Below are 72,089 nucleotides of genomic sequence, written 5' to 3'. Positions count from 1 at the left end.
AACACACTGATAAAACTGTTGAAGAACTCAAAAAATTATTCAAGAACGTACTGGAAAAATTAATAAGTTGCAAGAATCCATAGAGAGACAACATGTAGAAATCCAAAAGATTAACAATAAAATAACAGAATTAGACAACACACTAGGAAGTCAGAGGAGCAGACTCGAGCAATTAGAATGCAGACTGGGACATCTGGAGGACCAAGGAATCAACACCAACATAGCTGAAAAAAAATCAGATAAAAGAATTAAAAAAAATGAAGAAACCCTAAGAATTATGTGGGACTCTATCAAGAAGGATAACCTGCGGGTGATTGGAGTCCCAGAACAGGGAGGGGGGACAGAAAACACAGAGAAAATAGTTGAAGAACTCCTGACACAAAACTTCCCTGACATCATGAAAGACGAAAGGATAGCTATCCAAGATGCTCATCGACCCCATTTAAGATTGATCCAAAAAGAAAAACACCAAGACATATTATCATCAAACTCACCAAAACCAAAGATAAACAGAAAATTTTAAAAGCAGCCAGGGAGAAAAGAAAGGTTTCCTTCAAGGGAGAATCAATAAGAATATGTTCTGACTACTCAGCAGAAACCATGCAGGCAAGAAGGGAATGGGACGACATATACAGAACACTGAAGGAGAAAAACTGCCAACCAAGGATCATATATCCAGCAAAACTCTCTCTGAAATATGAAGGCGAAATTAAGATATTTACAGACAAACACAAGTTTAGAGAATTTGCAAAAACCAAACCAAAGCTACAAGAAATACTAAAGGATATGGTTTGGTCAGAGAACCAATAATATCAGATATCAGCACAACACAAGGTCACAAAACAGAACGTCCTGATATCAACTCAAATAGGGAAATCACAAAAACAAACAAATTAAGATTAATTAAAAAAAATAATAAATACACATAACAGGGAATCATGGAAGTCAATAGGTAAAAGATCACAATAATCAAAAAGAGGGACTAAATACAGGAGGCATTGAACTGCCATATGGAGAGTGATACAAGGCGATATAGAACAATACAAGTTAGGTTTTTACTTAGAAAAATAGGGGTAAATAATAAGGTAACCACAAAAAGGTATAACAACTCTATAACTCAAGATAAAAACCAAGAAAAACGTAACGACTCAACTAACATAAAGTCAAGCACTATGAAAATGAGGATCTCACAATTTACTAAGAAAAACGTCTCAGCACAAAAAAGTACGTGGAAAAATGAAATTGTCAACAACACACATAAAAAGGCATCAAAATGACAGCACTAAAAACTTATTTATCTATAATTACCCTGAATGTAAATGGACTAAATGCACCAATAAAGAGACAGAGAGTCACAGACTGGATAAAGAAACACGATCCATCTATATGCTGCCTACAAGAGACACACCTTAGACTTAGAGACACAAACAAACTAAAACTCAAAGGATGGAAAAAAGTATATCAAGCAAACAATAAGCAAAAAAGAAGAGGAGTAGCAATATTAATTTCTGACAAAATAGACTTTAGACTTAAATCCACCACAAAGGATAAAGAAGGACACTATATAATGATAAAAGTGACAATTGATCAGGAAGACATAACCATATTAAATATTTACGCACCCAATGACAGGGCTGCAAGATACATAAATCAAATTTTAACAGAATTGAAAAGCGAGATAGATACGTCCACAATTATAGTAGGAGACTTCAACACACCACTTTCGGAGAAGGACAGGACATCCAGTAAGAAGCTCAACAGAGACACGGAAGGTCTAATTACAACAATCAACCAACTTGACCTCATTGACTTATACAGAACTCTCCACCCAACTGCTGGAAAATATACTTTTTTTTCTAGCGCACATGGAACATTCTCTAGAATAGACCACATATTAGGTCATAAAACAAACCTTTGCAGAGTCCAAAACATCGAAATATTACAAAGCATCTTCTCAGACCACAAGGCAATAAAACTAGAGATCAATAACAGAAAAACGAGGGAAAAGAAATCAAATACTTGGAAAATGAACAATACCCTCCTGAAAAAAGACTGGGTTATAGAAGACATCAAGGAGGGAATAAGGAAATTCATAGAAAGCAACGGGAATGAAAATACTTCCTATCAAAACCTCTGGGACACAGCAAAAGCAGTGCTCACAATTTATATCAATAAATGCACACATACAAAAAGAAGAAAGAGCCAAAATCAGAGAACTGTCCCTACAACTTGAACAAATAGAAAGTGAGCAACAAAAGAATCCATCAGGCACCAGAAGAAAACAAATAATAAAAATTAGAGCTGAACTAAATGAATTAGAGAACAGAAAAACAATTGAAAGAATTAACAAAGCCAAAAGCTGGTTCTTTGAAAAAATTAACAAAATTGATAAACCATTGGCTAGACTGACTAAAGAAATACAGGAAAGAAAACAAATAACCCGAATAAGAAATGAGAAGGACCACATCACGACAGAACCAAATGAAATTAAAAGAATCATTTCAGATTATTATGAAAAATTGTACTCTAACAAATTTGAAAACCTAGAAGAAATGGATGAATTCCTGGAAAAACACTACCTACCTAAACTAACACATTCAGAAGTAGAACAACTAAATAGACCCATAACAAAAAAAGAGATTGAAACGGTAATCAAAAAACTCCCAACAAAAAAAAGCCCTGGCCCGGACGGCTTCAATGCAGAGTTCTACCAAACTTTCAGAGAAGAGTTAACACCACTACTACTAAAGGTATTCCAAAGCATAGAAAATGACGGAATACTACCCAACTCATTCTATGAAGCCACCATCTCCCTGATACCAAAACCAGGTAAAGACATTACAAAAAAAGAAAATTATAGACCTAGATCCCTCATGAACATTGATGCAAAAATCCTCAACAAAATTCTAGCCAATAGAATCCAACAACACATCAAAAAAATAATTCACCCTGATCAAGTGGGATTTATACCAGGTATGCAAGGCTGGTTTAATATCAGAAAAACTATTAATGTAATCATCACATAAATAAAACAAAAGACAAAAACCACATGATCTTATCAATTGATGCAGAAAAGGCATTTGACAAAGTCCAACACCCATTCATGATAAAAACTCTTACCAAAATAGGAATTGAAGGAAAATTCCTCAACATAATAAAGGGCATCTATGCAAAGCCAACAGCCAATATCACTCTAAATGGAGAGAACCTGAAAGCATTTCCCTTGAGAACGGGAACCAGACAAGGATGCCCTTTATCACCGCTCTTATTCAACACCGTGTTGGAAGTCTTAGCCAGGGCAATTAGGCTAGACAAAGAAATAAAAGGTATCCGGATTGGCAAGGAAGAAGTAAAGTTATCACTATTTGCAGATGACATGATTATATACACAGAAAACCCTAAGGAATCCTCCAGAAGACTACTGAAACTAATAGAAGAGTTTGGCAGAGTCTCAGGTTATAAAATAAACATACAAAAATCACTTGGATTCCTCTACATCAACAAAAAGAACACCGAAGAGGAAATCACCAAATCAATACCATTCACAGTAGCCCCCAAGAAGATAAGATACTTAGGAATAAATCTTACCAAGGATGTAAAAGACCTATACAAAGAAAACTACAAAGCTCTACTACAAGAAATTCAAAAGGACATACTTAAGTGGAAAAACATACCTTGCTCATGGATAGGAAGACTTAACATAGTAAAAATGTCTATTCTACCAAAAGCCATCTATACATTTAATGCACTTCCGATCCAAATTCCAATGTCATATTTTAAGGGGATAGAGAAACAAATCACCAATTTCATATGGAAGGGAAAGAAGCCCCGGATAAGCAAAGCACTACTGAAAAAGAAGAAGAAAGTGGGAGGCCTCACCTTACCTGACTTCAGAACCTATTATACAGCCACAGTAGTCAAAACAGCCTGGTATTGGTACAACAACAGACACATAGACCAATGGAACAGAATCGAGAACCCAGACATAGATCCATCCACGTATGAGCAGCTGATATTTGACAAAGGACCAGTGTCAATTAACTGGGGAAAAGATAGCCTTTTTAACAAATGGTGCTGGCATAACTGGATATCCAGTTGCAAAAAAATGAAACAGGACCCATACCTCACACCATGCACAAAAACTAACTCCAAGTGGATCAAAGACCTAAACATAAAGACTAAAACGATAAAGATCATGGAAGAAAAAATTGGGACAACCCTAGGAGCCCTAATACAAGGTATAAACAGAATACAAAACATTACCAAAAATGATGAAGAGAAACCCGATAACTGGGAGTTCCTAAAAATCAAACACCTATGCTCATCTAAAGACTTCACCAAAAGAGTAAAAAGACCACCTACAGATTGGGAAAGAATTTTCAGCTATGACATCTCCGACCAGCACCTGATCTCTAAAATCTACATGATTCTGTCAAAACTCAACCACAAAAAGACAAACAACCCAATCAAGAAGTGGGCAAAGGATATGAACACACATTTCTCTAAAGAAGATATTCAGGCAGCCAACAGATACATGAGAAAATGCTCTCGATCATTAGCCATTAGAGAAATGCAAATTAAAACTACGATGAGATTCCATCTCACACCAGCAAGGCTGGCATTAATCCAAAAAACACAAAATAATAAATGTTGGAGAGGCTGCGGAGAGATTGGAACTCTCATACACTGCTGGTGGGAATGTAAAATGGTACAACCACTTTGGAAATCTATCTGGCGTTATCTTAAACAGTCAGAAATAGAACTACCATACAACCCAGAAATCCCACTCCTAGGAATATACCCTAGAGATACAAGAGCCTTCATACAAACAGATATATGCACACCCATGTTTATTGCAGCTCTGTTTACAATAGCAAAAAGTTGGAAGCAACCAAGGTGTCCATCAACGGATGAATGGGTAAATAAATTGTGGTATATTCACACAATGGAATATTACGCATCGATAAAGAACAGTGAGGAATCTGTGAAACATTTCATAACATGGAGGAACCTGGAAGGCATTATGCTGAGCGAAATTAGTCAGAGGCAAAAGGACAAATATTGTATAAGACCACTATTATAAGATCTTGAGAAATAGTAAACCTGAGAAGAACACATACTTTTGTGGTTACGAGGCGGGGAGGGAGGGAGGGTGGGAGAGGGTTTTTTATTGATTAATCAGTAGATAAGAACTGCTTTAGGTGAAGGGAAAGACAACACTCAATACATGGAAGGTCAGCTCAATTGGACTGGACCAAAAGCAAAGAAGTTTCCGGGATAAAATGAATCCTTCAAAGCTCAGCGGAGCAAGCGCGGTGGTCTGGGGAACATGGTTTGCGGGGACTTCTAAGTCAATTGGCGAAATAATTCTATTATGAAATCATTCTGCATCCCACTTTGAAATGTGGCGTCTGGGGTCTTAAATGCTAACAAGCGGCCATCTAAGATGCAGCAATTGGTCTCAACCCACCTGGAGCAAAGGAAAATGAAGAACACCAAGCCCACACGGCAACTAAGAGCCCAAGAGACAGAAAGGGCCACATGAACCAGAGACTTACATCATCCTGAGACCAGAAGAACTAGTTGGTGCCCGGCCACAATCGATGACTGCCCTGACAGGGAGCACAGCAGAGGAGCAGAGGACCCCTGAGGGAGCAGGAGATCAGTGGGATACAGACCCCAAATTCTCATAAAAAGACCAAACTTAATGGTCTGACTGAGACTGGAGGAATCCCGGCGGCCATGCTCTCCAGACCTTCTGTTGACACAGGACAGGAACCATCCCCGAAGACAACTCATCAGAAATGAAAGGGACTGGTCAGCGGGTGGGAGAGAGACGCTGATGAAGAGTGAGCTAATTATATCAGGTGGACACTTGAGATTGTGTTGGCAACTCTTGTCTGGAGGGGGGATGGGAGGATAGAGAGAGAGGGAAGCTGGCAAAATTGTCAAGAAAGGAGAGACTGAAAGGGCTGACTCAAGAGGGGGAGAGCAAGTGGGAGTAGGGAGTGAGATGTATGTAAACTTATATGTGACAGACTGATTGGATTTGTAAACGTTCACTTGAAGCTTAATAAAAGTTATTAAAAAAAAAAAAAAAAAACTCACCCTGGCTACTCTGTGAAGGAGATTGAGGAAAGACAAGAGTAGAGGCAAGGGGATCTGCTACAAGACTATTGCAGTGGTCCACGTAGAGATGGTGATGGCTGGGAGCAGGGTGGTAGCACTACAGTGGAATGGTATTTGGAGTCTGGATGTATTTTGAAGGTAGAGCTGTTAGGCTTTGCTAACAGGTGTGATGCGGGGTGAGAGTGAGAGAGAGAAAGAGAAAGAGGTCAGGGTTTTTGGCAACTGGTAGCATGGGGTTGTCACTTAATGAGATGAAGAAAGCTGTGAAAGAAGGTGGCTCTGAGCAGGAGGATCAGGAAAGATGGAACACTTCTACTGGAAACCATCAGTAAATAATACCTAGTTTAACAAATGTTTTGTGAATTTTACCATTCCAAAAGTTGGCTTCAATATGACTGTGGATGGGGCCTTGGTGGTGCAGTGGTTAAGAGCTCAGGCTGTTAACCAAAAGGTCAGCAGTTCAAATCCAACAGCAGCTCCTTGGAAACTCTATTGGGCAGTTCTACTCTGCCCTATGGGGTTGCTATGAGTTGGAATCAACTCCACAGCAATGGGTTTGGTTTTGGGTTTTGGTATCAGTATGTGTTAACTGAGGTTGACAGGCTTCCCTTTGCTGGAGATCATCTCCGAGTGTGGGTTAGAATCTGTGCTCATCCTCATCACAGTTTTATTCCTTGCCCTTTTCCTGCTCTGCTTTGTAGCACAGAAGAGCTGTTCACTTACACTACGTTTCCTAGGCTCCGTGATCAGCTGGTTTTCAGTTGTGTTGACTACTGAGAGACCCTTAGGAGATATTAGAAGGTGGGAGGAAGGGAAAAGCCAGGATATTTCTCTTCCTCTCTCTCAGCCTCATGCAGTACCACTAGCAGTAGCTGAATTTCCTCTGCGGCAGCAGCTCCCACTAGGTAGGGCCTTTGTGGCTCTGGCCTTTCTCTTTGCCCCCGGGCTCCTGTAACATTACCTTCTTCCTTTGAACTTCCAGGCTAGGGATGTTAACAGTTTCCCACAGCTGCTAATCTCTGGGTTGCCTCCCTGTCCCTTTGGCTTCTGTGTTTAATGTCCAGGGTGGTTTCTGTTTTCCTGGCTGGCTCCCATACACTAAAACTCCTATAGTGAAACAAGGTAAGTACTCGGTATTTTATGTCAAGAGAATCTGGGTGTTTGGCTTGAGTCTGTCCCCTGTGCTTGCCTTGTCAGTGACCTTATTATTCATCCGGGTGAGATGGGCTATGGATTTAATGTTGATTAGGCAATCAACCATTTTAATATCAGGGCCAAAATGGCTGGCAGTAATATTCAACAAAATCACTCCTCTGATGCTTGAATTTACACACCCTGCTTGGATACCCTTTATTAGAAACTTACTAATTCCCAAGGCTTCCCATTTTACTTTTAAACAGTTCTATTTCAATTTTTTTTTATTGATTATAACTATGTTATAAATAAAACTCAACACAAACATGCTTAATGAACAAAATAGAATTTATTGGCTTCTTTAATTGATCATTCCAGAAGGAAAAGCTTCAGGTGAAGTTTTACCCTGGGCTGAAGTAATATGTCTATGAGCCAATTTTGTTTTGTTTTGTTTTTTCTCTCTCTTCATTTCTCCATTTCTCTGAGGAACAACATCTTCCTCAGGGTGGCTTCCATTCTGAGCTTGGCTCCTTGTGGTTTAATGTTGGCTCTCAGCAGCTCGCAGGCCTATGTACTCCTTTCTCACCTTATGGCAAATAGGGAATCTTCTTCCACGAAAGCTCAAACAAATCCTGGAATGGAGTCTCCCTAACTCTAATTGGGTCATCTCCAGTCCCTGATTGGCATTTCTTGTGTCTTGTTCCCATTTCTGATAGATCCACTCTGGGTCATGCTCCCATCCCTGGTCGGCCTGCCTTGGGTCATGTTCCTATCCCTGAATCAAGTGCTGTGGTGAGGTGATTAGGATACAGTGATGTTGTTGTTAGGTGCCGTCAACTCATTCCAACTCATAGCAACCGTAGGTATAACAGAATGAAACACTGCCTGTCCTGCACCATCCTTACAGTCATTGCTATGTTTGAGCCGTTGTTGCAGCCACCGTGTCAATTCATCTTGTTGAGGGTCTTCCTCTTTTTTGCTGACCTACTTTACCAAGCATGATGTCCTTTCACAGGGACTGGCCTTTCCTGTTAACACGTCCAAAGTACACGAGATGAAGCCTCACCATCCTTGCTTCTTAGGAGCATTCTGGCTGTGCGTCTTCTAAGACAGATTTGTTCATTTTTCCCACAATCCATGTCAATATTCTTTGCCAACACCAAAATTCAAAGGCATCAATTCTTCTTTGGGCTTATTCACTGTCCAGCTTTCACATGCACACGAGGCAATTGAAAATACCATGGCTTGGGTCAGGCGCACCTTAGTCCTCAAGGTGACATCTTTGCTTTTTTTTTTTTTTGTAACACTTTCAAGAGGTCTTTTGTAGCAGATTTGCCCTATGCAACACTTCATTTGATTTCTTGACTGCTGCTTCCATGGGTGTTGATTGTGGATCTAAGTCAAATGAAATCCTTGACATCAATCTTTTCTCAGTTTATCATGATTTTGCTTATTGGTCCAGTTGTGAGGATTTTTGTTTTCTTTGCGTTGAGGCATAATCCATACTGAAGGCTGTGGTCTTTGTTCTTCATCAGTAACTGCTTGAAGCCCTCTTCACTTTCAGTAAGCAAAGTTGTGTCATCTGCATATCACAGGTTGTTATTGAGTCTTCCTCTGATTCAGATGTCACATTATTTTTCATATAGTCCAGCTTCTTGAATTATTTGCTCAGCATACAGATTGAATAAGTATGGTGAAAGGATACAACCCTGACACACACCTTTCCTGACTTTAAACCATATGGTATCCCCTTGGTCTGTTCAGACAACTGCTTCTTGGTCTATGTATAGGTTCCTCACGAGCACAATTAAGTGTTCTGAAAGTCCCATTCTTCACAATGTTATCCATTATTTTTTATGATCCACACAGTCAAATGCCTTTGCATAGTGAATAAAACACAGACAAACATCTTTCTGGTATTCTCTGCTTTCAGCCAAGATCCATCTGACATCAGCAATGATATCCCTTGTTCCACGTCCTCTTCTGTATCTGGCTTGAATTTCTGGCAGTTCTCTGTTGATGTCTGCTGCAACTATTTTTAAATTATCTTCAGCAAAATTTTACTTATGTGTGATATTAATGATATTGTTCAATAGTTTCCACATTCATTGGATCACCTTTCTTTGGATTGGACAAGAATATGGATCTCATCCAGTTGGTTGGCCAAGTAGCTATCTTCGAAATTTCTTGGCATAGATGAGTGAGTACTTCCAGCACTGCATCCATTTGCTGAAACATCTCAATTGGTATTCCGTCAATTCCTGGTACCTTGTTTTTCACTAATGTCTTCAGTGCAGCTTGGACTTCTTCCTTCAGTACCATCAGTTCTTGATTATATGAAATTAATTAAAAGTCAACCAATCCTTTTTAGTACAGTGATTCTGTGTATTCCTTCCATCTTCTTTCGAAGCTTCCTGTGTTGTTTAATGTTTTGCCCATAGACTCCTCCAATATTGCAACTTGAGGCTTGAATTTTTTCTTCAGTTCTTTCAGCTTGAGAAATGGGACAGTGTTGTTTCCTTTTGGTTTGCTGACTCCAGGTCTTTGCACATTTCATTATAATACTGTGTTTTTTCTTCTTGAGCTGCTCTTTGAATTCTTCTGTTCAACTTTTCTTCATCATTTCTTCCTTTGACTTTAGCTACTCTATGTTCAAGAGCAAGTTTTAGAGCCTCTTCTGACATTCATTTTGGTCTTATCTATCTTTTTAATAATGCTTGCTTTCTTCGTGTATGATAATCTTGAAGTAATTCTACAACTCATCTGGTCTTTGGTCATTAGTGTTCAATGCTTCAAATCCGCTCTTGAGGTGGTCTCTAAATTAAGATGGAACACACTCAAGGTCGTACTTTGGCTCTAGTGTACATGTTTTAATTTTCTTTAGCTTCAACTTGAACTTGCAAAAGAGCATTTGATGGTCTGTTCTGTAGCCAGCTCCTGGCCTTGTTCTGACTGATGAGCTTCTCTGTCATCTCTTTCCACAGATATGGTGGATTTGATTCCTGTGTGTTCCTTCCAGTGAGGTTGACATGTATAGTCACCATTTATGTTGTTGAAAAAAGGTATCTGCTATGAATAAGTCATTGGTCTTGCAACATTATATCATGTGACCTGTCACGTCATCTCTGTCATGAAGGACATATTTTCCAACCAATGAACCTTCTTCGTTTCCAACTTTTGCATTCCAATCAACAATAATTAACAATGTATCTTGATTGCATGTTTGATCAATTTCAGACTGCAGAAGTTGGTAAAAAATCTTCAATTTTTTCATCTTTGGCCTTAGTGGTTGGTGTGTAAATTTGAATAATAGTTGTATTAAGTGGTCTTCCTTGTAGATGTATGGATATTATCCTGTCACTGACAGCATTGTAGTTCAGGATTGTTCTTGCAATGTTCTTTTTGACAATGAAAGTGACACTGTGCCTCTTTATTTTGTCACTCATGGTATAGTAGATCAAATTGGCCACTACCAGTCCATTTCAGCTCACTAATGCATAGGATATTGATTTTCAAGTGTTCCATTTCATTTTTGACAACTTCCAGTTTTCCTTGATTCATACTTTTTACATTCCGTATTTCAAGATAATAGATTTTGGAGTTGTTTCTTCTCATTCTGAGTCATGCCACCTCAGCAAATGAAGGTCTCGAAAGCTTTATTCCAACCACATCATTAAGATCACACTGCTTTGAGGGGGCCGCTCTTTCCTAGTTGTATTTGGAGTGTCTTCTAACCCGAAGGACTCACCTTCTGGCGCTGTATCAGGCAATGTTCCCCCACTATCCACAAGGTTTTCACTGGCATTTTTTTCAGAAGTAGATCACCGGGTCCTTCCTCCTAGTCTGTCTTAGTCTGGAAGCTCACTGAAACCTGTCCATCATGGATGACCCTGCTGGTATTTGAGATACTGGTGGCATAGCTTCCAGCATCACAGCAACACGTAAGCCACACCAGTACGACAAATTCACAGTCGGCTTAAGCAAATGCATGGCTCGATGGAACTGGGAGTAGGAAGAATCCCACCTAAACTGCATGTCTCAGAAATGCAGAGGCAGAAGGGAAAAAGGAATAGGAAAGAGTGCGTTCTAGGGAGTTCTGCAATAATTGTCTACTATGAAGGGCAAGGGCAAGGGCAAGAGCAAGGGCAAGGGCAAGGGTCAAGCAAGTATCTGTTATTATTTCGCCTATGTGAGTAAGGGATTCTCTAAGGTATTTAAACCTGAATAAATTAAGGTTCCCAGAGTGTATTAACAAATCACAGGGTGTCACAAATGTAAAATTTGGTTAGTAAATTGCTATATTCTGTATATAATAAGGGGTAAGCACTCAATTTCCAGAACTCCCTGTGAAGCAGTAAAACTATTCTTTATTTAATAATAAATCAATAAACAATACATGTATGTGCACATATGGTTAGAAAGAGTAGACAAAGAGAAATAGAAAGAAAGGATGATTTTAAAAAATCCTAGCTTTTAACATAGTAAAAATGCATCAGAAAATGAGCCATTCCCTAAAACAAATGCACAATGAGACCTGGAACCACCACACCCAAATGTGGAGGAAAAGACAATCTATTTATCTGTCTGTCTGTTTATCTATCTATCTATAAAATGCTATTGGACCCCCATGGAAAAGCAGCCAAATTTCATTTGATAATTCCATTGCTTCATTTTGCAAAATGGTAACTGTGGCAATTGAAATATGCCTTAAAGGTGTACACCTCCATGTACACTTCAATTTCTGGCAGGTTGTTTATTCTTTTTTTTTTTTTTTGCATATACACCTCTGAGTAGTTCCAATTGAAAAAAGCTTCCCTCCTCTCCCCCTCCCTCCCCCTTCCCATTTTTCTTTTTTCCTTTGCGTTTGGCAGGTGCCTAGATTTTTATCTTTGCATAGGACAATGAAACAGCAGATGATCTGGTAAAAGAAACAATGAGAACAAAATCCCACATACAACTGTAGCTTAAAAAAAAAATGAAGTAAACGGTGATTCATTTAATCCTTATTCTTACTATTCAATCATAGCTAATTATTTATAAGTCAAGAAGAAAGCCTATAAATCTTAGTGAATATGGTTGATTGGTATAGTAGGTAGCAAGACTAGACAGGATTCTTTATTTTATTTTGCTTTGGCGTGTATGTATCTTGTCTTTTTTGCCAAAGTCAACTCTCTACTTTTTAATCCTCAGTTGACTATTGGATGCTTGAAGGAGGTATTGCTCTGACAGAGCCTGTCTGTTCAGGTTGTTTTTTATGTTAATCACTTGCACTAAATAACTCTGGGATGGCTTCTTTTCTTAATCTAACTTAAAACCACCACAACAGCAATAACAGTAAAACAGGGGTCAATGGAAGTTGTTTTGAGACTTAGGTACAACTAGTTCTCTACCAAATGACCTGAGAAGTTTCAATTAGCTATTACCATGTAGGTACCCCTCAAAATGTAGTGGCTAAACACAATAACCATTTATTATTCCTCACAAGTCTGTGTATCTGCTGGTTGGATACACTCATCTGGGCTGGACTCAGCCAACCTCAGCTGGGCTCACGCATGACCCCGTGGTCAACTGGAAGATTGACTGGGGCTGACCATTACTGGGATACCTGGGCTTGATCACATGATGATGGCTGGGATCCAAGAGAGAATGGAAGCAGGTAAGATCTCTTGATGCCTGGGGCCTGAGCTGCAACATTATCACCTTGGTTGCATTCTATTGGCAAATGGAAGCCCAGGTTTAAGAGGGGAAATAGACAATACCTTCTAGTGGGAGGAGCTACAAAGTCCTGTTGGATACACGGAGGAAAGAATCAGGGCTATTTTTGCATTTATCTATAACGGGAAACGTGAGAAAGCTCAGCTCACAACGGTAAACACCGTATTATTAGAGGGGAGAGTAATATAAAAATAAACATTATGTGTGAAAGAATTTCCCATAGCCAATTTAGAAACAATCTGGTCTATTAAAATAGAACCATCCTCCCAAAATTCTTTTTTTAGTTTTCTCATTCCTACCATTTATTGATTTTTCCACTCAATGTAGAGATAGAAACTTTGGTATTCAACTTACTTTTTTTTTTAATACTTGAATCATTTTTATTTTGTTTATTAATATATGGTGTCACTGGGTGGCACAAAGGATTAAGAACTTGACAACTAGCCAGAACGTTGGCAGTTCATACCCACCCAGAGATGCCTCAGAAGACAGGCCCGGCTATCTGCTTCCAAAAGGTCGCAGCCTTGAAATCCTTGTGGAGCAGTTCCACTCTGCACACATGGGGTCGCCATGACTCAGAATCAACTCGACAGCAACTAACAGCAACACAACAATGTTAATATATTATTATGGTTTTTTGGCATTATTAATACTATGGACACATTTTCTGGCCTCCTTTTCTTTTTAGTCCTACTTCTCCATTCTCCTTATGGGAGCACTTTCTTGTCTCTGGAGGTGGCTCTGTGGTACCCAACCCTACAGAGTAGCTAGCATTGGAGTATAGTGAATGAGAGGGAGAGAGCCCTGAGACAGATTTGCAGGGACAGGCAGATCAGGCAGGTGTTGCAGGCCACAATATAAGCAGGGAAGTAACGTAACCTAATGGTTGTTGTTGCTGGTGGGTGCCATTGAGTTGATTTTGACTCGTAACAACCCCATGTGACAGAATAGAAGTGCCCTATAGGGTTTTCTTGGCTGTAACCTTTATGGAAGCAAATCACCAAGTCTTTCTCCCATGGAGCCGTTGGGTGGGTTTGAATTGCCAACCTTTTGGTTAACGGTTGAGTGCTTAACTATTGTGCCACTCAGGCTCCTTAACCTAATGGTCAAAAAAAAAAAAACAGAAAAAATGGTGCAAACAGTTAATGTTCGTGGCTGCTCATCAAAAAGTTGGAGGCTCGAGTCCACCTGCAGGTGCCTCAGAAAAGACCTGGTGATCTACTTCTGAAAAATCGGTCATTGAGAACCTTATGGAAGACAGTTCTACTCCGACACACATGGGGTCGCCTTGAGTTGGAATAGACTCGACAGCAACAGGCTTGGTTTTAACTTGCTTTTTAAGAAGATCACTCTGTTCGCCAGACTGGCATTGGTTAGAGAGAGAATTAGTTGGAGGAGGTAAAGAGAAAAACCTTGAGTCAAATTGACAGTCAGTTATCCTGCCTGGCACTGACCTCTCTACCAATTTCTTTTTATCTTTGCAATTGGGATAAAATGATCTAACCCTTGGCTATGCCTCAGACATAGTGTGAGGATGAAAAGGTGATTTGCATAAAGTTTTCAGTGCTCTCTGGAAAAGAAGTGCCTAATAAAAACCACTATTATTATTGATAAAAATAAATATAGCCATGCAAGCTCATAACCAGTCTCTGGAGAATTTTCATACATTAATGGGAAAATTGAGCATTAAAGACTAAAGCAACTGTTTCTAGGGTTCTCTTTTGTTCCTACAATTGTTGTTCTTTCAAGTGTTTGCAGATGCAAAATAGCTGATGCAAATATCTGTGGCCCAACCTCATTCTCTCTGGAGTACAGATGAGGGTCTTTTGAAAATGGCAGTGGTGAAAGTAACATTCCAAGGATTTTTTTATTGGGAGGAAAGGAAAGCTTATTTTAAAATAAAATGGAGGTTGAAAAATATTCACCTAGGTTTCTGATATAAATATATACATCACAGAGACAGGGCAAGTCTGTGTGTGTGTCTGTGCGTGTCTCTGTGTACATGCATGCATGCTTGGTAGACTTGCTCTGCTCAGGAAATGCTTTTTCCAACCCAGCTTACGGAAAGTGACAGATGGGTCAGCAACGGCTGAGATGCAGTTACACATATCTGGCCAGCATGGTTTTGATTGTGTGTTGGGTCATCAGCCAACCACACACCAGAACTATTATTTTAGGAAGCTGGAAGAGAACTATCCAATGTCAATGGGAGGCGAGAGATAGAGAAAGTGAAATAGACATGATGTGTATGTGTGTCAGGGAATGATGGAGACAAAGTGGGAGATGCAGTATCCCTTCTACTTAAGAAGCTCCCAAGTTCCACTGGACCTCTAATTCTTCTCCCTAGAAAGATCAGCATTACTTCCTTTGTAAAAGGGTATCATATGCCTAACCAAATGAAGCCATAGTGCTTGTAGAATGACTTAAGTAGGAAGTGCTTTCAGTAAGGCATCAATGTGGTTGATGGCATATCCAATTGTCCTCAGTCACATAAGGAGTCACCTCAAGTGATATATTCTAGTATCCAGGTCAATAGTTACCATACCTGAGTTTTCGCATAGCTTTAATAACTATGAGTTTGTCTTATTTACTTGGGCTACTGTAATGCAAATACCACAAGTGAGCAACTTTAATGAACAGAAATCTATTTTCTCACAGTTCAGGAGGCTAGAGGTTGGAATTCAGGGCACTGGCTCTAGGGAAAGGCTCTCTGTTGGCTCTGGGGGGAAGATCCTTGTCTCTTTCAGCTTCTGTAGCCCTGTCATTTCTTGGTTCCTTGGTGATCTTCATGTGGCATGTATCTTCCCCCCATTAGTGCTTCTTTCTGTGTCTAACCTGCTCTTTTTGTAATTCAGAAGTGGTTAGGTTTAGGACACACCCTACACTGATCTAGCCACATTAACATAACAAAGAAAACTCAATGTCCTAACCCCAAAAGCCCACTCTCAAAAGAAGGGGAGCATTACAGACATGTGTTTTTAAGCTAGATCTTTACCATGTCTTAGCGTCTCATCCATTGACCCTTGGATGAGGTTGGGAGAGGGTTGTGAGGGTTGGTTGTGAAAGAGCGTCAGAGTTATTTGCAGTGTTGCTAATAAGTAGTACCCATTCAGCTTTAGAAATCTCAGAGACCCGGTTCCCAACTGCCTCTTTCTCATTCCCTCTGAGTATGCTGTCTCTGGTCCTCATCTTCCCCAACATCTCTTCTATGATGTAAGCTGCCGTGAGGCTTACCTCAACTGTTTATAAGCCTTCTTGCAATAATTTTTCAGGGCTGTCTCTTCTTCTTTTAAAAATTTAGTTTTTTTATATAATTATGAAATATAATATTTCCATTGTAGAAAAACAGGGACCAATACATAGTAAGTGCTTAATAAATATATGTTGAATGAATAAATGAATCAAACATAATTAGGAACTGTTCTACAAAAGAAGAAACAAATTAAGAACCAGTCATAAATTCACCCCACAAAGATGAGCAATAATACCTTAGCTATATCCTCCTGGTGATGTAGTACTTAAGTGCTAAGGTTGCTAAACAACGGGTTGGCAGTTCAAATCCTCCAGGCGCTCCTTGGAAACTCTGTGGGGCAGTTCTACTCTGTCCTATAGGGTCGCTATGAGTCGGAATCGACTCGACGGCACTGGGTTTTGTTTTTTTGGTTTTGGTTATATCCTTCTAGAGATTTTCTGCAATTCTAAAAACAAAAAGGGGGCCATTTTGTCTTTATTGTTTTATTACATGCTGCCCCCACCCATGAACATTCTTCCATGACAATACATAGTCTTATGCATCATAATTTTAATGGCTACATAACAATCCATTTTATAAAATGTTACTATGAATTATTCAACCATGTTTCTATTGTTCGACATGTAGGTTGCTCCCATTTTTTTTCTTTTACTATTGTAAGTAATACCATAATAAAACCAAAGAACCGAACTCGTCCTTGAGTCGATTCTGACTCATAGTGACCCTATAAGACACAGTAGAACTGCCCCATTGGGTTTTGAAGGAGCGGCTGGTGGATTCGAACTGCTGATCTTTTGGTTAGAAGCCAAGCTCTTAACCACTGTTTCTCAAATTTTCCATGCAATTTTAATTATCTCCTGAGGATAAATTCCTAGGAATGACACATCTGGGCCAAGGAACATGCATATTTTAATACTGATTGAAAAAACATCCAGGAAAGTGTCCCTTTGCCCGTGCTCCGAGGTTCATCCATTTCCACCTGGAACTCTGAATTATAAGTTAGTTCAGAGTCTGTGTTATTCAGGACCTGCTGACTTGCACAACAGATAATCAATATGTATTTATTGAAGCAAGAAATTCGAATATCCCTGTCCCATGGTTTCAGTTCCAGCTCCCTAATGAACTGAATTCCCATGTTCAGCTAAGAAACATGTAAGAGGGAAATCAGAAAAAGAATAGCCCCTCATTATCTCTGAAACTTTAACTCCAGCTTTTTTAATTAATCTAGAGAAGGGATTGGCTCATGGGTTAAGTAGGTCTATTTTTGTACTGCCTAAGCTAAGAATATTTTCTACATTTTCAAATTGTTGAGAAAAATCAAAAGAAAAATAATATGTCTTGACATGTGAAAATTGTATGAATTTCAAATTTCAGTGTCCATAAATAAAGTTTTATTGAAACATAGCCACATTCATTTGTTTATGCCTCGTGTATGGCTGCTTTTCCAATTAATGGCAGAGTTAGGTAGTTGCCACAAAGATTGTGTGGCCCACAAAGTTTAAATTTTTGCTATCTGGTCCTTTACAGAAAAAGTTTACTGAACCCTGATCTGGATATTAGCCAACCCAATTTGGGTAATGCTAAACCTTGGAGGAACGAAATTTGCAAGGAAATTAGCACTCTTAAGAGAGCCGCCATGATTAACACTACCGGTACGGTGTGTATGGGTGAGATTGCACCAACTTTCTATTGTCTCAGCTTTGACCCCAGCATTCCAGGGGTGAGAAAACTTAAGCACCTTAATCTCTGACTCCACTGAGTACTCAGACAAGGGCTTTCACTGTGACCATGAAGAATTTCTCAAGTTCACAGTTTTAGCATCACTGATAGCAAGTCCTGAGGGCACGCTTTGGCTAGCATGGCTGATGAGATGAAGTATGGCTCCCTTATTAACTTGCCAAAGTGAGGTGCGGCTGCATCATTTGCTCACCCATTTGCTTAACTTAAATAAAGGTTGGTGGTTAGGCTTCTGTTGCATTGTGCTCTCCTGCTAATTATCAGTGTATTTGTTTTAGAGACAATTAGCCACCTGGTTCATTCTCCCATCGAAGTCAGGTCATCATGAGTTACATCTGCTTTCAGGCCTCCTCAAGTCCAAGACATAATAAAAAGATGATGGCTATGATTATAAAAAGCATGTGGCGTTGGGCATCAATGGTACAGCATATTGAATTCCCAAGGAGGATTGAGTTACATCATTGTGCTCACAGAAGCTCCTCTCTGCCAGTCATAAAAGAAGGACGTGAACTGAGAACTCCTGAGCAGAGCCAGAAGTCCCTTAGTGTGCAAGTGGGGAGAGTATTTGCAAAGGTAAAATGCTAGCAATGGAAGGCAAAGTGAGACATGATTCCTCCCTGGGGCACTGTGCTGATACAACAAAAAAGAGACAAGTAAGCACGCCTCAGTGCTTGTATAATTTGCATAAAACTGAAGTTGTTCCGACCTGTGGGTGCTGCCTTTTTAAAAAATGTGCCCAATAATGTGACAATATTATGCATAATATACATTTGCTTTTACAGTCCCATATGCTCTGGCAAAAGTTAGCATTTTGGAGCTAAGACTTTATTATGTGAGGTCCTCGCTGAATCACATTGATGGTGGAGACGCCCTCTGCAGGTTTTTGAAACTGGGGAGCTGAGGGTCTGTGCCATCGAGGCAGCACCATCAGCTGGGATGTTATGTTCCAAGCATGTTACTTGACTATGGAGAGGGAAATCAAATCTATGAGGCTTGGTGCAATTAGCTGAGTCTGTGTCTTTGCTGTGGAGGGCCTGGAACTGGCTTCAATAGAGTGTGAGTGAGTATTAAAACAATTCACTTCGGCTGCCTTAATACTAGTCAAGTGAAGACTGTTGAGTGAGGCTCAGTGTTGGGAGAAAATTAAGCAACTATAGAAGCTACAGAATCAGGTTAACAGGGCACACTCTATAACCCTTTCACTCTGAGCACCAGGGCAGCATGTAATAGTGAATAATGCAGGGTTCAAACTGAAAATTAGCAAGCTGCTTAAGCACTAGAAGAAATTCCAACTTATGTAAAAACTCACAGCACCCACAGAACTCTGGAGATTAAGGCACTCTCCACAAAGGCATGGGAGATTATTTATGACATATTGTCCAACTTTGAATTTGTAAAGGCAATTTAAGCTGAAAGCCAACTTGGCTCTCTGAGAGTGGGTTTCCCAAAGTGAATTCAGGCAGAACGGTGGTTTCATGGGATGCCATGTTGAAAATGAGATTCTGTGGCCTCCCAATTTTGGGAAGCAGGGGGCTCAGCCAAGTTAAACAGGTTCCTTTAAGTAGAACTGACTCCTGGGGGCCTTTAATATGCTAATGAGCTGAGTGAAATGTAGCATTTCCCAAACTTATTAGAGACCACAGAACCCCTTTTTCTCTAGCATCTGGCAGGAATAGTGTCCTGGTGAAGCCTTGTTCAGAAACATTGCCCCAGAGTGTGTGCTCTCAATCAGGGCTTTATTGAAAACCCAAGAGGGAGGGCATGTAAATAGCTGGGGGGTGGGGGGAAGGGCTTACAAAATGGAACAGGAGGGCTGGTGACAGCTCCAATTCACCTGCTTATTTTAGTTTTATTCTCTGGCTTTTATTGAGGCTTTGGCTTTTCTTACCACAGGTCTGCTGTCTGAGTCTGAATGGCCCCGCTTTTAAATCTTTTAAAATTGCTGCCTTTTGGAGCCTTAGGCTATGATTTGAAATGGTAAGAAATAATTTAGCTAATTGAGTTGAGAAGTAACCCCACAACTTTTGATCACCTGCATAAAATCCATTAGCCTGAAGATACACTGTGTGGTACAAAGGGTGCAGGAAGGAGTGCGGTTGGGTGGGATTGCCCTAATTTACTAATGTAGAAGAAAGTAATTCAGCCAGATTGTACATCACCGTTGGTGGCATGTCATTCCGACTATTTGAAAACGTTTCCCAGTTATATAATACTGGGTAAAACATAAGTAATACAAATCAAGTGAGAATGCAAGACCACGAAGGTTACTGTTTTACGCACATAGATTCATAATATCAGTATTTTAGAGAAAAGAGTCTTGGGACAGCAGTTCCTTAAAAATGCGTTTCCATTGTCTTGGTCTATATATGTGTTGTGCTTTTCAGCAGACTTTCACAAAGTTGTTGTGAACGTAACCCTGTTCAGCAATTATGATTTACTTCAGTTGGCTCCACTCATTAAGCTGTTTAAACCTCGATTTCAAGAATAATATCCACTCTGTTCCCTTACACAACTTTTGGGAAAAAAAGAAAACATTTCAAATAGGATTCTTAGCAGAGAAAAATGCATGTGAGATGCTAAAGCGTGCTGTACCTTTAATTCATAGATATACATATTTTTCCTCTATAAAAATAAGTTTTAAAGAGAACAATAAAGCCTACTCTGTTTTTAAGCTGGGCGGGGGTGGGGGGTGGGGGGCGTGACTCCTGATAAAAGCCAATTACAGACCGCATACTGTATATGCTACTTATTTAGACTGGAGGAACTGTATAGCTTGAAAAAAAAAATGTTTATGTATTCACATATCTGCAGCCTCGGGGTTTTAAACCTACTAAAAGAAGCCGAGGAAAGACCAAAAGCATGTCATTCATGGAAGCTTGGTAGTGCATGAAAGAGCCAAACCAGTGGTTTGTGTTCTCTGAAGGCATGCTACTGAAGTGTGTACACTTGAACGAGGCCTCTCTCAGATTGCTAAGTGGGCGTAGCTTGGGATTTGGCATCTGGGTGAGGACGTGGCTCCCAGGCGAGAAGCTGTCTTTGAACTCATTTCTTCAAGGCTATCACCTTACACCCTGCTTTCCTCGTCTCCTCGGGGCATAATAAAATGACATTGTGCAAGTTGGTAATGGCCATGTGAGGCATTAGAAATGACTGAAAGTGAGTGGTATTAGACCCGAAGGAAACATAGCACCTTCATGTGTTTCTCAGGTGTATGTTTTAATCAAAATCAGAAGGTCTCAACATGTTGAACTCAGTAGAATACTGGGTACTGGGCAATATGCCCAGGGATGATATTTGAGTTTGGACATTGAGAAATAAGGGGAATAACTGCTGGAATCTCAAAAGAGTGTTTGTATTATGTATACACTGGGGAGACTCAGGGCGATGTGGACATTCCATGAAAAACGAAGTGGAAATAATTTTCTTTTCGCGGCAGATGGTGTCAAATTCCGAACTGTAGAACTGATTAAAATTTCTTTTTGCTTTAGTTGCTAAGAAGCTTGTACCAAACTTGATATTAATTACAATTTTTGGTATATTTATTGCCACTTTCTTTTATATGGTGTGTAGCTTTTTATCTGTATTTTACACCCCTGTTTTGTGATATGGGGCTTAAAAAAAAAATAAAACAGACTTCACAAATTATTTGTTTATTTAGATGTAGCTGGCGCAGACAACTATCATTTAAACCCCATGCATCAGGCCTAAAGATAAACAAAATCAAATGATGACGATGTTCTGTTGTATATGCTTTGTAGGACTATTTTTTCTTTGTTATTTGGAATCTTCTGACAAGATTTTTAAAGCTTGGAAAATGCATCGTCTCTTCAGTGAAGCCACCTTTGGAGAGATTTTTAATATCCCCAGGTCTACTTCCAAACTGATTTTCTTTCTTCTTTTGGTCTAGCCCATCGTATTTAAAAGGTAGCTTCAAATTAAGCAAACATCTTTATGTTTCCCACCACTTAGTCCTCTGAAATTTTTCAACTGGTCAGAACTTCAGGGCCATGGGCAAGCCACTGAGCACTCTCCCACCAACCAACCCTGTCATGGCCACACCTGAGAATGCCCAGTGCTAGAGAAGGTGAGCTTCTTCCGGTGTCCACATAAACCCCATAAAAAGGAAATAGCAATATGAGGATGCTGAGGTTTGATCACATCAACTCAGCAAGATGAAAATGAATGAAAAATGAGCACTAAGATTCAAAATACCACAGTTTTTAAAGTGAGACTCTCAGAGAACCAGAGCCTGTTTCAACTTCATATTGAAGACCACATTTCAAAAGAAGTTTTTCTAAAAAAAGAAAAAAATTAATAAAAAAAATTAAAAGATTATTTGAACTGTTGAATGGCTCATTGTTTGTTCCTAATAAATATCAATCACATCTTCCTCTACTCCCAGTTCTTTTGGAGCAGGGTTATCAAAAATCCTCTGACCTTAAAGGAGAAACCAGAGTAAGTTCAATGGAACCCTCCTCTATCATGGGCAGTATGATTCTCTGAGCTTCTTGAGGTGTTCTATCTTCTGCATGTGGAAGCAACTCTTACTACTGCCTGGTCCCACAACATTAAGCTTAATGTACCCTCCTCTTTTCTTACCCACCAGGTCCTCAGTCGAAGTTAACCTTCTGGTCAGATATAATGGTGGTGGCAGAATCTTCCAGAGATAGACATCATCTCTCTCCCCCACTACCCTACCCCTGGCGTGGGTGTCTTTTCCTGTAAAGGGTCTTGAGTCTTTGTAGGAAGTAGCTGGGGATAGGAATTCCAGTGCTGAGAGTTGTACTTCAGGCAGCACGATTTAAACGTCAGGTTGGTAGACTTGGGAACAATACACCTGAGGTTTAAATTCCATGTCTGATGTTTACTAACAATTTGACCAAGGTACTTCACCTTCCTAAACCTTAGTTTCCTCATTTGCCAAATGGGGGTAGGGAAGATTCAGGAGATACAGTGTGTAACATACTTAGCATTGTGGTAAATGCTAAACAAATTGGGATGCTTTTATTGTGATCATTGACACTTTGGAATATGAGAAGAATATAGGTCCCTATTGTTGTCCTGACTCTATGGGGCAGTTTTACCCTGTCCTATCAGGTCGCTATGAGTCAGAATTGACTCGATGGCAGTGGGTTTTTTACTGTTGTCCTAACTAAGGTACAGCCTTTGGTCCCATACACACACGCATGCGCGTACGCACACAGACATTCACACCATGGTTAGGGAAGGAGCATTGCAAAGCAATGCACTAGGATAGAAAGCTATGAAATGGAAGACTAATAGGATTTTTTAAAAAATAGTGTGGAATGGCATAAATAGAGAAAACACAATCAGAAAACTAGGACTTGAGTTGCCTCTAAATAACAAGAAGACTTTGATAGGTGGATGGAGCAGAAAAGGCCATTCCGGCATCAGGTATGTGGGAATGAGTGTAGAGTACACGTGGGACCCAAGGCAATTGACCAAAAGGACCAGATGGCTGGTGTTAGGGAATGCATCACGCCTAACACATGGTAGGTGCTCCATATATACTTGTGGATGAAGGAAGGAAGGTGCTTTGGATCTGTAGGGTGAGACCAGGTGATGGAGGGACTTGTGCGTAAGATGAGGTGTTTGAGCTCAATGTACAGCAGAAGGCAAGATGAGAAAGTAACATTTTAGGAATATTGTCATAAGAGATCAGCAAGACAGACTGAGGAAATAAGAACTTGGAAGCAGGGAGAGCAATTATAAGGTTATGGTGATAACAAAGATTCTAAGCTGAAACTCCTTTGGGGTCTGTCAGTGGGAGTAACTACAGGAGGGAATATCAATAGGAAGAATGAAAACAGCTCTTCCCCTAATCACTTTCTATCTCATTATCTTGTTTGTTGCCTTCAAAACACTTTCCACAATATGAAAATCCTTTGTTGATTTGTTTGTTTACTTGTTTCTTGTCCACTTCCTTCCTGGTCTAGAATGTAAACTATGGAAAGGAAAGACCTTACTATTTCTAGAATATTTCCTGATGCATAACCTGTGTCTAACAGACATAGGGCAGGAAGTACTTTTAAACTATGTATGGTCATAGACTGCAGCCTAGATCAACAGTAGCTGGGCCAAGCTGATTTGGGAAGAAATGATGACACATCCATGCTTCTACATCCCCTCAATTATAATAGCCTTTGCGTACGTACTATGGAAACAACGAAGACCAAACTCTGACATTGGGTGGCTTGGGTTTGACCCCTAGGCTCCACCACTTCCTATCTGTGTGGGGATTTTAGGCAAGTTACTCTCTTAGTCTTATTTTTCTCATTTATAAAATGGGGATAATAATAAAATCCACTCCATAGGGTAGATGTGGAAATTAACTGAGATATATAGGCTAAGCACAGTGTTTGACACTATGAGGACTCTTGTTATTATCGTGTGCCAGGCACTGTGCTACCGTGTTTGAAGGGGTGGTGAAACCAGTCAATGAAGACGTTCTAGAAGTTTTCAGATGTATGGGCCCAGTGTTAAATGAGATTTGAGAGCAACTTTGTTTTGGTTTCATTTCCTGTTGTCTTGGGTTGCTACTGATGGCCATATGACAGTGAAAGGAAGAAGTCTCTTAAGCTATTTCAGATGTTTTCAGCAAGGGACCCATGGTAACAGAGGAAATTACTATAAAAAACAAGACCTGTTATATTCCTTTCCGAAGGAATAATGAAACAAATGGGAACTGCTTTCTTTTGTAATTTGAAATAATGCTAGAAAATGGGTGGTAAAATAATTTCAAAGTCAAGTGCTTATTGATGTTTTCTTGCTTATAAAAAAATTCAGGTCTTTAGATTCCAGGTACTGTGTTAAGCAAGTTCTTCAGTATGAGTGTGTAGTTGTGTTAGAACAATAAGAAAAACTAAATAATAAATCTTTTGCAGAATAACCAACCACCCAGGGTACTATTTACTATCAAAAAGATTTTTTAAAGTATTTCTGATATATATGTATATAAAAGGAATTTCACTGCCTGTGGTGTTCCTTGTTCAATGGCTTACTAATGGTTTATTTTTAAAGAGTAAAGTTTAATAAACAGGGAATAGATTAACTAAAACCGTAAAAATAGAATGCTGCAACTAAAAAGGAACTTGGGGATAATTTATTATAATCTTGTTTGTATACAAATAATGAAACCCAGAGACTCAAAGGGATTTCCTCAGGAGTACACAGCTCCTGGGTGGCAGAGCTGGGACTAGAACCCAAGCCTCCTGATTCCTAACCCAGCTCCCCTTCCCCTTCATCACATTTGTGTCTTGTAACAAAGAGTAAATATCCAAATACAGAGCACATGAAAAAAAGGGGCAAATGATCATCAAACCTCCACGAGGAGTCCTGTGATCTATACTTACTCAATCTAGCCTCATTCATCCAAGGTCCATCATATCTACTAGACATATCCCAGGAACTTCAGACTCAACATGGAACTTGTATCTAGCAAATGGCACCGCCACCTACCCAGTGGGCCAAGCAGAAACCTGAGCATTGTAATGGTGTCTCCTTCTTCTCCCAGAACCAGTCTTTTAATATATCCTCTTGTCTTCTCCCTCCATTGTACTCCTGAGTCCTTCCATCTCTCTCCACTTCATACCCTGTACCCAAAAGAAAGGCACCACTATCTCTCATCTGCCATACTTCAACAATCTCTAACAAGTCTTCCATCTTTTCTCCTTGCTCCTTCCCTGCTCAGTCTATTCTTCACATGTGTCAAGAATGATGGCTCTAAAATCAGATTTGGTCCTTTTGCTGCCATGTTTTTTACTCTTCAATGGTCTGTAATGGATTGAATCTGTCCCCCAAAAATATGCATCAACTTGGTTAGGCCATGTGTAGTTGTCCTCCATTTTGAGACTTCCCTACGTGTTATGGATCATAATCTCTGCCTGTGGTTGAAAGGATTTCTCAGGTCACCTCCTTGATTCAAAAGGGAGTTTCCCTGGGGTGTGGCCTGCACCACCTTTTATCTCTCAAGAGATAAAAGGGAAAGGAAGCAAGCAGAGAGTGGGGGACCTCATACCACCAAGAAAGCAGCACTAGGAGCAGAGCGCGTCCTTTGGACACGGGGTCCCTGTGCCTGAGAAGCTCCTCAACTAGGGGAAGTTTGAGGACAAAGAATCTTCCTCCAGAGCCAACAGAGAGAGAAAGCCTTCCCCTGGAGCCAAAGCCCTGAATTTGGACTTGTAACCTAGTAGACTGTGAGAAAATACATTTTTCTTTGTTAAAGCCAATGTCCTGTGGTATTTCTGTTATGGCAGCACTAGATGACTAAGACAGGCCTCTTATCACTTGAGTTATAAGGTCCTGCAGAGACCAGCCCCTAATTATCTTCCTGCTCTAGCCATACTGAACTTTGATTTTTTTTTTCCCCCCCCGAATGTACCTAGCTTGCATACATCTAGGCCTTTTCAAGTATTCTTCTCTCTGCCTTGACTACTTTCCCTGTCTTCATCCAGCCAATTTCTAATAACTCTTTAGGTCTTGGCTTAGATAACACACCTTAAAGACGATCCTCCCTGACCACCCATCCCCTAAACTTGTCTGGTTAGACACTCTTCCTCTCTGCTCTGATCTATAAAACTAAAAAACCCACTGTCATCGAGTCTATTCCGACTCACAGCGACCCTATAGGACAGAGTAGAACTGCCCAATAGAGTTTCCAAGGAGTGTCTGGCGGATTCTAACTGCCAACCTTTTGGTTAGCAGCTGTAGCACTTAACCACTACGCCACCAGGGTTTCCGCTCTGATCTGTATGTCCCAATTATAGCACTTATCGCACCTACTGTGATTGTCTAGTTTTTGTTCTCCTTCATTAGTTTACAAGCTCCATGTGAGCAAAAATTATCCCAAGCTTCTATGCAGAATCCCTGCCACCTATGACAGTGCCTGACACATAACTATAAATAGCTGGTGAATGAATGAGTACGATTCTTTTCATTTCCCCAAATTTCTCATGAGGTTAAGGAAGCTGGAATTGATTGTGAGGATGAGTGAGAAGTGCAGCAGACAGCAACATTCTGGGGTGAAGCTGGATATGAGGCAGCCAACTTTCTCTCTCCCCCTTCCAATAATTCTAACAAACGACAGGATTGGGAACATAAAAAAGAATAGGAAGCTGGGTTAAGAATAGACTTATAATTTTATCAAGTAAGACTTTGAAATCATGGAAATTGCCTGGTTAGAGACTCCTTACCATATACTAATGATTTGTGTTTATTTTATGTATGTTTTAAATTTTTCCATAATCAAACATTTAAAACTTTACTCCTTTGCCTTGAATTCCTGGAAACTAGAGCAGCAATCAGTTGGTCAAGGGCAAACACTGATTTAGTCAATAAATAGATACTGGTAGGCTTGGACATGGGAAAAGAAAAACTTCTTAATTGGATGATTTTATATGGAAGGTGATGTCCCAAGCACTTGATAGTCAAGGAGCTTATATCAGCAAGAAGAACTTAACATAAGTTTAAATTGCTATCACTTTTGCTATTAAGAAAAGGAGTAATAATTTGTGTCGTATGATGATATTCAGTCACTTTTGTATTTTAATGAAATTAAATTTTTTTTTTTTTAGTATCTGGTCATATGTATCTATATCAATGTAAGTTTGTTTCTTAACTATTATTTTTGAACTTTTGAAAAATAGTCAGGAACACATTTAAGTCGATTATTGCTACATGAAAATCATATTATAGTCCCAGTTCCCCTAGGAATTTTATTAAACTGGTTTCTGAAGGTCTTAATAGATTTTAGCTGATAGAGTGGGAGTTATTTGGACATGTGAATTTAATAAACAGTTTAACCAAATTTATACATAAATCCATAGGTTTGTATTCTAGATAGCTGTCATGGTACCTTTTGCATTTTCTAGCTTTCACAAGTTTTCTTTTACTACATGGATAAAATTGTTTGCAATGAGCACAGCTTTGTCGAGTCCAATGTATCACCAGGACACTCACTGTCTTCATGCTCCAGCCAAAACATGTTTGTGGAAATGAAAAGACTCTCTTTCAAGACAGGAGAGGAAATCCAGCTCCAATGGCTTTCATGAAGCCAATACAATTTCTCCTGGCCATTTTGGTTGGAGCCCAAGTATATTTGCCTCATAGTTTGGTCTCTCATTCTGGTGATTTACCTCATTTTTCATAATTTGCCTTCTGCTGTCAAGAACAATCATTATCGTTCCCCTAGAGACTAGTAAATACTCATTTAAGCCAGTGGATTTATAGAAGGTGGAATCCAACGATTCAATTCATTTGGGCAGACTCACTGAATGCTTCCAATGTACAAGATATGGTGCAAGGCATTTTTAGGGATGCAAAGAGAACAATCCCTGACCTGAAGGATTTTGCAGTCAAATTACGGGCAAACAGGGAAAATGCACACAGATGAAATTATTCTTTCCTGTTCCTGAGCAGATACAGTCTGTAAGGATAAAACCTCTGTGCGAAACTTCTGTTGAAGGAACATGTAATCGCACCCAGAATCAACTGTGAGAGTATTTATATAGAGTAACTGTAAATGAGTATTTTTGTTACCACTCTGTGCTCCATTGGAGAACAGATACCATGATAGATAGACTTTTTTTTTATAACTTGCTCCAAAGAAAGCAAGGCTGCTGTGCTACCTCACCCATCCGTTTGCTTTGGAAACATTATGTTCTGGACTCAGGGGCTTTCTAGCTAATCACACCACTGGAGTTTGGCCATTCCAGGATTCTGGAGGAAAAGTGTATGGGTGCTGGGCCATTTTGACTTGGGGTTGTCGTATAAAGCCCCAAATTTACAAAAGAAGCTGAATCTGCTCCCCTGTCTCAGGGGGACAAAAATGTAAACTTTATTACTATGTTTTTGGGCAAAATGCAATTTTAAGTTTAATGTTTATTCTTTGGATTGTCACTTTATCTTGTTTTTTTTTTTTTTTTGTAAATTATTATCTTCCTTGAAATAATAGCTATTTTAAAAAACTTTCATGAGGTAGGGTCTACAGTCTTGTTGACTTCCAACTAAATTTTTTAGAAAAGAAAGAAAATAGTGAAGGCGATAATTAAATATCTAATTTAATTCTAAACTTAATCTGTATCTATGTATCTATTTATTTGTACAGTCTTATATTTTTATTTAGTATCAAATTCATAACTACAGACATTTTTAAATCATAGAATGGCCCTTTGTATGTAGATGCAGTGAAATACAGACATTTCTTGGCAAAATATGCTTTCTGAATTATTAATCTTTTAATACAACAATAAAATGGTACTCAATATGCAAGGAAGCAGAACTCTTTCATTGGCTACTTAAGGGTGGCAATAACATCTAGTAATGGTGGTGTGTGTGTGTGTGTGTTGAGCATTCAGCTGCTAACCAAAAGGTCAGCAGTTCAAATTCACCAGCCGCTGCTTGGAAACCTCATGGGGCAGTTCTACTCTGTACCTACAGGGTCGCTATGAGTTGGAATTGACTCAATGGTAACAGTTTGGTTTGGTTTTTAATGGTCATGTGTTAGACTGATTAATTGCCATGGCTTCAGTGTGGCAGAATATAATTCTCCATGCTTGAACTTTGGTCTTGACTATGTGGCTTGCTTTAGCTAAACAGATGTCCGTACACAAGATATAAGCAGAAGCTTGTGCTTGTGTGGTTGGGTTTGCCTTCTTGCACTTTGATGATCCTCAATATGCTGCCTGTAGCTGCTGCTGCTTCAGTCTAAGCTCCAGAATGAGAAATGTGGAGCCAACCACATGTCGCTGGTAGCTGCTAATCCAAGGAAGAGACATGTGGAATAGATCTGAGCCTAACCTGCAGCTGAGAGACTAGAGCATATGATCCAATGTAGCTCAGCCAAATAGCAGCCAGCCAATAGATGATGTACGTGAGAATAAATGATTGTTGCTTTAAGTCATTGTCTTAGTCATCTAGTGCTGCTATAACAGAAATACCATAAGTGGATGGCTTTAACAAAGATAAGTTTATTCTATCACAGTCCAGTAGGCCAGAATTCCCAATTCAGGGCGCTGGCTCTAGGGGAAGGCTTTCTTTCTCTTTCAGCTCTGGAGGAAGGTCCTTGTCATCCATCTTCCCTTGGTCTGGGAGCATCTCAGGGCAGGAACCTCAGGTCCAAAGGATGCGCTGTACTCCCGGTGCTGCTTTCTTGGTGGTATGAAGTCCCCATGTCTCTTTGCTTGCTTCTGTCATTTATATTTCAAAAGAGATTGGCTTAAGACACTATCTAATATTGTAGACCTCATCAGTACAACTGCTGCTAATCCATCTTATCGTATCGCAGTGATAGGATTTACAACATATAGGGAAATCACGTCAGAAGATAAAATGATGGACAATCATACAATCATACTAGGGAATCATGATCTAGCCAAGTTGGCCGATCTTTTGGGGGGACACAATTAAACCCATGACAGTCAGTGAGTACTAGGGTGGTTTGTTATGTAGCATTCTCCTGGCAATAGCTGACTAATACAGATTTTTTTTTTCCTAACTCCGGGCAGACTTATACATTAACTATAACATTAAAAAAAAAAAAAAAATTCATTTCCCTAAATGTGTCTGACAGTATTTACAATGTAATTTAGACATTTAGAGGTTTTTAACTAAGAACATCTTTTCTCTGCATTGGAAGGGTTGGATTGGTAAAAAGGGTATTCTGAGTGACTTCTAGATATAATACGCATTACTTTCTGTCTTCAAAAGGTGTAACGCTGACTGTACATTGTGTGGTTGAAATTTGGGAATTTGATACAGGTATTCTGAGATGTTGTAGAATATGAATTATATGTGAAGCTGGAAGGTTTCAGAAATGCTATGTTGCTTTTTATACTTTTTTCGCTTGAGTTTGAGTAAGCTTTTCACTCACAAGCTTTCTAATTTTCCAAGTAGCAAAAAAGAAATATTCGTCTCACAAAGAATGCAAGTGTGAGGAGTAGTTAGTTCCAAACTGCCTGCTGCTTTTCAGCTAGGATTGTGTGCAGTTTATGTCAAAACACTTCAGCAAAGAAATACAAATACAGACTAATGTTTGACTTCTTTTGTTGTGTTGAACTGGAGCCAGCAAAAGTATTTATATATAAATCCACTTGTGAAATACATAACCCTCTCAATGTGACTTATATGTTTAAGGCTTAAAGAGAATTCAGGTTGATTGACAGAAACTACCGCTCTTACAATGTCAAGATGCATGACTCTGCTTATGTGGAAACTTTTAAATTCATTCTTTTCTCTGAGGGATATTTATCTTCTGATTAGGTACCACTTCATTAGTGATGAACACGTATTTGCGCTACTCCCTAGTGGCATAGTGGTTAAGAGCTCGGCTGCTAACTAGGAGGTCGGCAGTTCAAATCCACCAGCTGCTCCTTGGAAATCCTAGGGGGCAGTTCTACTCTGTCCTATAGGGTTGCTATGAGTCAGAATTCACTCAACGGCAACGGGTAAGTGTATTCTAAAGCATAAATCTTCAGTATTCCCATCCTCGCTCTCCTTATAAACTTTCTTGAAACAAATCCCCCCTAAACCCCAAGTGTATGTCTAAAATATCTACTTAGAGATTGCCCCAGGGCAGAATAGATGGCTTTGCCAGTTTAAACACTTGAACATAACATAGGTATAAAAGGGAGCCCTGTCACATGGAGTCACATATCTTCCTCCTCTCTGTAACAGTAATGCTTCACCAAACCCTGTTTTCTTCTCCTTAATTCTGTGAGGAGTAACTAAGACATGTTTTTCCAATCTCTGATGCAGATGGGATTCTGTGGCTGGAACTAATACAAAGAGCAGTGGCACATTAAATTTCTTAGCGACCATGTAAGAAAACTGCATCTCTGTTTTCAAAGGCTGCACCCTTCCATTTTGTCGAACTCTAGTACCTTGTTTAAATTTTTATTGCATTCCCACATAGTGTTATGCATAAGTATATAAGAAATGCCACAATGGATTAGGCCAATGGTCCATCTCAGCTGCCTCTAAGGGACATTTCCTAGGGAGCTGTGGTTGTCTTTCTTGACATTACTCTGAAAACATTAGGGATCTCCTGCACACGTTCCTTCTACCCCCTTAATAATCCATTATAAGACCAGCATCTGAACATTTTGCTAAACCTTTTAAAACTTATTTATAGTTTCAGTCTTTGCTATTCTTTTGGGACAATAAGATCGCCATATGATTTGTTTTAAAAATAAAAATAAAATCACCTCCTTCAAGTTTTAAGAGTTAGGTCCTGAGGCCTAGCATTTGGCGATTTGATAAGTCCCAGTTTACAAAACTCATGTTTTCACGATTTCCTAGAGTTTTGCTTTGTGGTAGACTTCTTCTAAAGTGATTCCAAATGACCCCCAACTCCTGATATTCATGCCCTTGTATAATTCCCTTCCCTTGTGCCTGGGCTGTACCTAGTGACTTGCTTCTAACAAATAGAAAATGAAAAAAGCGATGGAATGACAATTCTGAGATGAGGTTGTAGAAGATTGTGACATCTATCTTTCTTGTCCTTTCTCTCTGACTCTTCTCATGCGATTGCTCTGAAAAAACAAACTGTCATATTGCAGGCTCCCCTGGGGAGGGGACCACATGGCAAGGAACTGAGGGCAGCCTTTGGCCAACAGCCAGTAAGGAACCGAGGACCTTAGTTCAATAGCCCTTGAGGAGTTGGATTCTACCAACAGTCATGTGAGTGAGCTTGAATGTGGATCACTCCCCATTCGAACCTTCAGATTAGACAATAGCCTTGGCTGACATCTTGATTGCAGCCGTGTGAGAAACCTTGAGGTGGAGGACCCAGCTAAACCACTCCCAGATTCCTGACTCAAAGAAATGGTGAGATGATAAATGTGTTTGTTTTAAGTCATCAAGTTTTGGGGTTATTTCTTATATAGCAATAGATAACTAATATAGTTATTACCTACATTTGGTTTGGTCTGTTCCAGACATAATGGAACCCCTTTATCCCTGGGTTCCATTTATTTGGTGTTCTCTGAACTAACCCCATCCCATTATGATTTCCTGGAGATGTTGTAACCAGAAATTTACATAAGGTTATGGTACTATAGAATGTTTGTGTTGTTTTCTAAGTCCCCACCTGCCAACGGGCTCCAGCATCAAAAAGAAAACTCAGATAAACACTGAAACTACCGTGTTTAGATAGAAATTTAAACAACACTCAATCTTCTTTCCTAGCTCAGAGGCCACCATCTTATGTTTCTAAGATTTAGCCTCTAACTGACTGATACAGATACCTTACCATTTGTCATTTGTGTAATATATGTGATATATAAGTTTTTATATAATATGTTAATATCATACGTATATTGCTGCTGTTGGGTGGTGTTGAGTCCATTCCCACTCATAGTGACCCCATGTGACAGAGTAGACTGCCCCATAGGACTTTTTTGACTATAATCTTTATAGGAGCAATACATGTGTGTGTGTGCATATATATATATATGCACACACACACATAAATAGGAGCCCTGGTGGTGAAGTGGTTAAGAGCTCAGACTGCTAACTAGGTCAGCAGTTCGAATCCACCAGCGGCTCCTTGGAAACCCTATGGAGCAGTTCTACTCTGTCTTATAGGGTCACTGTGAGTCGGAATAGACTGCACGGCACAGAACAACAACAACAACATGCACACACACATATATATGTATATATAGAGAGAGATTTTAAGGAATTGGCTCACACAATTTTGCTTGCAGGCTGGAAATAGGCTAGAGTTGATGTTGCAGTCTTGAGTTAGAAATCTATGCTGTAGGATGGCAGGCTGGAAACTCAGGCAGGATTTCTATGTTACAATTTTGAGGCAGAATTCCTTCTCTAGGACACCTCAATTTTTGTTCTTGAGACCTTTGACTAATGGGATGAGGCCCATCCACATTATTGAGGTTAATTGCCTTTATTTAAAATCAACTGGTTGTAAATGTTATTCTCATCTATAAAACACCTTCACAGCAACATCCAGACTAGAGTTTGACCAAACGACTGGACACCATAGCCTAGCCAAGTTGACACATAAAATTGACCATCACAGTACATAAGAAGTGTGTGTGTGCACACGTGTATGTAGCAAATATATATAAAAATTTAAGTGTAGAAACTAAAAATTTATTGGGCATAAAATTGCCTAAATAAATGGATACACATCCCAAGTTTAGAAATGAGGAAAGTACTTATAAAAATGAAAATTCTCCACATTAATATATAAATTCAATGCAATTCCAATACAAAATTTTAAAAACTGTTCTTTTATAGAACTTGACACGCTGATACTAAAAAAGAGAAAAAAATCACAAAGATTAGCCAAGAAAACTTTTAAGACAATTGGAGGGGACTTGCCCTATCATATACCAAGAATTTTTACAGTTATAATAATTAAGATCATGTATACAATTAAAACAATATTATAGCAAGGGTAGACAAATATATCAATGAACAGAAGAGATAGCCAAGAACCAAACCCACGCATGTGTGGAAATTTGTTAAATGTCTTAGGTGGCGTTACAAATCCCTAGGAGAAAAGATACGGTATTCGATACAAGAGCTAGGAAAATCGATTCTTCGTATGAAAAAAATTAAGTCCCTACTTTACACCATGCACAAAAATACTTTAAAAATTCTAGAAGGATTAAAGATAAAAATGTGAAGTGCAAAACTTAAAACTTTGCGAAGAAATTTTTAAAATCTTTATAAATATCTTTATCAAGAAAAAAAGGTAAATTGGATTACATTAAAATCAAAATGACAAAAGGCACCAAAACAAAGTTAAAAGCAAGCTATTGATACTGGAACAAATCTTTATAAGGTACATACCCATTACGGATACATGTCCTATATATATTAAATTTTTATCAATTTTGTTGTTGTTGAGAATATACACAGCACCAAAAAAAACCCCAAACTTGTTGCCTTTGAGTAGATTCTTACTCATAGCAACCCAATCCACAGCACAACATACAGAAATTCAGCAGTTTCTACACATCCCATTTAGTGAAATTGATTACATTCTTTGAGTTGTGCAACCATTCTCAACCTACTTTTGAGCTGTTCCTCCCCCACTAACATAAATTCACCGCTCCCCTAAAGTTTCTATCTAATCTTTTAGGGTGCTGTTTTCAATTTGATCCCATATAGATAGTTCTTAACAGGCAGACGTTTTTTACTATTTAAGTTATTGTTTGGTTTTAAGAAGACTCCAGGGGATATTTCTGGTTTAAGATTTAAAAGTTATCTCAGGGCAATAGTTTCAGGGGTTCGGCTAGCACCTATGACTCCAGGAAGTCTGGAATTCATGAGAATTTTAAATTCTCTTCTGCAATTTCCCCCCTTTGATCAGAATTCTCCTATGGACTCTTTGACCAACATGTTCAGTAATGGTAGCCAGGCACCATCCAGTTCTTATGGTCTCATGGCACAGGACGCAGTGGTTCATGGAGGCAATTAGCCACACATTCCATATTGTCTTCCTATTCCTGACTTTCCTTCTTCTTCTGTTTTTCCAGATGAAAAGAGATCAATTGCTGTGCCTTAGATGGCTGCTTGCAAGCTTTTAAGACCCCAGGTGCTACCCAACAAACTAGGAGGTAGAACGGAAGCACTAGACAAGTTATTAGGCCAATTAACTGGGGTGTCCCATGAAACCATGGCCCTAAACATCCAAACCAAGAAACCAAATCCCAGGAGGTTTTTGGTTGTACATAAGCAGCTACTCTTTTTTATTTTTAATATATCTGTCACGCTTTTGCCGATTCAACTTTTTACAGGTGTACAACTTATTGAAAGCAATTACAATGATCGGCTGTGCAACCGTACCCTTAATCAATGGGATGTTTCTCATCACCGTTAGTCACCCCTCTTCCCCCCTCCCCCCTCCCTCCTGCCCCTGGTAACCACTAATAAGCTTTGTTCTCTATATATTTGCCATTTCTTGTCTTTTTATGTGAGTTCATATGATATTTATCCTTTGGTGACTGATTTATTTCACTCTGCATAATGTCTTCCAGCTCCATCCATATTGTAGCATGTATCAAGACTTCATTCTTCCTGCTGGCTGAGTAGTATTCCATTGTATGTATGTACCACATTTTGTTTATCCATTCATCTCTTGATGGGCATTTAGGTTGTTCCCACCTTTTGGCTATTGTGACAGAGTATATTTTTTAAAATTCCTTCAAAAATCAATAAGAAAAGGCAAACAATAGAAAAAAATAAGTCAAAGATACAAATGGGCAATTCACAGAGAAGGAAATTTAGATAGACAATAAATACGTGAGAAGATGCTCACCCTCAATAGCAATGAGGGGACTACAATGGAAAGCAATGAAATATTTTCTTAACAGAACTCAAAAGCCTGATACCATCATGGTTTGGTGGGTGTGTAGGGAGGTGAGGCTTTTATATATCACTTGTAGTTTAGAGAGAAAGTTTATAAATGCCTAGTAAAGTTGAAGATGTATGTTTCCTACAATCTAGTTACGTCACTTCTAAATATACACTCTGGACAAACTCTTATTCAGGTGAACAAGAACGTTTTTTATAAAGGTAAAAACATTGGGTACATCCTAAATGTTCATAAATATGGGAATATATTAATAAATTATGAAATACATATTTTTATTGAAATATGTGTAAAGAAAGATATACACACTATATATGGACAGGTCATGGAATTAAAAAAAAAATTGAACCTTTGTAACCAACACCCAAATCAAGAAATAAAGCTTTGCCAATAGAAAACCAACCCGGAATTAAAAATAAAGGACTAGAACCACTTGGATCAACATGGATAAATCCTCAAAATACAGCATTGCCTGAAAAAAGCAAGTTGCAAAATGATAGCATAGTATCAAACCATTTATGCGACTTAAAAACACACAGTAACGCATGTTGGTAATGAGTGTATATGTACATATTTACAATTTTAAAATATGGACGCCATCTTCAGGGTAGTGATTATTTCCGGGGCAGAATAAAAAGGAATAAAATGGTGCTAGAACTTTAACTGTACTGTAACATGCTGTTTCTTTAAAAATCAAATGATCACAAAGAAGCTAGTATGGCAAAATGTTGACGTGAATTAAATCCGAGTGGTTGATAACTGGGATTTGCTTCTATGTTTCTTCATATGTTTGAAATATTTTATCATTTAAAAAATTTAAAAGGAATGAACTTCACCCAAATTCTAAGGGGACTCTGCTGTGGTTGGCATGCAGGGGGCCACAAAGCTCTATTTAAGCCTGTTTGATATCCAGGTTTCTTATCACCTATCCAGACCATTCGTGTTCTGACTCCTGTGCCCCTTGTCCAGCGATGATGAGCTAATAGTGTCTCTGGGCCATCCTTGTGCTTCTGCTAGCAAACTTCTATTCAAGGCCCAGCTTTAGGCGCCCTTCCACTGTGAAGCTCTCTGCTCCAGTGAACCATAAATATAATACAGTAGTTAAGAGCCCACTAGAGTCACACAGCCTGGATTCTCATCCCAATTTTTGTGCTCATCATCTGTGCGACTTTCATCTGTGTGACTTTTGTCTAGTTATCTGTAGACTGGAGCTTTTAATAGGCCCTACCTCATAGGGTCATTGTGATGATTTAATGAGCTAATACACCTAACAGCCTTATGCCTAGTAAGTGCTCAAAAATTGTTAGCTATTATTGTCAAGATTATGTTGCATTGTTACAATTATTTACTTTCATGTTTGTTTTGCTACTAGGCCTAGGCTAGTTGAGGAAAGGGATCTTCATGCATTCAATCTTTCAGCAAAAATTATTGAGTATCAACTGTATGCCAAGAGCTAGGAACTGGAGAATAACTGGCCCTAAAACCAAAATCAAACCAAACTCGTTGCCATCGACTCAATTCTGACTCATAACTGGCCCTAAAAAACCTAGTGGGACATAAATCCATGACTATGTTATTTCCAGAATCATGTGTTTTTATTTCTGTACCCTTCTTCCCCCAAAATCCTACCTTTATCTTTGTTTTTCATTTTTTGTTGTTTAAATCCTTGGAGTATTTTCAAATGTTTTTGGTAATCTCAATTAGATCCACTAGTTATATTGCGTATGTCTCTTCTCGTTACTCCAGCCTTGTAAATTATAGATTAATAAGGCTTTGGCTTTTTTTAAAATAATATCTTATTGGGTTTTTGGTGAAGATTTATACAGTAGTTTAGATTCCCATTCAACAATTTCTATACAAGTTGTTCTATGACATTGGTTACATTCTTCACAATGCATGAATGTTCTCATTATTCCCATTCTCTTTGTTCCATTTAATAAGTCTTTGACTTTTGCTTCTATATTTTTCAAGCACTTCATTGATTACCTTTGTTTCTGAGTTTGTGGCAGAAACTGAATACAGTAAAACCTGTGAGAGCCGGAACTCAACAGAACTGCCTTGTTTTTCTGGGTCTTGTAAGTTTTCTGCCTTTGGCAGGGTACAGTCTTCCACTTTTCTATCTCTTTCTATTAGTGGAAAATATTTTGAGTTTTCCCTTCAGTGACATGTTTCCTACTTACAGTGGTTCCAACTTTTGCAGGTTTTATTGTATATATATATTTTTTGTTGTTAGGTGCTATGGAATTGGTTCCTCCCCTTAAAACCAAAAAACCTGTTGCCGTCAAGTCGATTCCTACTAATAGCAACCCTATAAGACAGAGTAGAACTGCCCCATAGGAGCTCCTAGTAGATTTAAACTGCTGACCTTTTGGCTTGCAGACGAGGCTCTTAACCACTATGCCACCTAGTGACCCTGTATACAACAGAACAAAACACTGCCCAGTCCTTTGCCATCCTCACAATTGTCCTTATGCTTGAGCCCACTGTTGCAGCAACTGTATCATTCCATCTCATTGAGGGCCTTCCTCTTTTTGGCTGACACTTTACTTTACCAAGCATGATGTCCTTCTCCTGGGACTGGTCCCTCTTAATAACATGTCCAAAGTATGAGGGATGAACTCTTGCCCTCCTTGCTTCCAAGGAGCATTCTGGCTGTACTTCTTCCAAGACAGATTTGTTCATTCTCCTGGGAGTCCATGATATATTCAATATTCTTCGCCAGCACCGTAATTCAAAGGTGTCGATTATTCTTTTTTCTTCCTTATTCGTTGTCCAGCTGTCGCATGCATATGAGGCGGTTGAAAACACCGAGGCTTGGGTCAGGCACACCTTAGTCCTTAAAATGACATCTTTGCTGGGTAACACTTTTGCAGCAGATTTGCCCAATGCAATATGTCATCCGATTTTTTAACTGCTGCTTCCATGGGTGTTGATTGTGGATTCAAGTAAAATGAAATCCTTGGCAACTTCAATGTTTTCTGTTTATCGTGATTTTACTTATTGGTCTAGATGTGATTTTTGTTTTCTTTATGTTGAGGTGTAATCCACACTGAAGGTTGTGGTCTTTGATCTTCATCAGTAAGTGCTTCAAGTCAACTTCACTTTCAGTAAGCAAGGTTGTGTCATTTGCATATTGCAAGTTGTTAATGCATCTTCCTCCAATCCTGATGCCACGTTCTTCTTCATATAGTCCAGCTTCTCGGATTATTTGCCCAACATACAGATTGAAAACGTATGATGAAAGGATACAACCCTGACAAACACCTTTCTTGACTTTAAACAACGCAGTAGCCCCTTGCTCTGTTTGAACAACTGCCTCTTGGTCTAAGTACAGGTTCCTCATGAGCACAATTAAGTGTTCTGGAATACTCATTCTTCACAATGGTTTTCATCATTCATTATGATCCACACAGTCGAATGCCTTTGCATAGTCAATAAAACACAGGTAAACATTTTTCTGGTATTCTCTGTTTTCAGCCAAGATTCATCTGACATCAGCAATGATATCCCTTGTTCCAAGTTCTCTTCTGAATCTGTCTTTAATTTCTAGCAATTCTCTGTAGGATGTACTGCTGTAAACATATTTAGGGGGAGCTTAAGTTTGTTTGTGAAGGAGCCATCATGGCTCAGTGGTTGAGTGCTTGGCTGCTAACTGAAACTTCGGCGGTTGGAACCCACCAGCTACTCCAGGGAGAAAGTTGAGGCAGTCTGCTTCAGTAAAGACTCAAATCCCAAACCAAACCAAATCCGTTGCCGTTGAGTCAATTCTGACTCATGCGGACCTTGGAAACCCTATGGGGCATTCTACTCCATCCTATAGGGTTGCTATGAGTTGGAATCCACTCAACCTCAATGGGTTTTCTTTTTCCAAGTTTGTTTATCAAAATGGTGGCATCATTCATCTGTTTCTTCTCTTGACCAATGGGAGTAAGCACGCAGAGTTGCCGAAAGGATTATCTCAGTCAATTTAGGCAGGCAGCAGGCTGACTCTGTGCCTCAGTTTCCCCATTTGCCCATGGGGAATAATGCTAACTTCCCTACTTGCCTGGAGAGTTGTAGCGAAAAACAAATCAAAGAACAGCTATAAAAGAACCTAGAAAAAAAATTAATGATACCTGTAATGGGGATGATGTTAATAATTATTAATAGTAGCTAGATTTTTAATAAAAAAAAAAGATTAATAGAGGTTAGAAATTGGCAAAGACCCAATAAATTCTATGAACTTAAAGGAACAGCAATTGGTCAAAAGGTTTTTGAAAAATAAGCATCAAGTTTTGCTTAGTATGATGGCTCCATTCCTTTTCTATCATTCCCAATTTTTTTCTTCTACTTCTTGAATCTAAATCAAAGCTGAACATGAAGGCTTTCGAATCATGTAAAATCACTGTTGTAGTAACTATAAAACATTGCATGTACTTCATTTCCCTAAGTACAATGTGTTCTGCTTTACTTTTATTTTACTCTATTAAGTATGCAGTCTATTTGCCAGGGTGAGTTATCTCCTCTTAGAGTTTGGTTATATACCTAGTCTATTTTGTAAACAGAATTTCCATTAACAATGAATTACTTTTCCATAGAGCTTATTGATGGGGCTGACACATGGCTAAATTTCTTTTCTGAGCTAAGATTTGTCACCTTGATCCAAAGCTGGCAAAACGCAGTTCGTGATCATTCGAAAGGTACAAGTGATATGAGCCCTACAAAAGGTTTTCTTAACGCCACACTTGGCCTTGATCTTGGTCTTTGAAGCAATTACCAAGCAAGAACAAAGAAATAGTGACTCCATGCAATGATTCCTCATATAATCTGGGCATTCACCAAGAACGCTTTTCTTCATTTAGAAAGAAGTGTTCTTCTGACAGACAGCCTGGAACAAATCGTACACACACACAATACATCGAGAGCTGTATTACAAAAACATGAGACCCCAAACAGTAAGCTAAAAATGTGATGTCGAATGCTTGGCCAGAAGATTATACTGTATGCCTTCTGGAATTCAACCCATAACATAAACAGTTTGAGCATCACTGTTATTAGTGATTAGTCCCCAGTATATCCAGAAAGGAGCCCTGGTGGCGTAGTAGTTAAGAGATTGGCTGCTAACCAAAAGGTAGGCAGTTCAAATCCACCAACCACTCCTTGGAAACCCTATGGTGCAGTTCTACTCTGTCCTGTAGGGTCTCTATGAATCAGAATCTACTTGATGGCAATGAGTTTGGTTTTGGTTTATATCCAGAAAAGGAGGGGAGAGAAAAGCATTGGTTTGGTCAGATTGCCTGTGTACTTTTTCTTTTTTTCAATTCTACCAATAAAGAATTTTTAAATAATACCTTTTTTTTTCTTATTATAAAAGTAATATATACTGAGTAAAAAATCAGAAAATATGAAAAATTAGTTGTGAGAATAGAATGGAAGGATTTTAGGATGATGTCCCAACCAGTTATAGTTAGTTGGTTTTACTTCTGCGCAAGAAAGGCCTGGCAATCTGCTTTCCTAAAGGTTAGAGTCAAGAAAACCCTATGAAGCAGTTCTACTCTGCAACACATGGAGTCGCCTTGAGTCAGAATCAACTGTGGCAATGGGTTTGGGTTTTTTGCTTTTTTTTTTTTTGGTTTTTACTTCTGAGTTTGGACGCAGATTATTTGCAGTTCAATATACTTAATTATTTAGTGCTTATAAGGCCATCGGTGGGGTAAGATAAAGGAATTTCTACGACCTCTGAGGAAACAAAGGACTTTCTGGGTTGAGTATTTGCCCCATTGTTCCAAACTAATTAGCATTTGCAATGTCCTAAGCTTCATTTTTCAAGGCATTTCCCACACAAACCTGCCTCCTCTCAGTTTCCCAAAATGAAATAACATTAGGAGAGAGAAGTCATGTGGACTGGGGACAGAAAAAAGCAAATCTTCACTGAGGGGTGTGAAGGTCTGTTTTTCCAGGAATGAGGGAGGTCAGGATCAGTACAGTTTGGGCTGAAGGTTTTGATTTGCAGGAAAAAAAAAAAACCCTTTTTCATGCCACACAGCAGTAAATGATGAGTGGTGGTTTTCTGGAACAGAAAGTTGAGAGCAGGTCTATAAAACAAACAGCCTCCTGGGAAACAAAGAAAGAAAGCCATATCAGTGTAACTATGCTCCTCATAAAAAGAGAAATGAGACAACAATATGATTATTCACTGACGGGGTGAGAGATGATAGTGACCCAATCCATTAGGTGCTCCTCTAGTGAACTGCGCTTGAGCTATCAGTGGCCAGGAGAAGTGCAAGTCACAAACAAGTTGGGGTGGGGGCAGGGATAATTACTGGGAGCTCACCGGTCACAGCCCACAGGCTGGCCCTCACTCCCACTAAGGGAGGCTTGGGTGGGGGAAGACTGGAGCCATCATTGCTTCAACACAGCTTTCTCTCAGAGGACTAGGAACCTCAGGGGGTGAGAATAAGCAGTCACTTTCTGCTTTGTGCCTTTCAAGGTAATGGAGGAAGTGATTATTTTATCTTTACCTGCAAGCATTTTTCTACGTGTGTTACTGAGTTCTACAAAGTGCTTTGGTTTTTCTGGCTGCTGTTAGTGTGATGAAGGGTGTATTCACATAAACAGAGTTAATAGTGATAGTATTCATAATAGCAACAGGTAATAGCTAACGTCAGGGAGGGATAACCTTGTGACATACATTCTAATGCTTTAGATGGCTTAATTCTAATACAGCCCTATGAGGAGGTGATATTATTACTTTCATTTTATTGATGAGGACAGTTGACCAAACAAACAAACAAAAAAACCATTACCATCCAGTTGATTCCAACTCGTAGGGACCCCTAATTCACCCAATGTTGCAAAGCCAAGAAGTGAATCTCTGCAGTTTGATTCCAGGCCCCAAACTCTACAGCCTACCTGGAAAATAATGACCACTTATTGTGTGTTTCCTACAAACCCTGGAGGGTACTAAATATTCTATGCGTAGCACCTCATTTAATTGTCATTTAACTGATGAAGCAGGTACAAATATGCCCATCATATGAAGGACGGATGAAGAACTGAAGCTACCTAGTTTCAGTGGCTCACCTATGTCAGGTGAATAAGTTTCAAGAACTCACCTGTGTCAGCTGAGAAAGTCTCAGCAATTCACCTGGTCAGGTGAGCAAGTCGGGCAGCTCCCTGCTTAACTCAGGTCTGATGAACCCCAGAATCAGGTACTCTGAAGTCTTATTCTGTATCGCCTATCTTACACTCCTTTAGTTTGTACATTTAAAAAGTTTTTGAAAAGGTAAACTTCCCCCCCCCTTCCGTTTATTTCTTTTTTCAAATCATGACTGTATCCTACAATCTATTTTCTCTTTCCAAAAAAATGCAGCGTTCTTTGCTGCAACAGGAAAGACCTTGCTGGGTGATAAAAACCAACCGAAACCCACTGCCATCAAGGTGATTCCAACTCATAGTGACCCTGTAGGACATAGAGCTGCCCCATAGGGTTTTCAAGGAGTGGCTGGTGGATTCAAACTGCCAACCTTCTGGTCAGCAGCTATAGCTCTTAACCACTACACCACCAGGATTTCCTGCTGGGTGGCAGGCTTTAAAATCTCCTACTCTCGAGGAGATGGGGAACCCCGCAATGCTTTCACACTTTCCTGGTGAGCACAAGCCAAAAGCATACTAAATTTTGCTATTTGGTACTTGACAGTGACCACCGCTTAATGCCTTTTAGACGTGTTAGAGCCCCCGCAGTGCCTCTCAATGGTGCAGGAGTGCTCCTTGGGGAGAAATGTCTTTCTGACCCCAGCTTGCAATCAATTAACACCACGAAGCATGGGAATTTATAGCCCTTACTTTTTATTTTCTCAGCAAGGGAAAATCTGGAAGACGCCAACACCGTAATAAAGTAAAGGGATGCAATTTGATTTGTTGTCCACAGATGTCTCTCGTTGACCTGTGTTGTAAGGCCATCGACAAGTCATGTTCTTTTAACAATCTCCTGAGTGAATGCAGTGTGTATGTATTTTTTTTTTAAAACAAACTTCCAGTGTCTAACTTTTTAATTTTTGCTATAACACCAGCTGGCTCATAATTAACCACTGGCATCATCAATATCTCGTCGAAGTTAATGAGTTTTTAACATAATTTTTAACTGCTCAGAAGAGGTTACAGAATTAAAAGAACAAGAATAATGTATATATTTATTCACAGACAAACAGATGAAAGTTAAGGACCCAGCTCTAAGGTCGCTGGGCGAGGAATTTGAGACAAGGACCTGAGCTTTCCCAGCAAATTCAGCGGTCCAGGTTGAGGGAGTTGACAGGCCTGGGTGCTCTCACACACCATTTGGACTCACTAAGAACTAAAATTTACCTTGATTCGAAATACTTAGGCTTAATAGCAATTCAGATGCAAAGTGATAAATACTTAACATCTGGATTCCCCCCCCACCCCCATTTCACTTTGGTGCTCAGATTCAGAGAATTGACTTAACTGTGTTTCTCATTTTGTGGCACATTTTTATCATTGGTATGATAAGGACCTCCTTCCTTCCTTCATTCCTCTCTCCTCCCCTCCCCTCCGCTCCGCTCCCCTCCCTTCCACTCCCCTTCCCTCCCCTTCTCTTCCTTCATTTCCTCCTCCCATTTTCCCCATCATGTATAGTCAACCATTTTTCATTGTTTCATGTCTAACCTTTTATTTGCATAGGTTTTTAAAATGTGTGTTGTTTTGGAACACGGGGGTTTTTAATATACATATATGGTAAATAAATGTCTCTGGGTGGTGTGAACAATTTGTGCTCAGCTGCTAACTAACAGGTGGGCAATTTGAACTCATTCGACAGCATCCTGGAAGAAAGGCCTGGCGATCTACTTCCATAAAGATTATAGCCAAGAGCACCCTGTGGAGCTTAGCTCTACTCTAGAACACATCAGGGCACCATGAGTTGGAATCAACTCAACAGCAATGGGTTTGGTTTTGTTTATTGTGTTATAGAGCTCATTCTCTTTCCTTTTATGCTCAGCACTGCATCTTTAATATCTTTCCATGTTGCTGGGTGTATATCTACCTGTTGATTCTAACTGCTGCATAATATTCCACATTGAACTTGTCTGATTTCCCACCATGACAAGTACCACTGTCATGAATATTTTCATGCATGTAACCTTAATGACTGTTTGGAAATTTCTCTGAAACATTTTTAGAAGCTGGAATACTGGGCCATAGGCTATGAGTAAACTTAATTTGATGGCACAGCTACAGGGCTCTCTAGTAGGGCTGCACCTACTATATGAGCTCCAAGTGGGAATTCCTGTCACCATACATTAACAACTCTTGTCATTAAACTGGTTTCTAATGTTTACCAATCTGATAGGTGTAAAGTGAAATGTCATTGTAGTTATAATTAGCCTCTCTCCAATTACAAATTAACTTCAAACTCTTACGTTTATCAGGCTCTGTGTTTTCTTTTCTAACAATTGCCTATTCATGTCTTTTGCCCATTTTTTCTATTGGGGTTCCTGAAATTTTCCTGTTGATTTGCAAGAACTATTTTCTTTCTGTTTTTTGTATCTTCCACCTTCTAGTTCCTTGACAGTTTTAGACATTGCAACTATTTTCTTCTGGCTTGTTCCATGTCTATGAACTTTGTCTATAATGTCCTTCCTTGAACTGATATCCTTAATTTTAATATAATTAAATAATTTTGGGGGCCTAATAGTTTGTACTTTGGGGTTTTTGTTTAAGAAGTCTTTCCCTATCATTAGATTCTAAAGACATTCTCTGATACGATTAAATGTGTACATCTACCTTTTACATCTAGGACTTTAATCTGTGTAGTATCTACCTTGCATGTGGTGTTAGGTAGGGATCCAGCTTTGTTTTTCTGCATTAAAAAAAAAAATAGTAGCAGTTCCCATCAAATAAATTCAGACTCATGTTGACCCCACGTATTTCAGAGTAGAACTGCACTCCCTAGGGTTTTCAATGACTGTCATCTTTTGGACGTAGATCTCCAGGCCTTTCTTCCCAGGTGCCTACTGGTGGATTCAAACTGCATTTGAATCACCAACCATTCAGTTACTAGCCGAGTGCTTAACCATTTGTGACACTTGAGCAGCCTTCCATCGACTATAGCCTCATACATTTAGATTGTACATTTACATTTAGATATGAGTGTATCTCTGACTCTCTGTTCTCTTCCGTATGCTTATTTGTCTGTTCTCTTATCAGTACTATATTATTTTCAATCACTATGTTTTTATATGTCTCAATATTTGGTAGGGCCAACCCCCTCTTTCCATTTGCTCTTCCTTTCCAAAGTTGACTTAGCTTTTCGAGAATGCCATTTTGTTTTATGTAAATTTTAGAATAATAATTGGAATTACAATTGAGGAGAATTGACATCTTTACACAGTAAATCACCATATCCAAGAACATGAACTCTCTCATTTTTTTAGTCTTTTAAGTACTTTAATAGAATTATATACTTTTTGCCCATAGAGGGCTTATGTATTTATATTTAATTTAATTTCCAAGCTTTGTCTTTTCCGTTAACCATACATATTATTTTCAGTAGCACAAGGCTAGTCCACTGGAATGAGGACATGCCATGTAGTGTTGTTTGAACTAGTTGCTTCCTAAAGCAGATCTCAGGCTGGTGTTGAACTGACTATAAAGTGTCATTTAGGGGCTTAGTAAAAAAATAAAAATGACTGTGATCCACCTCCAGAGGTTTTGATTTGGATGATCCAAGTGAACTTAGGAAACAGGATTTTTAATCGTTCTCAGGTGATTCTAATGGGCAGTTACGTTTGGGAATCATTATTCACTGCCCTAAAAGATGATTTTGAGATTTTAATGATTCTACTCTCTCCTCTCGCATTTGAAAGAATGCTCTGAGAAAAGATAATTTTGAGATGAGAAGAAATTATGAATCAAAATAGCTAATTATAAATATAGCTTCCTTATAAAGTTGTACATTTTTATCTTTAATGCCTTATAGATTGAAGGATTCTAGGTACACTCTGATTATCATTTAAAAACAAATTTATTAACGTAGTTCAGGACAACTCCATAATATGCAATTTATCCTTTTTCAAATCCCAATAAACAAAACATGGCAACTATAATTGCAATGATGACTGCTTGATGGCTAGCAAATTGAAGTCTGTATCAGTTGTGAGACATAAAAATCCTCAGCTTGCAACCAGAATAGGATGATGCATAAAATTTTAACCTCTACTTGGGTGAAGTTTACTGAAATGCTTTTCATCAATGACAAATCAACCAGGAGACTGTCTTGTCTGTCTGGAGCAAATGGGTAACAGGGAAGATGGATGGTTATGGGAAGTGTATAATTATCTATTCTAGCTATCCTAAAACTTTAATAAATAAGCCCTTAAATGGCATTTAGAGAAACGTGGATCAATCGCTTGCTCACTTGTTCACCTGATCTATCATATTTTATAGGGGCATGTTAAAGACTTTGTTGATGCAACAAAATTGTATTTCATAACAGAACCTAAGGCAGTTAGTCTTCAAGGGACTGAAGGAATAAACTGAGCATCTGAGTCTCATGTCATGATGGATGGTGGTGATGCTGAGATACATTCTGCTTGTCCTGAAAGCATTTATGAGTTTGCCTTCACGTGCTACTGGTTGATTATTTGTCTCACACACCCACCATTTAAGTTGTAAAAGTAAAAAACAAAACAAAAAAACAAGGGCTTTAGAAATACCTTTTATTCATTGGAAGATTGTTCTTTAACCTTCTCATGCTGAAGTCATTGTGATGGCTTCATTTTCATTGTTTGCACGTAAACCTTTCTTTACAATCACTATATTGGCTCCTCATACTTATTTCTCCGACTGATGAAATTCCTACGTGTGAATAGAGTTTTGTAGCTGACGGCCTTCATGGTCATGGAAAGCATCCATGGAGGGAGATTTCAAACTAAATGCTTGAAAAAACCCAAACCTATTGCCATCGAGTTGACTCAGACTCATAGCGACCCTGTAAGACAGAGTAGAACTTCCCCATAAGATTTCCAAGGAGAGGCTGGTAGATTTGAACTGCTGATCTTATGGTTAGCAGTCACCTTTTAACCACAGTGCCACCAGGGCTCCAAACCCTTGAAAAGAACTTTTAAGACAAAAAAGGTGCAATGACAATTATAGTAGAAAGAGTAGGTGTCTTTTCACAAACCTTTGCAAGGACCCCTTGTCCAGCCATCCAGTCCTTCTTTCCCAGGAATGTCAAGGTGGGAGATATATAAACAGATATATATATATATATATATATATATATATATATATATATATATATATATATATATATATGTTGTTAGGGGCCCTTGAGTTACTTCTGACTCATAGTGACCTATGTACAATGGAATGAAGCACTGCCTGGTCCTGCACCATTCTCAAAATTGTTGCTGTGTTTGAGCCCATTGTTGCAGCCACTGTGTCAGTCCATCTCGTTGAGGGTCTTCCTCTTTTTTGCTGACTCTCTACTTTAGCAAGCATGATGTCCTTCCCCAGTGAATGGTCCCTCCTGATAACATGTGAAAAGTATGTGAGACAGTCTCACCATCCTTGCTTCTAAGGAGCATTCTGGCTGTACTTCTTCCAAGACAGACTTGTGGCAGTCCATGGTACATTCAACATTCTTCACCAACGCCATAATTCAGCACCATCAGTTCTTCTTCAGCCTTCCTTATTCATCGTCCAGCTTTTGCATATAAGATGATTGAAAATACCATGGCATGTGTCAGTCAGGTGCGCCGTAGTCCTCAAAGTGACATCTTTGTTCTTTAACACTTTACGAGGTCTTTTGCAGCAAATTCGCTGTTGCTTCCATGAGTGTTGATTGTGGATCCAAGTATAAAGCAAGCCTTCACAACTTCAATCTTTTCTCCATTTATCATGATGTCATTTATTGGTCCAGTTGTGAGGATTTTTGTTTTCCATATGTTGAGGTGTAATCTATACTGAAGGCTGTAGTCTTTGATCTTCATCAGTAAGCACTTCAAGTCCTCTTTGCTTTTAGCAAGGAATGTTGTGTCATCTGTATCTCACAGGTTGTTAAGAGTCTTCCTCCAATCCTGATGCCTCGTTCTTCTTCATAAAGTCCAACTTCTCAGATTATTTGATCAGTAAACAGATTGAATAAGTATGCTGAAAGGGTACAACCCTGACACACACCTTTTCTGACTTTGAACCTCACAGCATCCCCTTGTTCTGTCCGAACAACTGCCTCTTGATCCATATAAAGGTTCCTCATGAGCACAATTAAGTGTTCTGGAATTCCCATTCTTTGCAATGTTATCCATAATTTGTTATGATCCACACAGTCAAATGCCTTTGCATAGTCAATAAAATACAGGTAAACATCTTTCTGGTATTCTCTGCTTTCAGCCAGGATCCATCTGGCATCAGCAATGATATCCCTGGTATCATGTCCTCTTCTGAACCTGGCTTGAATTTCTGGCAGTTCCCTGTTGATATACTCTTACAGCTACTTTTGAATGATCTTCAGCTAAATTTTACTTTAGTGTAATATTATTGATATCAGTTTAGCTAAAGAGAAAGGGAGAAATGATGAAGTAAAACAGTTGAACAGAAGATTTCAAAGGGTGGCTCAAGAAGACAAAGTATTATAATAACTTGTGCTAAAACCTGGAGATAGAAAACTAAAAGGGAAGAACCACACTTGGCATTTCTCAAGCTGAAAGAACAGAAGAAAAAAAAAATTCAAGCCTAGAGTTGCATTATTGAAGAATTCTATGGGGAAAATATTAGACGACACAAGAGGCATCAAAAGAAGATAGAAGAAATACATGGAGTCACTACCAGAAAGAATTGGTCGACTTTCAACCATTTCTGGAAGTAGCATATGATCAGGAACTGATGGTACTAAAGAAAGAAGTCCAAGCTGCACTGAACTCATTGGCAAAAAACAAGGCCCCAGGAATCGACAGAATGTCAACTGAGATGTTTCAACAAGTGGATGCAGCTCTAGAAGTGCTCACTTATCTATGCCAAGAAATTTGGAAGACAGCTACCTGGCCAACCAACTGAAAGAGATCCATGTTTATGCCTATTCCCAAGAAAGATGATCCAACCAAATGTGGAGATTATCAAAAGATATTATTATCACACTGCACTATAGAATTCTTCAATATTGCAGCTCAAGGCTTGAATTTTTTATTCCATTCTTTCAGCTTGAAAAATGCTGAATATGTTCTTCCCTTTCTGTTTTCTAACACCAATACTTTACTTTGTTTTCTTGAGCTGCCTTTTGAAATCTACTGTTCAGCTTTTTTGCTTCATCATTTCTTACATTTGCTTTGGCTGCTCTTGTGTTCAAAAGCATGTTTCAGAGTCTCTTCTGCATCCATTTTATTTCTGTCTTTTCTTTCTTTCCTGCCTTTTTATTACCTTTTATTTTCTTCATGTATGATGTCCTCTCACAACTCCTCTGGTTTTCAGTCAATGTGTCAAATCTTGAGGTGGTCTCTAAATTCAGATATGTACTCAAGGTTGTACTTTGGCTCTCATGGACTGGTTTTAATTTTCTTCAGCTTTAACTTGAGCTCACATATGAGCAATTGATGGTCTGTTTCGCAGTAGGTCCCTGGCCTTGTTCTGACTAATGATGCTGAGCTTCTCCATCATCTCTTTCCACAGGTGTAGTCAATTTGATTCCTATGTATACCATTTGGTGATGTCCATGTGTATAGTTGCTGTTTACATACAAACATGTATATGTGTATGTACACACACACACTAATGTGTGTGTATATCAGTCAGCAATATATGAGGCATCTGTGGTATTTACTATTTACAAAGTAACTATTTGTGAGCAATTACCAGTGCATCTGACGTTCCTTTAAGTTTATGAATTACAAAACACATTTTAGAAAATTACTTTCACATTTGTGTACCCTATGACTCTTGACCTTAAGGTTGGTGGTTTGAACCCATCCAGGAATGCTTTGAATGGAAGGCCTAGGGATCTGTTTCTGTAATGATTAAGGCCAAGAAATCCCTGTGGAACAGTTCTACTCTGTAACACATGAGGTCACCATGAGTCAGAATCAACTCCACGGCAACAGGTTTGGTTTGTTTTTCGTTATAACTCTGTGAATTGTGTATTATTATACCCATTTTACAGATGGGAAAACTTGGCCAAGGAAACAATAAGTACATCTTAAAGTCAGGTTTATTGACTCCAAATTTCTCCAATACCATTAACCTGACTGATAAAATATTTTCCCTTTCACTGATCCTCCTATATTTCTTACTTAAGACTTAACAGCAGGGGTTGGCAAACTTTTTCTATAAAGGGCTAGAGAGTAAATATCATAGGCTTCATGGGCCATACAAACTTTTGCAACTACTCACCTCTGCTGGTTGTAGTGTGAAAGCAAGCATAGAAAATACTATGTTCCAATAAACTTTGTTTACAGAAACAAGTTTGTCAAATTTGGCCCCGGGAATGTAGCTTGCTGACCCCTGGTCTAGAGCAATGAATCTTACAAGAAAAATTAAAAAGATGATGTATGTCACCGGGGTATGTTTTAGTATTCAAACTCCTCACACACCTCACACATGTTTTTATATTGCAACTCATCGCACATTTTTACTGCAGATTTCATGGAAGGGATTACATAGCACATCACACCACGAAACTCCTAAATGTCACTTTTAAACATTTCTGCTATTTCCCCACAGCAGCTGTGACATCTTTCTGGGCTCTCTTCTCTCTTCATTCTGCAAACTTTTCTTTCTGAAGTCTCTCGCCCCCCTTTCTTCTGTTCGTGCTCTTCCATCTTCTGTCGCTTTTTCTTACATAGAGGTATTTAGCTCTTTATCAGCTTCCTCATTTGCATCTCCATCCATCATCTTCTCTTGGTACAAAAAGGGGATCCTGGCCATCTACTGTCTTGTGCAGTTTGGGGGAAGGGAGGGTTGTTAATGTCAATGTTTTCCCTGTGAGAAATATGTAAAGTGCTTACCTTAGCTCCTGAAATGTAGTAAATGAGAGATCGCATGATAGAATTTTGCAAGACCATTAACTTATTCATAGGAAATACCTTTGTGGAACAACATAATCTGCAACTATACAAGTGGATCTCACCAGATGGAATACACAGCAATCAAACTGACTACATTTGTGGAAAGATTCTACGGAGAAGCTCAGTATCAGTCACAACAAGGCCAGGGGCCAATTGCAAAACAGACCATCAATTGCTCATATGCAAGTCCAAGTTGAAGCTGAAAAAAATTAAAACAAGTCCATAAGAGCCAAAATACAGCCTTGAGTATATCCCACCTCAATTTAGAGACCACTTCAAGAACAGAATTGACACATTGAACACTAATGACCAAAGACCATACAGGCTGTGGGATGACAACAAAGACATCATACGTGAAGAAAGCAAAAGGTCATTAAGAAGAGAGAAAAGGGAGGGAACAAAGGCCAAAAGGGATGTTAGAAGAGACTCTGAAACTTGCTTTTGAGTGTAGAGTAGCTAAAGTGAAAGGAAGAAACGATGAAGTAAAAGAGCTGAACAGAAGATTTCAGAGGATAGCTCAAGAAGGCAAAGTAAAGTACAGTTACGCACTGCATAATGTCTGTTAGGGCAACTGGCGGCTACATATATGTCTGCAGCCTCATACGGTTATAGTAGAGTTCAGAAATTCCATTGGAGAATGGGACGTAGTGGATATAACTGGGTATAGTGAATACAATAGCTTTATGCACACAAAACATCTATCTCATGTCTCTTGTATATAAAGCGATTGTACGGCCGGGTGTATAACGGTATGGTACATACAGGCAGTTCTTGAGTTATGAATGAGATCCATTCCTGAGTCTGTCTTTAAGTTGAGTTTGTAGGTAGGTCCAAACAGGTACATGTGGTTTTTATTAGTGTTAGCTAGTAAAATGTTTGTTTTAGTATATAGTATATATTTTACCTTTCAATGCATATAAAACACTTAAGAAACATTTCCAAACTGTGATATTTTCATGAGTGCTACAAAGTAGTGTGTGCATTTGTTATTTCATTTAACTTAAATTTTTAATATAATAGGCTTTATGGCAGTCAGTTCTTAAGTATGAGTTGTCTGTAAGTCAGATGTTCATAACCTGGGGACTGTGTGTGGTACCGTTTTCGCACAATGTCCAAATTACATAGCGTCCTATTTCATAGAAAGTATTGTGGACATTAATCTACCCATGACTGTATCATAATAAAATGTGTAAACACCTGGAGTTAGAAAGCCAAAGGAAAAAAGACATTTGGTACTTCTCAAGCTGAAAGAATTGAAGAAAAATTTCAAGCCTCAAGTTGCAATATTGAAGGACTCTATGTGCAAAAAATGGAACAATGCACAAAGTATCAAAAGAAGGTGGATGAGATACACAGAGTCACTGTACCAAAAAGAATTGGTCAACATTCAGCTATCTCAGGAGGTAGCATATGATCAAGAACCAATGGTATTGAAGGAAGAAGTCCTAACAAAACTGATAGCATTGATGAAAAATAAGCCTCCAGGAATTGATGGAATACCAATTGAGATGTTTCAACAAAAGCAGGTGCAACATTGAAAATGCTCACTCGCCTATGCCAAGAAATTTGGAAGACAGTGTACCTGTCCAATCGACTGGAAGAGGGCCATATCTGTGCCCATTCGAAAAAAGGTGATCCAACAGAATGTGGAAACTACCAAACAATACCATTAATATCACACACGTAAAGTATTGCTGAAGATAATTCAAAAATGGTTGCAACAGTACATCAACAGAGAACTGCAGAAATTCAAGCTGGAACTCAGAAGAGGATGTGGAACAAGGAATATGATTGCTGATGTCAGATGGATCTTGGTTGAAAGCAGAGAATACCAGAAAGATGTTAACCTGTATTTTATTGACTATGCGAATACATGCGACTGTGTGGATCATACAGAGAATCAATTGCAAAGAATGGGAATTCCAGAACACTTAATTGTGCTCATAAGGAACCTGTACATAGACCAAGAGGCTGTCATTTGACTAGAACGAGGGGATATTGCGTGGCTTAAAGTCAGGAAAGGTGTGCATCAGGGCTGTATCCTTTCACCATACTTAATCAATCTGTTTGCTGAGCAAATAATCCAAGAATCTGGACTTTATGAAGAAGAACGTGGCATCAGGATTGGAGGAAGACTCATTAACAACCTGTTATGCAGAAGACATAGCCTTGCTTACTGAAAGCAAAGAGGACTTAAAACACTTACTGATATGATCAAAGACTACAGCCTTCAGTATGGATCACATCACAACAAAAAGAAAACAAAAATTCTTGCAACTGGACAAATAAGCAAAATCATGATAAATGGAGAAAAGATTGAAGTTGCAAGGATTTCATTTTACTTGGATCCATAATCAACACCCATGGAAGCAGCAGTCAGGAAATCAAATGTTGTATTGGGCAAATCTGTTGCAGAAGAGGTCTTTAAAGTATAAGAAGCAAAGATGTCTCTTTTAGGACCAAGGTGTGCCTGACCCAAGCCATGGTGTTCTCAATCACCTCATGAGTACTTGAAAGGTGGACAATGAATAGGGAAGACTGAAGAAGGATTGACGGCTTTGAATCGTGTTGGTGAAGCATATTGAATATACCATGTACTCCCAAGAGAATGAACAAATCTGTCTTGGAAGAAGTACAACCAGAATGCTCCTTAGAAGTATGGATGGCAAGACTTTGTCCCATGTACTTCGGACTTGTTACCAGGAGAGGCCTGGCCTTGGAGAAGGACCTCATGCTTGGTAAAGTAGAGGGTCAGCAAAAAGGAGGAAGATCCTCAATGAGATGGGTTGACACAGTGGCTGCAACAATGGGCTCAAGCTTAGCAATGATTGTGAGGATGGCACAGGACTGGGCAGTGTTTCGTTCTGTTGTTCACAGGGTCACTATGAGTTGGAATCATCTTACTGGCATCTAACAACGACAGTAAATGATAATCATTTCTTGTATTATAGGTACCTAGTAGAGAGCTTCACAGGTTATAAAGCACTGTGCAAATGTAAGACATAGTCTATTGTGATGATTAAGACTATGGAAGCATTCACAGCCCAGAGAGCTCAGAAGCTTTGGGTCTGGGACTTAACTGAGGTGCTGGCTTTCATGGTCACTCAGGGGGTTCCGAGTATAATCCACATTTGTAGACTGTGCTGGCTTCCCCATGGAAGAGATTTGCTTATTTTGTATTATCCAGGCACTAAAGCATTTTGCTTAAAGACTTTGTAACTTAAGGGGAAAAAAAAAAAAAAAAAAACCTTCCAGTTGACAGCAGATCCTATTCAATGAGACCTGCTTCATGGAGCTACATGTTTACGTTCACAATGAATAAAGAGAGTCAAACATGTTTTCAGTCAGCCAGTCGTTTCTCAGAATAAGACTCTGTGGATAAGCACTAAAAAATCTGATGTTAAAATTTCATCTTATTTTTCATAGAGCTATTTTATGATAACAGATTATCACAATATTTTAAAGCAAACTGTCATGTGCAGCGAAAATCACAATGTAAGTTACTTTTGCACATTTTTCAATCATTTTAAAGCGTTCCTCCATCCACGCATTCACTCTCTCAAGCAAACATTTTTCAAGTGCCTGTTACGTGCTAGGTGCCAAAGACTGAGAATGGTTTATGCCTTAAGGAGGGCAGTCTGGTGGGAAAGACATTTATGTGATAAACTATTATAAAGTATACCTACAAATTGTAAACTATTATAAAGAGGTGCCTGAAGGTAGAGTGCTCCTGTGACTGTGAGGCTGCTGGATCTTCATAAAAGCCTTCTTTGTTTCAAAAAAAAATATGAAGTGGTTTTCATGGTATAGTAAGATAAAAAATAAGTCGTGAGGACATGGGCTAAGGGAAAATAAGGGAATGAAAAGCCACTTGGAACTAAAAGTAAGGCTCATGAACAAAATACAAGGCATAAATTACAGAGATGCACCACAAATTTGACTCTGAACATCCTAGCAGCCAAAGCAAAGAGGGAAATGTGATCCTTTCCATGGTCAAAAGATCCAGAAGACAGCAATAAATTACCTATTTCTAGTGGACACCTGAGAGAAATGTTTTGTGGGCTTTCCAATTGACGCTTAGCCCTCACGGTCCCTACATAAACCCGGTAAATTTCATTTAGGGTTTTTTCTTGTGCCTTCCTTCAGATACACTCATGGAGTAATATCAAAGCAGAGGTGAACAAAAGCACTTGAGTAAGACGCCAGAACACTGTCTCCTGCTGAAGTCACATCTCTTTTTTAATCCAAGGATCTGGTTTAGAGTAGCTAGAGGAATCAATATTCTGGTTATCTTTTAAGAAGTTCTCCATGTCTCTTACTTCTCCCCATTGAGATTTGTAAGTAATGGGTATCAGAAAATTTGAGTTTATAATGAGAAAATCTGAAAAAGCCTGCTTTAAACTAGTAGAAAATCAACCCCCGTTTCTTACCCTCCCATCTAATAATCCCGTGGGAAAGGGGTGAAGGATATCATGAAAAAGTTCAGGCCAGATATAACAAACCTAAAAAACAGACTAGCTGCCATCAAGTTGATCCTGACTCATGGCAACCGCACGTGTATCAGAGTAAAACTGTGCTCCATACTGTCTTCAATGGCTGATTTTTCAGAAGTAGATAGCCAAGCCTTTCTTCCGAGGTGCCTCTGGGTGGATACAGAGAAACAAAAATGTTCAATTTTAGGGCATCTTAGAGTATGTGAATTTTTGCTCTGCCACATCTGTTTCTAAACATTTGCTTCCAGACCCTAAATCACTCTCAATGACATTAGCTCCTGTATCAAGAACAGTGATATGACCCCCCCCTTCAAGACAGAAGGGGATAGGTTGACATTTGGTAAATTGGTTTCTATTCAATTTTAAAAGACCAAGAACTCAAAATATGGTTTTCCCTTTAGTGTCTAATATTATTATGTCAAAAATGGGTTATAGAAATCAGTGTTATGAAACGTAGGATTGCACTTTTCCTAGCATTTAGAAATTAAATAGCAAACAGTCCACTTCTGATAAAGCTTCATAATAAAACTTTTCTAGAACACGTCAGAAGTGAGAAGTTTTGAGATTCCACGTATAGTTATAATTTGTAGCTGTATTTCACTAGCATCTTTGAAATTTTGTTTTTCTTATAAAATTCATATTTGTTCATTAAAGAAAATTTGAGTCATAGAAAAAATATAAAGAGGATAATAAATGTCACTTACAGTATTTCCACCCAGGATTATCCACGGTTGAAATTTTACTCTATTTACCACTAGTATTTTTTTTCCTATGCATATATGTTCACGTAATTGTGATTATACTTAATATATTTGACATTATATTGCAAGAATTTCACCCTATATTATTAGAAGTCTCTTGTAAACATCAATTTGGGTGGCTGCGTAATATTCTACTGGGTGAGTGCCTCATAAATTACTTAGCTATTTCCTGTTCATAATTCCTTTGACATTTCAAGATATTTGTAGTAAGTCACTTTGATCCTGCCCCTTATCTTTTAATCTTTGGCCCAGTACTACCCTTAAACCCAGGCAAGCAAGGCCCTTTATTCATGCCTCATACTTGAGGGGACCCCTTTGAAGTGTGTTCCTTGAAATTTTCTAATTCTCCCTTCAGTGCCTGTGACCAACTGCGGCCAGCAGTCAGGGCTGGCTTTATGGACACGTAACCTATGCTCAGACGGGTCCCATGCTTGGTTCAACACTGTGCTGTAGCTGCCTTGAAATTCTTAATAGTTTTTGAACAAGGGCCCCAGTTTTCATTTTGCACTGGGTCCTACAAATTATATAGTACGGTGGCATCTGGACAGGGTGCTCTGGGTACATAGCAGGACTCACACTTACATCTCCCCTTCTGGGCTCTCTCCGACCGTAGAACCCCCATAGAGTGTCAACCAGATGCCCTGAGGAGGTCTAGGATTGTGCCTATGGGCTTGACTGGGGGCCCAGGTCCCAGGGCAGCCTGGCAAGCAGATTACTCAAAGCTGGACAGCACAGATGACTTTTGCAGGACCAGGTGAGACTGAGGGCAGGGGGTGTGGAGAGAACAGAATGATGTTGACACACAAAATCTGGGTGACTCAAATTGCTTACATAGTCAAAACTCTGCACACCCTACGAGTGGCACACCTTTTGGCCAGGGCACAATGCACCACATTGCTTTAATCTTTATTCTTCTCACATTTCCATCTTCTACTTCTTTCTCCCAGCTCTTGTCTTGGCACAAGCTATTTTGATTTTTGGTATAAGCTAAGAGTCCTGGGCAGTATCAAATCTGATATGAGAGAGGTGGCAAAATTGGCAGTAGGAAGGTTGGAGAAGGGCAGCCAGGACCTTCTTCGTGGCAGGAATTGTCCCAAACAGTGAAGGCCTTGGTTAGAGCATACATTTCTATAAGGCTTGAAGAACATTGAGAAGGGCCCTGCTCTGAGTCAGGACTTATTTATAAACTCTTAGTTAATTTCTCAATGTTATATTCAGAAGCTGAAATTCCCACAACTGCTGGTATGAATGGATAAGTCTCAGCATATGGTAACAATGACGAATCTTTGAAAACTTCTATTTTTCCTTTTTCAGAGGCTCCTCAAGTGAGAAATCTCCAGTTCCTTCATTCATTCTTGCCGGTTGGGGATCAGCTCAGCTCAGCTCAGTTCTTCTTGTAAAGGTTTGGACTGTGGACTTGGAAATGCCAGCTGCCCTCGGGGCTTTGAGCTGGGCACTCTGAGTGTTTGGTGGGGGAGCCAGGGAAGGCAGTGAGCCTGGAAAGCATGTTCATGCCTGGAAGTCCAGTTTTTATGCCTTAACTGCACTTGGCATCTAAGTTCTGCTGTACTAATTCAAGGCTTCTGATCCTGGGTATTACTGTTATCTGCTATTTCCTTGACTTTGGTTCCTTGCCATTCCCAGAAGGAGAAATGTAGTCAAGGAGCATTTCCACATCACAAGAGTCCAGGATGGCTTCTTGGTGATGCTGATTGCATGACCTTGGGAATAAACATAGTAAGAAGGACCCTCACGAGGCCATAGCTATATATGAAAAAAAAAAATATATGAAGCCTTCATTAATTCATTCACTAAACATTTATTAAATCTTAGATACTTACTTGGCAGTGAAATGGGTGATAGGAAAAGAAACAAAGGATGTTCTTTGCCTTTGGAGGGCTCAAAAAATAATACCCATTGCTGTCGAGCTGAAAAATTACAAGGCAGTCTGATGTGTATCAAAGCACTATGGAAATACAGAAGAAGAGGAAGCAATTTATTTTCCTTGGACAAGTCAGGAGTAGCTATGCAAGTCTTCCTGGAGGAGATGTTCTTTGATTTGGGGCTTGAAGGAAGAGTAGGAGTGTGGCAGAGGCTGTTGGTTCTCGCAAATATGCGTGTGCTTCTGGACAGCTCCCAGACTCCTTTGCATTTAGGTTGGGACCATGTGACTAGTTCTAGCCAATAAAATTTGAGTGGAAATGACAAACTTCTAGACAAGGACAGTTAAAAGCTTGGCGTGCCTCATCCATTTTTCTCTTCTCCTTTTGGCAGAGTCTGTGGAAGCTACGTGTTGAGAAATCATAGAACCTCAAGGTGGACTCTTTGGGTCACTGCATGGAAGAGAGCCATCTAGTAAAGACACCCAACCCACGTTGACATTTGCACAAGTGACAGAAACCTCTGTTGTACTGCTACTGAGATTTAGGTTACTTGTTAACACAGCTCAGCCAATCCCGTTGTTGTTAGTTGTTGTGGAGTTGACTCCAAATCATGGCAACTTTATGTATATCAGAATGAAATTTTGCCTGGTCTGGTGCCATCTTCCAATCCTGGTGTGACTAAATTAAGAAGTTTCCCATGCATGTAAGGTGACATTTCAGAATGAGAGAAAAGCAGATGAGAATTCATTGAAGTGTTTCTTGAAGGCAAGGAAGCTGGTTTATTTTCCTACCAATTCCTTTCCATCATTGACTAAGGGAAGCTTGTGGAAGAAATAGTGCTCTGTACTTGCAGACTGCCCCCTGCACAGACTGAGCAGGATCCTGTGGCTGGAGAGAGAGCTTGCAGGCAGAGAGTTGCAGGTTCTTCTTGTTGGAAGCCGAGGGAGTCTGTGGAAATGGTGAATGCAAGAAGGATGTGGATAAGATTTGACAGAATTTTACAGGTGATAGTTGGAGGTAGCAAGGCCTGATTGGCTATCTCTTAGTAATCCCTGGAGTGGTTATCTGGCCTGAATCATGTATGGTTCTCTTTAGAATATGGTGCACTTGATCCCTCTTTGTCCTTCACTTTGTGGCCTAGTCACCAATTCTGGGACAACAGAAAAAGTCTCACTCAATATCCCATTAGACTATTTGTAAAGTTTTTGAGCTGAAAATGACTAAGACATTGGGGCCTAAAGAATCTGTGTCTTGTGTATTAGTCATCTGGTGCTGCTATGACAGAAATACCACAAGCGAATGGCTTTAACAAAAAGAAATTTATTTCTTCACAGTAAAGTAGGCTGAAAGTCCAAATTCAGGGTGTCAGCTCCAGGGGAAGGCTTTCTTTCTCTGTTGGCCTTCTCATCAATCTTCCCCCAGACTAGGAGGTTCTCCAAGCAGGGACCTCAGGTCCAAAGGATGCGCTCTGCTCCTGGCATTGCTTTCTTGGTTGTATGAGGTCCCCCCCTCTCTGTTCACTTCCCTTTCCTTTTTAACTCTTGAGAGATATAAGGTAGTACAGGCCACACCCCAGGGAAACTCCCTTTACATTTGATCAGAGATGTGATCTGGGTAAGGGTGTTACAATCCCACTCTAAATACTCTTTAACATAAGATTACAATCGCAAAATGGAGGACAAACACACAGTATTGGGAAGCATGACCTAATCAAGTTGACACAAATTTTGGGGGACACAATTCAATCCATGACATCTTGTGTTTCAAATAATTAAATGGCAGAGCCAAAGCTAAAAGACTGGTTTCCTGACTCCAAGTTCAGAATTATTTTTATCTCATTATTCGTTATTTCTTTTATCATTATTGTTGTTTTCTTTTCTTGTTTTGTCCTCTTTCTTAGCACTTCAGTGGCCAGGCCAGCTTTTCTTTTTAAAAAGAATTAAGGAAATACAGCACAGTGGTCACAGTTTTGAGATAAGAGTCAGACTGTTTGGTTAAATCCAGTACCTACCTCCCACCCCATTACAAGTCTGTGTGACTTGGGCAGGTCATTCACTCTCGCTCAGGTCTGTTTCTTGATCTCAAAACAGAGCACAATAGTAGCAGCTGTGAAGAATAAATGAGGTATTATAACACACTTATTGTACCGCCTGGCTTAGAGCAGGGCCTCAGCATGTGCCGCCTACTAGTTTTCGGGATGAAGCCTCAGCAACATTGTGATCAAAGTAAACATTTATCTCTGTCCTCAGCAAGTTTTGTTTCTGCTTATTGTTCCCTCTAATCAAAAGTTCATACCCCCTTCTCTTCATACCCCCAGGGATCCACATCCAAGTTCTGCCTTTCTAGAGCCCTCTGCGTCGTCACCTCTACCAAGCAAAGCTCTGGTATCCATATTTTTACTTCCAACAAAATGTGCCTCTCACCCTCTCAGATCTACAGTGTCAGCTCAATTAGCTGAAAATGCATTTTTTTTTTCATAGTGGGGAGCTCTGGTGGCATGAGAGTTAAGTACTCAGCTGCTGACTGAAAGCTTGGCCGTTCCAAACCACTAGCAGCTCTGTGGAAGAAAGACCTGGCAATCTGCTTCCATAAAGATCAACTTATTGCCATTGAGTCAATTCTGACTCATAGCCACTCTATAGACAAAGAAAAATTGCCACATAGGTTCCCAAGGCTGCAATCTTTATGGAGGCAGACAGCCACATTTTCTCCCACAGAGCTGCTGGTGGGTTCAAACCCTTGACTTTTTGGTCAGTAGCTGAGTGCTTAACCACTGCACCACCAAGTCTTCTTCCAAAAGATTACAGTCTAGAAAATCTTATGGGGCAGTTCTACTCTGTAACATGGAGTTGCTATGAGTCTAAAATAGACTCAACAGCATCCGACAACAACAACAATGGAGAAGGTAAAAAAAACTGTTTTTAGAAAACCAAGGTGCATTTTGAGCGAGGTAGTTTGTAGGCAATGCCTTCTAGTTACCCATATCTTCTCATTTTATGATATAAATCATGAAGGAACTCAATGGGTAAGAATTTACACCAGGATAAGTAGATTGGTGGGACTAAATCCTTCACATCACATTCTGGCTCACCTGGAATTCTGATATAAAGATGAAAGCAGAAAAAGGCACATGTACACACAAAGGCATTCAACTGTGTGGATCATAACAAATTATGGATAACATTGGGAAGAATGGGAATTCCAGAACAACAAATTGTGCACCTGAGGAACATGTACATAGATCAGGAGGCAGTTGTTTGAACAGAACAAGGGGATACTTCATGGTTTAAAACCAGGAAAGATGTGTGTCAGGGTTGTATCCATTCAGTACACTTATTCAATCTGTTTGCTGAGCAAATAATCCAAGAAGCTGAATAATATGAGGAAAATGTGGCACCAGAATTGGAGAAAGACTCGTTAACAACCTGTGATATGCAGATGACACAACCTTGCTTGCTAAAAGTGAAGAGGACTTGAAGCACTTACTGATAAAGGTCAAAGACTATAGCCTTCAGTATTGATTACACCTCAACATAAAAAAAAAAAAAAAATCCTCACAACTGGACCAATAAGCAACATTATGATAAACACAGAAAAGACTAAAGTTGTCAAGGATATTATTTTACTTGGATCCACAATCAATACTCATGGAAGCTGCAGTCAAGAAATCAAAATGATGTATCGCATTGGACAAATCTGCTGCAAAAGACCTCTTTCAAGTGCTAAAAAGCAAAGATGTCACTTTGAGGACTAAAGTGTGCACACCTGACCCAAGCCCTGGTATTTTTCAATCACTTCATATGCATGTGAAAACTGAACAATGAATAAGGAAAACCAAGGAAGAGTTGATGCCTTTGAATTATGGTGTTGGTGAAGAATATTGAAGATACATGGACTTCCAGAAGAACAAACAAATCTGTCTTGGAAGAAGTACAGTGAGAATGCTCCTTAGAAGCAAGAAAGGTGAGACTTCATCTCAGTTGCTTTTGGACATGTTATCAGGAGAGACCAGTCCCTGGGGAAAGACATCATGTGTGGTAAAATAGAGGGTCAGTGAAAAAGAGGAAGACCCTCCATGAGATGGATTGACACAGTGGCTAAAACAATGAGCTCAAACATAACAACGATTGTGAGGATGGTGCAGAACCGGGCAGTATTTCATTCTGCTGTACATAGAGTCACTATGAGTTGGTACTGGCTCGACTTGACAGCACCTGGCAACAACAGCAACAAACACAGCATACAAACAGAAGCAGCAGCATGGCCATGTCCTCACGCTGGACACGAAACAGTAGTTTCCACTCCAACCAGATTTGGGCTGATAGATATGAAACTTCTTAAATTTTAGGAAAGTTGAGGTCACTTAGCCTTAGCTTCTGATACACAAATTATGCAGTCTGAGTAGAGATAAATATATTTTGGCAATTATAAAGGTTCTGCATCTGGGTACTGATGAAGATGTAACTCCGGTGATTTGTGATTCCATCACCAGCCCCTCAAGCTGTTTCTACCCATTTATTTATCACCTTACCAGGCTGTATATCTTATAAATTCAAAACAAATGAAGTAGTGCAAATGAAAAAGCATCTTTCCTTATGGCCTGTTTACATTTCTTTGCTTATCACCAGGGTAAATGAAGACACAGACCCCTGATCTGTGAGAGGCTGAATTACTCTTGGTGTCCATGCCATGGGGCAAGTATGTTTGTGGACAGAGAAGGCTGTAGAGGATAAGAGAGACATTTGTGGTCCTTGACCTTCCCAAGTAAGGAAGACTGGTATCTTTGATTTCATACCACAGGAGAATCCTGACATGTCCCATCGTGAATTCCCATGATGTGAAGTATCTAAAGTAAAGATGAAATTATTGGTCCTCAGTCTTCACCATCCCTTGATTCACAAAATTGGCTTGGTAGCTTTGTCATAGGTGGAGTGTATTTCCCCACCTCTTGACTTTGGGCTTGGCCATGTGACTTTGCCTTGACCAATGGCATGAGGGCAGAATAGGCAGTGTATCCATTCTGAGCCTAGGCCTGAGAAGGTCTTCTGCATTTTCATTTTCTCTCATCTACCTATCCCATCACCATCAGAAGAACATGACCTGAGCATCTCCCTCACTGGCCAAAGGAGGAGGAGAGGCATGTAGTACAGAGCTGCTTTGATCAGCCAATTCCTAGCTAAGCATCAGATGCTTAATTGATAATAAACGTTGTTTTCAGGCAATGAGTTTTGGAGAGGTTTGTTACACAGCAATAGCTGACTAATAAAACATATAACTAAATAAACTAAACTGTTCTTAAGGAAAGGTGCTTTTCAACTCATCTTCAACTTGGATTTTTTGAGTTTAGGATTTTCACTTCTCTACCTTTTCATTCCCTACAAACCCAATATTTGGTTTTCTTGGGGGGGTCTCTTTTCACAAAGAAACTTTTTTTTGAAGTTTATTATGTAAGTGACTGCAGTTCAGAAACAGAAAGTTTCTGTGTTGTGATCTCATCTTACCCACACTGATCTTGAAGTCCACATGCTTTAAATTTGAGCCTTATCAGATTTTAGAATGACTGCATTGGTGTTCTGTAGTGGACATCTCTTATTTTTGCCTGCTTGAAATCCATTCTCTTCCTTTCCTTTAGAGTACATTCCTCTCCTACATTTAGTCCTTGGCCTTTTTAGGAGCTGATCCACTTCTCCAGATCCATGGGAGCAACTGTGGCCAATCAGCATATCCCATTCTGCCCAATGTCTGGACACTGTGCTTGGGGGAGGGGTGAGAGTGTGACTCAGGTTGGTCCGATGAGACTCAGTGCCAGACTTTTGTTAGCATTTTGGGGAAAAGAAAACTTGCTTTCTATTTGGATTAATAGCTGTAAGAGTAATGGAAACTTGGAGCTGCCTGAGACCTCTTGTAGGGAAGGAATGCCTGAAAATGAAGTCAATGAAGAAAATGGAACTGAGAGAGACAGAAAAAGATAGAACTATAAATATAAAGATACAGATAAAGGAAGGGAAAAGGAAGCAGAGTGAGAGGGGACAGGCTGATAATGTGATTTAAATAATTTGAGCTCCTGGGGTTAACTGTGCCTGAAGCCATTTTTTTCTTGCAATTTCAGAGAAGGAATTTATATACACATATACATTCATATATCTATACACGTATATATGTATATATATATATATTCTTTTTTTCCACTAGGCAAGTTTGAGCAGGATTTTCTTTTACATGTAACAAAAATATTTGTGAGTGAACAAATAATTGAAACTGTAAGTATTTAACATCCTATTCCCTGTTGTTGTTGTTGTTAGGTGCTATTGTATCTGATCTGACTCATAGTGGCCCTGTGTACAACAGAATGAAACACTGCCCAGCCCTGCACCATCCTTACAATTGTTGGTATGTTTGAGCTCATTGTTGCAGCCACTGTGTCAGTGCATCTCACTGAGGGTCTTCCCCTCTTTCACTGACCCTCTGCTTAACCAAGCATGATGTACTTCTCCAGGGACTGGTCCCTCCTAATAATATATCCGAAGTAACTGAGACAAAGTCTCACCATCCTTTTGCTTCTAAAGAGCATTCTTGCTGTACTTCTTCCAAGACAGGTCTGTTTGTTTTCTGGAAGTTCATGGTATATTCCATATTCTTCACCAACACCATCATTCAAAGGCATCAATTCTTCTTCCAGGTCTTCCTTATTCATTGTTCAGCTTTCATATGCATATGAAGTGATTGAAAATACCATGGCTTGAGTCAGATACACCTCAGTCCTCAAAGTGACATCTTTGTCTTTTTAACACTTGAAAGAGGTCTTTTGCAGCAGATTTGCCTAAGGCAACATGTCCTTTGATTTCTCGATTGCTGCTTTCATGGGCTTTTACTGCGGATCCAAGTAAAACGCAATCCTTGACAACTTCAATTATTTTCTCCATTTATTATGACGTTGCTTATTGGTCAAGTTGTGAGGAATTTTCTTTTCTTTATGATGAGGTGTAATCCATGTATAAAAACCGATTCTGTCTCATAGAAACTGTATAAAACAGAGTAGAACTTCCCCATAGGATTTCCAAGGCTATAAATCTTTACAGAAGCAGGCTGCCACATCTTTTTTCCTAGGAGTGGCTGGTAGGTTCAAACCACTGACCTTTTGGTTAGCAGGCAAGCGCTTAACCACTGTCCCACCAGGGTTCCCTGAATCCATATATGATACCCTAAAATGCCCAAATCTATTGCTGTTTAAGTATCAGCAGTAGAAAACATTTTCCTCACTAATAAATGGAGAAATAGTATCCAGTCAGTAATGACTGTTCTTAGGCATTCCACTTCAAGTTGGATCGAATACAGAAAATTCTCACCTTTCTTACATTTGCCATCTTTCTTTTATTGCTCTTCCATCTCCTTACCTCCTTGATTACTTTGCCAGTCATGGGGGTGTTATCTTTTACTTCTCAAGTCTTCTAGACCCCCTCCACCCAGCCCTGAATTCCTACATTCATGCTAAGTTACTCATCAGTAATTGAATCCTGGGTTTGTTCTTGGTTTGTTGTGAGTTCAGGGACGTCTTGAATCATCTTCCCTTACTCTTGCTGTGACTTGCCACTCACTAATAGAACAAAATTTGGTAATGACCTGCAGGAAGGTGCTGGGATTAACTCATCATGCAGTACCTTCCCTGTGAGGATTACTCAGACTGAGTGATGATATACCAGTGATTGCAAAAGTGCTCACTGAGCTGGATCATCAGGATGCCTTCTCCATAACCTCATAGCCTGAATCCTTTTCTAAGTGGATGGTGACTTCTTTGTCCCTCCTTATGCACAGTTAAGATCTTTCCTTTCTATTTTTTTCTAGTCTTCTCCCCATATCTCCCTAACCATGTTCCTCTGTCTTTCCAAAATAATTCACAAAATAGTGAAGTTTACTTACCACATCCAAAGCTCTGTTTCACAATGCATGAATAGGGAAAATAATGTTTATTTTGAGAGTTGTCATGAGGAATATTACATTAGCTGTGTAGAATGACCTGTCTAATGCGTAGTGCATCACGGATGCTAGTACACATAAATACTTTTACTTTTCTGGTATGCATGGCTTCTTTTATTTCTCCTTATTCATTGTGACAGTGAAATATATTTTGTCTTTTAAAATAATTGAACAGTATATGCAAGGATGGTTCAACATGAGAAAATCAATCACCGTAATCCACCACACAAAGAATCACATGATCATCTCATTAGATGCAGAAAAGGCATTCGACAAAGTCCAATACCCATTCCTGATAAAAACTCTCAATGAAATAGGTATAGAAGAGAAATTCCTCGCCATAATAAAAAACCCAGCACACCTAGTGCATAATAAAAGGCACCTATATAAAACCAACAGCCAACATCATTCTTAATGGAGAGGGGCTGAAAACATTCCCCTTGAGAACAGGAAGAAGATAAGGACACCCTTTATTGTCACTCCTATTTAGCACTGTGTTGGAAGTCCTAGCTAGAGCAATAAGGCAAGAAAAAGAAAAACAGCACATCCAAATCAGTAATGAAGAAGTAAAACTGTCCCTATTTGTGGATGATATGATACTATACATAGAAAACCAAAAAGACTCCAAGAGAAAACTACTGGAACTAATACATTCTTCATACTAGCAAGATACGAGATAAACATACAAAAGCCAGTTAGATTCCTATACACCAGTAAAGAGAACAGTGTAAAGGAAAACAGTATCATTTATAATAGCCCCTAAAAAAAAAATAAAATACTTAGGAATAAATCTAACCAGGGATGTAAAAGACCTATACATAGAAAACTATAAAACACTACTGCAAGAAACCAAAAGAGATCTACATAAATGGAAAAACATACCAAGCTCATGGATGGGAAGACTCAGCATTGTGAAAATGGCAATTTTACCCAAAGCAATTTACAAATACAATGAAATACCAATCCAAATACCAACAACATTCTTTAAAAAGATGGAAATACTAATCATTAACTTTATATGGAATGGGTGGAGGCCCTGGATAAGTAAACACTATTGAAGAAGAAGAATAAAGTAGGAGGACTTGCACTACCTGACCTCAGAACCTTCCATACAGCTATGGTAGTCAAAACAGCCTAGTACTGGTACAATGACAGATACATTGAACAATGGAACAGAATTGAGAACCCACAGAATCCATCTACCTACGGTCACCTGATCTTCAACAAGGGCCCAAAATCCATCAAACAGGGAAAAGTAGCCCTTTAAACAAATGGTACTGGCAAAACTGTATATCCTTCTGTAAAAAATGAAACAGGACCCATATCTCACACCATATACAAAAACTAATTCAAAATTGGTCAAAGACCTAAATATAAAACAAAAAACTATAAAAATCATAGAAGAAAAAATAGGATCAACTCTAGAGGCCTTAATACATGGCATTAACAGGATACAAGCCATAACTAACAACACACAAACTTTATATGATAAGCTAGTTAACTGGGATCTAAAAATTAAACACTTATGCTCATCGAAAGACTTCACCAAAAGAATAAAAAGAGAACCTACAGACTTGGAAAAAAAATTTTGCTATGACAAATCCGACAAAGGTCTAATCTCTAAAATCTGCAGGAAAGTCCAACACCTCTACAACAAAAAAAAACAAATAATCCAACTAAAAAATGGGCAAAGATAATGAACTGACACTTCACCAAAGAAAACATTAAAGCAACCAATAGAACACATGACGAATCACTAGAGATCATTAGCCGTAAAAGAAATGCAAATCAAAACCACGGTGAGATACCGTCTTATCCCAGCATTACTGGCATGAATAATAATAATAACAAATGTTGGAGTGGCTGTGGGGAGATTGGCATTCTTATGCACTGCTGGTGGGAATGCAAAATGGTACAACCTTTTAGAAAACGATATGGCACCTCCTTAGAAAGCTAACAATAGAAATACCATATGATCCAGCAACCCCGCTCCTAGGTGTATATCCTAGAGAAATAAGAGCTGTCACACAAATAGACATATGCACACCTATTTTCATTGCAGCATTGTTCACAATAGCAAAAAGATGGAAAAAACCTACATGCCCTTCAACAGATGAATGCATAAAAAACTATGGTACATACACACAATGGAGTACTGTGCAACGATAATGAACAATGATGAATCTTTGAAGCATCTCACAACATGGATGAATCTGGAGGGCATTTTGCAGAGTGAAATAAGTCATTTACAAAAGGGCATATATTGTATGAGACCACTACTATTAAAATTCATTGAAGGATTATGCACAAAAAGAAACAATCTTTGATAGTTATAAGAGAAGGAAGAGGTGCGGATGGAAAAACACTAAATAGACAATAGATAAGTGGTTTGGTGAAGGGTAAGACAGTACAAACACTGGCGAAGCCAGTACACCTTGCACAAGGCAAGGTTATGGAAGTTCCGTGGACACATTCAAACTCTCTAAGGGACGGAATTCCTGGGCTGAGGGCTGTGGGGACCAGGATCTCAGGGACCATCTAGCTCAATTGGCATAACAGTTTATAAAGAACACATTCTACATTCTACTTTGGTGAGTAGCATCTGGGGTCTTAAAAGCCTGTGGGTGGCCATCCGAGATACTCCATTGGTCTTACCTTTTAGGGAGCAAGGCAGAATGAAGAAAATTCAAGACATGAGGGAAAGATTAGTCCAAAGGATTACTAGATCACAACTACCACAGCCTCCACCAGACTGGCAGGGATCACAATAGAGAGTTCCAGACATAGCCTGAGAAAAATGTAGAACAAAGTTCTAACTCACAAAGACCAGACTTACTGGCCTGACAGAGATGGAAACCCTGAGGCTGTGGCCCCTGGAAACCCTTTTAGCTCAGTAACGAAGTCACTCCTTAGGTTTACCCTTCAGCCAAAGATTAGACAGGCCCGTTAAACAGAACAAGACCAAAGGAGCACACCAGCCCAGGAGTAAGGACTAGAAGGCAGGAGGGGATAAGAAGGCTGGTAATAGGGAATCCAAAGTCAAGAAGGGAGAGTGTTGACATGTTGTGAGGTTGTTAACCAATGTCATAAAACAATATGTATACTAACTGTTTAAGGAGAAGCTAGTTTGTTCTGTAAACCATCTAAAGTACAGAAATAATAATAAAAAAAAGAAATAGTTGGAGGGTGACGTGTCTTTATCATCTCTGCCTTCTTTTGGCTGAGTTAACTGAGAATTCTTGAATTTTCTGTGACTCACTGTTATAGACTGAATTGTGTCCCCTAAAAAATGTGAATCAAGTTGGCTAGGCCATGATTCCCAGCATCGTGTGACTGTCCACCATTTTGTCATCTGATGTGATTTTTCCCATGTGTTGTAAATACTACCTCTATGATGTTAACAAGGTGGGATTAGCAGCAGTTATGTTGATGAGACAGGACTCAATCTACAAGATTAGGTTGTGTCTTAAATCAATCTGTTTTGAGATATAAAAGAGAGAAGCAAGCAGAGAGGCAGGAGGACCTCATTACCACTAGGCAAGAAGAGCCAGGAGCGGGAGTCCTTTGGATCCAAGATCCCTGAGCTGAAAAGCTCCTAGACCAGGGGAAGATTGATGACAAGGATCTTCCCCCAGAACCGACAGAGAGCCCCAGAACCGACAGAGAGAGAAAGCTTTACCTTAGAGCTGGCACCCTGAATTCAATTTCTAGCCTAGCGTGTGAGAGGATAAATTTCTCTTTGCTAAAGCCATCCATCTGTGATATTTCTGTTATAGCAGCACTAGATAACTAAGACACTCACTCATTTCACTCATGGAATTTCCTTTGAGATCATGGCATTGCCCTTTTCCTTATAAATAAGAGTCCTTGTCTGCCACAGAAATGAAAGACAATGGGAATCCCTAGTCATGGCTAATCTCTGAAGCATTATTACTCTTTCTGCCTGCCTTCAACCACCAGTCTTATGTTAGTGCCTCCAGCATCTCCTGCGTGTTCTATAGAACACCAGCTTCAAGGACTATTTACAGTTGCCATGAGATCCAAAAACCAAAAATACCAAACCCGTTGCTGTAGGGTCGATTCTGACTCATGGCAATCCCATGTGTTACACAGTAGAACTGGCCCACAGGTTTTCTTGGTTGTAATCTTTATAGAAGCAGGTCACCAAGCCTTTCTTTCATAGCACTGCTGGGTGGGTCCGAACCACTACCCTTTTGATTAACAGCTGAATGCAAACTGTTTCCACCATAAATTTGTGAGTAACTTGGTTTAAAGGAAGTTCATGCGTCTTCAGCAGAATTCTTAGAGTCTTTGTTATGCTAATACACACTGCGAGTCTCCAAGGTGGGAGGGAAAGATGGAGCACACACTGTTATCCGAACCCACTTGGCCATGGGATTACTGGGGGAGCCTCTCATGGGACAAGTATTCCGTAGAACAAGCTTTGGGAAATGCTGATCTACTGTTTTCATTAGATTTCTCTAATAAAGTCCTCTTCTTTGTTCCAGCAATGCCACATTTTTCTGTATTCTTCCTTAGTTGTCTTGTCTGCTTTATGTTTGCTTCTCCATCTTTGTTTAGTTCCTGCTGGGTAAAT

This window comes from Elephas maximus, chromosome 27, assembly GCF_024166365.1.
Source record: "Elephas maximus indicus isolate mEleMax1 chromosome 27, mEleMax1 primary haplotype, whole genome shotgun sequence".
NCBI lineage: Eukaryota > Metazoa > Chordata > Mammalia > Proboscidea > Elephantidae > Elephas > Elephas maximus.
This window is presented reverse-complemented; position numbering follows the sequence as displayed.